At 34.4% G+C, this 60,948-nt stretch overlaps 2 protein-coding genes across 2 annotated transcripts in view; both read right to left on the reverse strand.

Moving 5' to 3' along the window:
* Tsen2 (tRNA splicing endonuclease subunit 2) overlaps positions 1-4,657 on the reverse strand; it is a 26,002-nt gene extending 21,345 nt beyond the window's left edge. The window contains exons 1-2 of the mRNA XM_085817524.1: positions 4,257-4,657; positions 3,954-4,039 (exon numbers count right to left, since the gene is read on the reverse strand). Of these exons, the coding sequence (XP_085673650.1) occupies positions 3,954-4,039; positions 4,257-4,460 (290 nt within the window). The 5' untranslated portion in view covers positions 4,461-4,657. The remainder of the gene's footprint in view (positions 1-3,953; positions 4,040-4,256) is intronic.
* Positions 4,658-28,280: 23,623 nt separating this feature from the next.
* LOC118195815 (homeobox protein MSX-2-like) lies at positions 28,281-57,285 on the reverse strand. The gene is made up of 3 exons (XM_035367149.2): positions 56,064-57,285; positions 39,016-39,170; positions 28,281-28,657 (listed from the first exon to the last, which is right to left on the reverse strand). The coding sequence occupies exons 1-3, from the start codon at positions 56,281-56,283 to the stop codon at positions 28,397-28,399; spliced, it is 636 nt and encodes a 211-aa protein (XP_035223040.1). The 5' UTR covers positions 56,284-57,285; the 3' UTR covers positions 28,281-28,396.
* Between the last annotated feature and the right edge of the window lie 3,663 nt (positions 57,286-60,948).

Here is a 60,948-nt window from a genome sequence, read left to right on the forward strand (position 1 = left end):
ATAATGTATATATGTTTATACACTTTTTCTTGCTTATACACACACACACACACACATATATATGCATAGTCCCCAGATAGTACTATTATTGAGACACAGTATATGTTTGCTTCTCTTTTCCTTTTTCACACAGACCAAAAATGTGGCAGGTGCTTAATGGAAAAAAACTAATAATCTTACTTTTGGAATTTGTAAACTTTAAATCATATATATATATATATATATATATATATATATATATATACAGCACAATCCAAAAGAAACAGAAAAATAGTAATTCAATAATTCAAAAAGTATAAACAATAGCACAAGTTCTCCAAAAAATGTAAAGAAAGATATGTGCATTTTTTTTTTTTTTTTTTTTTTTTTTTAATGAAAGATTTTATTGCCCGAAAGTTTACATTTTTCCCAAAAGATTTTGCTTCAAATGTGACAAAAATGCATATTTATAAATTATTGTAACTATCTTGGCACAATTTGGAGATTTTTTACAGATGAAAAGGTAAAAGGATTACAGTAGAGAGAAGGGTACCTTGTATTATCGCAAAGTTGTTTCATTTATCGTAAATGAAACAACAACTTTGCGATAATTAGTTGAATGTTATAGAAACCCTATTATGACATAATCGGTTGCATGATTGTGGTAAATTCGTAAGGGCTTGTGGTGTGTGTGTGTGTGTTGGCTAGGAAGTATATTGCTTGTTTTGTGGTTTAGACAACAGAATGGCTGAATGTGGCAAGATTAATTTGAAGTTTCTGTATGATTTGGAAAGAAAGGGGAAAACAGCATTACTTGACTGCTGTGTAAATGAAGATTTGCTTAATAGCCTTTATTCAGTGTAATGTTTGGAGGAAGGAAATGTGTATGTTCGAATGTCAGAAATGCATACGTCGCTAGGGAGGATATTTTTCAGTCTTATTTCGTGAATTTATGTGGTGACGCCAGTATACAGATTCAAGTTCAGATAATTTTAGAGAGTTTTTGGATGCTGTTAAGGAATTTTGTTTGACTGAAGACATGTTAATTCGTAAATAAGCTAAGCAGATATTTCCTTTGTGTGGTGCAGATGAATTTCCTTTTTTATGTTATTTCATTGTTTGATTTAAAATAGTCTATTGAGATTATATATTTTTTGTTGGCTGCTCCTTTGACTTTTTAAGTACATATAGTTTCAATGTGTACATGGACAAAGTCAAGGAAATGCGCAATGCCTAGTTTGTGGAATTATCTAATGTTTTTCAAGTAAAAATAGGTCGATGTGTACATGGATAAAATCAAGGGTGTGCACGATGCCAAGTTTGTGCAATTCCCTGATGTTTTTTTAAGTGAAAATAGGCCAATGTGTACATGATACTGAGTTTGTACAATTCTTTGTCTTGTTATTTTGGCTTTGTGTAGTGGCGATTTTTGGCACACAAGCCAAAATAAAAAACAAAGAATTGCACAAACTCGATATCCATTTACAGCCAATTTTCGCCAAGAAGTACCGGTAAAAGTTACTTATTTGGTGAAAGTTACTTATTCTACGAGCAAGTAGCAAGTTCTTTTTTTTTTTTTTTTTTTTTTTTTTTTTTTTTTTCCCTTTAAGAAATTTTCAAACTATTGATATTTAGCTTAAATCAATAAACATTATCAACAAATCAAAAGAAAACACTATCAATTTAAAATGCAAATTTTCATTATTAATTAAGGATAGCACGATACATTTAAAAAATAAAGCACATCTTTCACGATATCCTTCTGTAATTGTTTCCACTGTTCTTATCTCCATGTACACCACCAACCAGGATATTACAGATAAGTTTGAATGGCGGTGCAAGAAATCTGGTGAAAATGGACATTTTGTGAGCCGCCATGCACTCAAGATTCTGTAGAAGATTAGGTAAGTTAGTATTTTTAATTATTTGAGGATATTATTTTTATGCATTGTTCTAAATGTAAGGAGTAAATTTTAAGTAGTGTTTTTTAATTTAATTATATTTTAATTTAATGATCATGATTTTGAGAGTTATATGTTTGTAGTATTTTGGAATATGTTTGAGTAGAAGTAAATGTGCATGGAAAGAATTTAAGTATTTGACACTAAGTATTTGGAACCATTTTTAATGTTTGCGTTAGAAATTGGTAGGTGAGGTTTATAATAGATAATTTAGAGGGAAAAGTTTTTGTATATTTTATTTATTTTATACATGCAAATGTTCATCCTTGGAAAGGGTATATACTTTTTCATGATCCGGTAATTTCATATATGTCCTTTTGGTTGATCCTTGGATTATGGTAACTCGGCTATTTTTTGGCGAAAATTTGGCAACCAACCCTCCTACAGCAACTTGCTAGTTTTTGTTTGGACGCCATTTTGTTTTCACGAAGTAAAGGCATGTTTTCTTTTTTTTTTCTCAACATTTTTTTCCAACAATCTGCTAGCCAAATTACGCTTATGCTAGAACTTCTATGGAACAAAAGTGCTTAATCATGACGAAGATTAGGTGCGAAATTGGGGAAAAGTGCAGAATCGCAAACTGCTTGCCGCGTTTTTAAGAATTGCACATACACGGTATCATCCATGTACACGTTGACCTATTTTCACTTAAAAAAACATCCCAGAATTGCACAAAAATGTCATTGCGCACACTCTTGACTTTATTCATGTACACTGCTAAAGTCCCAGCTAGTAACTTTTATTGCTTTACCAAAATGTCACCAAACTACCTGTTACCATATTCCAAAGATTAGCCGTCCTTTTTACCGAATTTAAAGATTCACAAAATTTTCATGCATTTTCGTGAAATTTTTCTAATTTATGAGAAAAAAGCAGTGTACATGGATATAGTCAAGGGTGTGCGCAATGCCATTTTTGTGCAATTCTGGGATGTTTTTTTAAGTAAAAATAAGTCGACGCGTACATGGTTTAATTATGTTTTAATTAAATGATAATTATTTTGTGAATTATATGTTTGTAGCAATTTGGTATACGTTTCAGTGGAAGTAAACATGCATGGAAATAATTTAAATATTTGACACTAAGTATTTGTAACCATTTTTAATGTTTTGTTATGAATTTGTTGGTGACGTTTATAATAGATAATTTAGATGTAAAAGTTTTTGGATATTTTATTTATATTATACATGGAAATGTTCATCCTTGGATAGGGTATATAATTTTTCGCGATCAATGAGAAAATAGCAGTTTAGATGGATAAAGTCAAGAGTGTGTGCAGTGCCATTTTTGTGCAATTCTTGGATTTTTTTTAAGTAAAAATAAGTCGATGTGTACATGGTTACTGTGTATGTGTGATTTTGAAAAACGCGGCAAGGAGTTTGCGATTCTGCACTTTTTCCCAATTTTGCAGTTAATATTTGTCATGATTAAGCAGTTTTGTTCCATAAAATTTCTAGCATAAGTGTAATTCGGCTAGTAGATTGTTGGAAAAAGTGTTGAGTAAATAAAAAGAAAAGAAACATGTCTTTACTTCGTGAAGACAAAATGGCGGCAAAAAAAAAAAAAAAAAAAAAAACAGAGGGTTGCTGTAGCAGAGTTAGTCGCCAAACAATCGCTAAGTTACCATAATCCAAAGATCAACCATATGTTTTTCTGTACATTTCTGTAAAAACCAAATGAAACTACTGTCTATACATTTCAAATTATTCAATTTTTACTTTCACTGTTACTTCTGGATGATCCAGATGATATGTGTAAATTTACACACACATTGTATTTTTTTTTGCACACAGTAAGTGTTATGGTGTTTGAGGGAAAGGAGAAGCCTGCCTATCATTTAAAAAGAGAGTTGTGTGTATATTACTCATGTGAATAACATTCTGTACAAAATGAATATATAAAATTTTTACATGCATTGCTTTTTTTTTTTAATTTTTCATTAATAATATACAGAATTCATTAATAATGTAAAGGTTCGTACAGATTTTTAAATACTATTAAAAAAGAACGTACCTTTGATTCCTAAAATCAGGGCTTTTCCTTGTAGAATAGCAAACACGGGGTACTTTTTTAGATAGTGATCCCACGCCAAAGAAACCCTGAAACATACCATATGCCATTAATATTTCAGAAGCGTAGTTTATATGTAGAGATTGTAATAAATTGAAATTGAACAAGGAAATGATAAAACAACAATAATGATAAAATAAAGATGCAATTTATTGCACTTTCCATAATTATTTCTTACACGGAATTCAGATACATAATCTTGACAGAAAAATTTATGGATACGTGGGATAAATATAATGAAACTACCTTTGTGAATAACAACTTAATGTCTTCATCGTCGTACACAACAACACAGTCTTCTTGCAGATGACCAATAACGTATTTCCACTCCTGATCAGAAGGACCAGCCGCATTCTCGTCTCTAAATATCGGGAAAGGAAATTCACGAGTAAAATGATAGTTCTTTTTAGCAGCGGAAGTCAATAGTAAACTTGCATTATTCTCTTCCATATTTCTGAAAGAATCCTTTACAGATAAAAAAAAATGCTTCACCAGGCTTTAAGGATCAAGTTATAAAAATGCAAATACGCACATTTTCTTAATCACATTAATAAATAAAAACCATTTTTTAATCAAAAGCTGTGCATTCGCCGAATGTTTACATCAGCCATGATCAATATTCGTAACTGGTGCCATTTTAAATCAAAAGTAGTGAAAGAAAAAAGTTATAGTAATTCAGGTCTTGGAAGAGAAGGGCTAGTTCATAGAGCTTTTTCCCCTGAAACAGGAAGCGAGGGGTGATGACGTATGTAAGTAAATAAGTAAAACGTGTAAGCCCAAAGTGATTATTTTTCAGATATATAAAATTAAAACGATGAGTTTAAAATGAGCAACAGTAAAGCCTCTCCTCTAAAAAATTTTAAAAGGTACATGTTACAATAATATATCGATGTGAAAAAAAATTATTTTATTTAAAACATTTTGGCATTTGGAACATAAAATAAAAGTAGCGAATACTCTATCAAGGGTATCGAAAGACGAATACAATTTTAAAGGTACCGTAAGGTATTTTTCATTCTTTAAGCATAACATTTTTGTTAAAATCTCTATTTTTGTAGTTCAACAGCTTAGAATTTTATAAAACAAATTCATAATCAAAATCGCTGTTGTTAGTTATCAAAAAATAACCAAGATGTGATTTTTGCGTAAATGTCACTAAACTATACAAATTGCTATTATCTATCACACTATGAATGTTTCTTTCATGTGAAAGTGTCCCTTTTTCGATTTGTATGGAATTGTCGGGTGTCGAAATACTATCAGAATACTGTCAAGTGAGCTTCTGAATGTAAACAAAGAACACCCCATCTGGTGACCGAGAAGCTTCGAAGCAGTGCTTCACTTCTAGTGCGGGTTGGCCACTCCTTCCTTTCTTACCTCCATGGGTGAGATAGCTTCCCCCGCAAAGCAGTTTTAGGGTTGTCATAAAATGGCAAGATAAGGCAAGATAGCCACACTTGGCGAAAAATCGCCCGTTTGGCGAAATTTAGCGACAAAATTGACGATATACCATGGACGGTTGGAGAACCTTTTGGTACCGGTTTAGCCCAGAATGTTCTCGAACACAAGCCGAAAGCTATATAAACCCTGCTGGTCCGCGGTCAGAGTGTGGCTCGTCGAGAGGGCGAGCTAGTGTGTCTCGAGTTAGTCAGTCCGTGCGGATTCGATCGAGTTGACAGCCGGCCAGCGAGTGCCGAGTGGGTCGTAGAGTGCATCGAATAGTCTCTTAGTATATCGCGGTTAGTGCATTGTCCAGAGAGTGTGTTAAGCTCCAGGAACGACTGAACCGAAGAGTCGGGAGCTGTGCTCTGTGTGTGAATGCATCACGAGTTGTAGCGTGGAGAGTCTCGAAAGTACGTGGAGTTCTGAGAACGACCAAGCAAAATCGGAAGCTGTACTATGGTGCTTTGCAGTGAAGCTGTCTCCACCGTTATAGCCTGATAACCTGAAGGCTGTGTCGCTGATTGTGTCAGCGTGTTTATAGTAGTTCTTCGACGAATGTAACGTGATTTTGGAGCTGTCCTGATTAGTACTGGCTAAATAAAGTGTGTTTCGATATTTCATCAAGTGCTGTCGTCGTTATTCACTCCAAATCCTCACGAACCCCGTATGAACGTGAAGGAAGAAAATAACATAACAACTGGTGTCAGAAGAAAAACTCAACAATATTAAACAGTTGAAACTGTTTTTCGAACTGATCTTGAAGTAATTGAAGGTTTATAACGATTGAGGGGAAAGTTGAATTTCAGCTTCTCCTGTCATTTTCTTTGTATTTGGGAAATGCGCAAGTGACTTTGTAGAAACATTGGGTTATTTTGAAGCAGGAGAGATGAAAAATGAGCAATGCTCTCGCCGGGAGTCCAACCACGGAAATCTCGAATACGCGTCAAGCGTGCTAACCACTACACCACGAAGGCATGCCAAGAAGGCGGGAGAAATACCTTATAACTTCATCTGTAAATGTAATATGCTTTGAACCACTTTAGCCTTAAAGACCCAACAGATCCTATCATTAAAGCTATATGTTTGCCTTTTTTCTGCAGCTCCAAGTATCAATGATTTCTTTTTTCAGTTATGTCTGTAAGAGAACTTAAATTCAACAGCCAGCGAAAGTTCGTCAGTTCAGCAGAATTTTGATTTCTAGTACTAAGATAATTTTTTACTTCTTGAGTTAAATTTACGGATCTTACAAGAAGTTTAACATTCCTGAGCCAACGTATGTAGAATGAGATCAGAACCTTTAGGATTTTCTAGTAGGGTGGTGTTGCGATGGAAGAACTCAAATAAAATTTACTATTTTTATAACTATTTTCACGACTGATCCAAAGACCAATATTCTACAACACAAAGATTCCTGGTGGATGATACAGTGATACAACATAAAGTGTAAAAATGATATCCTGGTGCATGATACAGTAATACGACATAAAGTTTGGAAATTGTTTAGTTTCTTACAGAGGGCTATTAGATCATTAAATAACGTAGTAACTTTGTTTAATGTAACTTGCGTTCCTGTCATCAGTCAAATAGTGAAAAGAAAGTATAAGATGGATTTATTGAAGAAAACATCGCGATGCGAAACCAAATTGGGTAAATATTCAAAGGAAACGCAAGGTGACAATATAGTGTGAGTAAACAATATAATGAAATGGGAAACTAAATGAAAATAGAATCTGACCAAAAAATCTTTATTTTTGAGGAATGAAAAAGAGAGCAGAAGGTAAACACAATAGAGCTAGTATAAATTATTGGAGAAAAATTCTCTCTCATTATATTAACAACAATGACGCGCAGTTTTTAACGGTTTTTCGTCTTTCGTTTTCTAATCAAATGGTCGTAAAAGCTCAAGTTTCATCTAATAGTTCTTCTATATTCAATTTTAGTCGATTAAATGTGCAAAAAAATTTTTCATAATAGATCAGAAATCAATAACGCATACAAACAAACGAACACACAAACAGATATTCTTCTTTATATGTATAGACTTTGTAAAACTTACAAATTTTTGATTAACAAACGCCACGATTTGAACGCGAGCAATAGGAACACTTTACAAAATAAGGCATTTTGATCTCCAATGCCCGAGACTGTTGCCATTCGGAAAAATGAATGCGAAGATTAGCGCTTTCAGAGTTTTTAATTAATATTTCTGCTAATTAAAGTCGTACGAAAATGGAAATAGTCGAAATGGCTTCCCACGAATTTTTGGAATCGGGAATAATGTATTTAATGTTTGGCAATGCTACTTTTATTTTATCGTAAAACTTAGAAAGCGTAGAGAAAATTTCCATTCTAACCTCCTTGGATAAAGCAGATTTTCATCTCCAGCTTGCGAGACTGTTGCCACTAGGAAAAATAACGGCGAAAATTATCGTTTTTCAAAGTTTTTAATTAATATCTCTGATTTTAACTATTTTTGGGGGGGTGGGCGTCGACCTTCTCCAGGACCTAGAAAAGAATATGTAGAAAGTTTGGTGACAATGGCTGCGGTAGTGACTGAGTTATTAGCGAACAAACAAACACACAGACGTTCTTCTTTATACATATAGATAATGATGTAAAAACTAATTCAAATACATATTTGCCTTCTGCCTGAAACTGAAAGGTAGTATCTGCAAGAAATTTCTGTCCACTTTGTAGTTCAAATCGTGAAATATTAAATTTTCAGACAGCAGTTTAATCGTACATAATTGTAATGTATTGAAGTAATAATAAATGATTTGCTTTCAACTTAAACAAAAATAAACAAGTTGCGAAAATTTCTCAAGATAAAACTTAAGAATAATAATGATCTATTCTCTTTTATTTATTACATTTTTCTGTGTCGTAGACGAAAAAAAAGCTGTATTTATATGTAAATAAACATAAACTTCTTTATTTCTTGCTACAAATTTCAGCTACAACCCCTCACGGCGTTTAGGTTTTGATAAATTTAGAAATCTCATAGAAAAATTGTTAGAAAGTACCTTTCTCACGAGTTGATTCTTTTCTTAGACTCGTGAATTTTCAGCTACGGAAAAACTGTTCATAAGCACATGTACACACAAACAAAGTGATTATTCTTTTTACAAAAATTGTGTAACTAAGGATTAGGTGTCTTTTGCACAGCACGAACAAATGTTAATCAAATTTATATCTTCGACTTATTGAATAAGTACCTTCGAATCATTGAATATATCACAGTGTAAATTAATTAGCTCCATTTATAAATTTTCTGTAACATTACTTACGTTCATTTTTAGCAAAGAAAAAAATGGAAAATTTGGCTTCAAATGTTTAAAATCTGAAACATTTTCTTGGAATTCTTATCTTAATAATACTAATTAACTGGTCTGCGAAAGTGGTCGCTGACCGTGTAAAATTACTTCAGGGACAACATGTGGCCCTCTGACCGCCAATTTGAGAGCACTAAAAAATTCTGTAGATCTATAGATCTATCACTTCAGAGGGTCTATAGAAGGCTTCTCTAGAAAATAAAATTTTGAAAGAAACCCCCTTGAGGCTACACAAATGTTAGCTCGCCGGGAAGGATTGCCAAAAATTACTTAAAATATATCTAAATTTGTACACCATCCCACACCGGAGGCCCTACAAGTTGATTGCTATTGACCATTACGAACTAGGTCACCGATGATCAGCAGCAATGGCAATGATCAGAGACTTCGGTTTAATTTTATTCCAATGAGATTTAATACCTAATTTACCGTGTTTCATATCAGCGCTGTCGATTGATCTGGGAGTTGTCCACAAGTGACCATCAACCCATAAGTCACCGGAGAGCAAAGACTTTGACCAAAGCTCTTTGGTTTTAATTTCATTTTGAATCAAATCTGAAAGCTTTCACACTTTATATTATACCCAAAGGGGTTTTTCTTTATATCCTTTTCATGTGTTACCTTCATATATTAAATATCATGTTCTTCGCACTTAAGCTACATAAAATTCAGTTCAACAGCAATATCACAAAATATTTAAAAACAGCATATCTTTAGACTTTTTGATAGATAGTCTCGCGAGCTGGAGATAAAAATGTTATTTTCCATACAATATTGCGATTGCTTGCTTTGAAATCTTTGAGTTTGTTAATCAAAAATTCCTTAAAGTTTTACAAAATATGAAATAGATAATAAAACAAATTCAAAATTCGGGCATCCAGGTGCCCATGTTTGGGTAGAGTATTACGTTATTCAACTTTTGATGGCTCTAAGCACCATCTTTTTTTTTTTTCACAATTCGAGAAACATGCATACATTGCTGATTCTTCATTATTTAATTTCCTTAAATATAATACAAGGCGGTAATATTTGGTGGCAACAATTTGGAAAGTGAAAAGAACATTTATACTGAAACAACGCAAAATGCCGTTTCGAAACTAATAGCCCATGGGAGCTACCGCCCCCTTGTGATAAACATCTACCTAAATGGTATAATTTTAAACATATTTAATTTACAATGTATCTCTTAATTTTTACAAATATCTGTAAGTTCCTTCTAGAAGCGTTCAGGCAACTTTGCAACATCAAATATATCAAAAATATAACGCATTTTAAAGGCTTAATATCGTTATAACTGATTTATAATCGTGAAATTTTGTATACATATTTCGACACTTTTGATACTGCATTTCTCTTTTACTTGGCATTCCAGATATTAAACTGTTTTAAACAAAAATTAAAGTTCAGATAAATTCCTTGTCGTCTACATAAAATTGTACATGAACGGTGCTTAATATTATGGATAAACAAAATAGTATTTTTAACGTTTTTTTCCCCCAAATAAGAAAAATAATCTCTAGTCAAAATGATCCACTTTAAAAATAATGGAATTATATTTTCCTATTTCTTACTTTTCAGATTCTAAAATCGGCAGTTTTCTTTTCATAAAATTAAAAGCAGTTTTTTAAAATTTTTTAATGAGAAGCATAACTGCTATTTTATACTCACTTTATTGTTCAAATAATTGTTCAAAATTTCTGAAATTCTAAGCTGCAGTTTCAGAGAAATTAAGAGTGCAAGCAAGGAAATCATATTAAAATCCTTTAAATGCACATTTCCTTCAAATTCTTCACATTAAAAATCAAAACTACCTTCAAATCTCATAAATGCACATTATTTTCTTATACATATTATGAAGAAGTCAGAAGCACAATAACTGGCCATTTTATACAGATGCGGTATTTATACAATTATCCAAAATTTCTTGAAATTCTGATCAGCCAGTTCGAAGAAATCATGCATGCAAGCAGAAAAATCACTTTTGTATGAAATCTTGTAAGAATGATACTTTCTTAAAATTAAGAAATATGTAAATAATTATTTTAATACGTTAATATTTTTATCATGCATATTTTTGCATTTGTAGAAAATAATATACAGAAGCATTTTACTTATAATTCAAGAACTTAATACAAGTAATTTGCTGATATGCAAATGAAAAATAGAGAAAAGAAAAAAAGAAAAACAATTTCAGATTTTATATTACGCCCAAAGGGTTTTTTTAACCTTTTGTGTGTTACCTTTATTTATTAGATATCATGTTCTTCGACCTTAAACCACATAAAATTCATTTCAACAGCAATATTGCAAAATATTTAAAAACAGCATATCTTTAGAATTTCCGATACACAGTCTCAAGAGCTGTAAATATTTTTTTTTTTTTCCTGTACAATGTTGCCATTGCTCGCTTTGAAGTCTTTGAATTTGTTAATCAAAAATTCGTTAACGTTTTTCAAAATGTGAAATAGATAATAAAACAAATTTGAAATTCAAAATCCGGTCTTCCAGGTGTTCATGTTCGCGTGGAGAATTGCGTTATTCAAAATTTGATGTTTCTATGTGCCATGGTTTTCTCACAATGTGCAAAACATTCATACATTCATGCAGAATCTTCATTATTTAATTTCGTTAAATATAATACCGGGCGATAATATTTGATGTCAACAATTTAAAAAGTGAAACGCGACATAATGTCGTTTTGAGACTAATAGGCCCTTCGGGCTATCGCCCCTTTAGGCTAAAAAGAAAAAAAGTCTGACCATTTTAAATAGTAAACGCTTACAACGATGCTTTTTTTACGATTTTATAGAGAATTTACACGGGATTTGTTTTAATATCCATGTAAGAAATCGGATTTTAATATAGAAATATAAGAAATTCGAGAGCATTTGACCTCTTACTAAAATTTCTCTAAGCTCTTTTTTATTGTTCTTGAGTTGTTAGATTTTTTTGTGATATTTATCAACGCTGAGTATATTTTCTTTGGTAAAATGGACTATTCACTTACACTCACACTGTTTGGGCTTTCCAAAGCTTTCAAAGGCTTTTCTTAACGGGAGGGGTTTTCCTGAACTGTAACTGAAATTACGTTTTTGAACTCACAGCAGTTCAAAGCTATGCTGTTTTATGTTTTCGTCTTTATTTGAATTGCTTTCATTTTCAAGTATTCGTTTACTTTTCTGTCTAGTACGATGCCAGAAAGAAAACAACCAAGGAGGGGGAAAAAAAAGAATCACCAGAACTGTCTGCGGCGTACGTATAACAAATGGGGTAGTGCGATTAAATAAACGACGCCGCTGCTCTTTTCTGCGATATAAACGGACTAATGAGCGGAAGTCGAGATACCAACTCTCTCTTTCTGACGTCACGATGGCACCTCATACTTCACACCTAGCCATGGCATACCGCTTTGACTCCCATCCTCCGTTCGCCTGCGAAAAGTCCTCCCTCCCCGCCCCCCCATACACACAAATTTCAAAACTATGCTGGATTAGTTCTCGAATGATACATAATAGACTTTTTAAATACTGGAAAGGCCTTATTTTCGCGAGGCTTTAATTTTCGCGATTTTCGCAAGCCCGTCGTAATTGTGAAATTTTAAGCCTCGCAAAATACTTTTTTTCCCGCCTCAAATAATAATAAAAAATCAGAAATTTTTCACTTATGCAAAATTTAATGATTTATTGCACAGTTACAAGCTTTTTCTTGACAACTTTCTTTCTTATAACTATTTTTCGAATAATAAACAACTATATTTCTCGAATATAAAACAATAAATTAATAGAACGCAGCTGATTCACTTAGAATACTATTTATACCAGCTTCTTTGAAGCCATTCAAAATTATCTCATGTTTGGATTCAATACCGTTAAATACGCGCACAAGCCAAGATGCGCGAATCGGTTTTAGTCGTAATATTCGCAAGTCCACAAATTCTTTTTCCTCTAGAAATTGAAGCTCATTAGAATACCACTCAATAAATTCATTCTTGAGCAAACGCTTGAACTCGCAATTTACATTTAAGCTCTCTTGTGCAGGAAGCGGGCACAAAAACTGGAATAATATTTCTCTTCTTTAGTTCAGTCAGAAAAAGAGGATCTTGGTGTGCCTTAAAAACGTCGAATAATTCAAACGAATTTTTCAACTTTCTCAACTTTACTTAGGTACTTTTAAAATTTTTCAACTTTCGGTTCTGTTCGTATAAAATTCGCGAAATTTTTACCACGCGAAATCACCGATATATTCATTTTCGCGAAAATTACAGCCCTCGAAAATAAGGGCCTTAACAGTACTAGATGCAGACCACTAAGTCCAGCTTTGATACCTCGCAGCTTTCAGAGTTTAATTTCTAAAATCAGAAGAGTCTAAGCTAGACGGAAAGCAGTCAGGAACGATGAACAAAAATAAGAGAATAAAATAATTATCACAATGCAATTGTCAGTGATTAAGATGTAAAGCGGTTAACAACAAAATAAAGGAGGTTAAATTATAATGATAAATATCTGAATGAAAAAATGAATGCATCATAAAAACTGAACAATTTAGCGAGAAAAATAATAAAAGATCAAAGTAAATTTATAATAACAAGTATAGTATCTGAGATGAAAGAAAACTAAACGTTTTCAATAATACTTTTCGCAGTCATCTTCTTTGTGACATCTAGATTGATTTTGTTACTAATTTGTAGAGACATGATATTTTTTGAAGTAGGAGATGTAAAAAATTAGCAATGTTCTCGCCGGGACTCGAACCCTGGACTTCTCGAATACGCGCCGAGTGTGCTAACCGTTACATCACGAAGGCATGCAGAAAAGAGGGAGAAATAGGGCGACTGGGGATTAGGGAACCTAGTCACCAAATTCTAGTGTTGAAGAATCATTATCCACTACCTTTTAGTTGGGGCGCCACTGTAGATTTTTTTTTTTTTTTTTTTTTTAAGCAAGAGATGTGAAAAATGAGCATTGCCCTCGTCGGGACTCGAACCCTGGACCTCTCGAATACGTGCCGAGTGTGCTAACAATTACACTACGAAAGCATTCAGAAAGGAGGGAGAAAATGCTTCATAAATTTGGCTGATTTTTTAAAGCTCTTTTTCTCTAATGGTTACAGTTCCATATAACATATTCCATTTTCTGTAGAGGTGAGGTTTTGAAAGAATATTTTTTACCTGATGCTCAAGAGTTTCCACGTATTTTGCTGGGAAACATATGCAACATTCAGCATGTAGAATTAGTTCCTGAACTGTTAAAAGAATTTTTTTTAATAACAAAATTTTCAGCTAAGATTGTTATCTATTACGCATTAAAATGATATGATCTTATTCGTTGTTCCGGTAAAATTTCGATTTCTTTCAAAAACGAGAAGTACTCAAGCCGCCGCGCTGTGGTGGATCCTTGCTGAATTTAAGTTGGTTGGCTGGTTATTTGAATATGGAGAAGGACACGAGGCTTATCCGCTTACGGGAAAGGATACCTTAACGAAGGATTTTCTAAGAGTAACTAGTTCCTATTCATGTAACACATGGGGAAAAACGGAAACCAATCATACAGCCAAGCCGTTCGCCTAAGATCGAACACAGGTCGAACTCACGGCATTCAGCTGTCTTGGTGAGACACGAATGAGTTTTAAGCAAGACTTGCTGGAGAAGTTAAACGTGCAGTGATAGCATTCTTCAGGGTACGCCAAAGACTTTGAATGATATTAAGATTGGAGGAATACGGCGGCCACTCCATACAAGAAATGTTGTCACTCTCCAGGTACTTGTTAACAATGTTGGCTCAGTGAGTTGAGTTAGGTTAGGTTATTTGAATATCACAACGCCACGAGAGCTATCTGTGTAAGAAGAGGGATGCGTTCGTGAAGAACTGGCTCGTATTCACGTTACACAAGGAGAAAACCACGAAAACCGACCATGCAGCCAGCCCTTTCGCCTGGGATCGATCCCAAGCTAGGCTGAACTACCGGAAATCAGCTGTCCTAACCACTCGGCCACTGGTGGGGCATTGGCTTGTGGGAACGGGCGTTGTCCTTCATAAGTAGGAAATCAGAACCAGATGCAGCTGCGTAGATTCTTATAATAAGAAAAAGGGCGTCATCACGATACCCCGCCACTATTTCAGAACTGTCTTCAAAGATGTACAGCCGAGTTCGATATCCCATTCAAATTCCAATCCCCAACTTAATGCTGCCAGTTCTGAATGCGTGATGTTCGATGTTATTCCGGGCCTCGTTCTATGTATTCTCTCTAAATTATTCTACGTTTATATTTGTTTCTAGGACAAATCTGGATTGGTCCGTGATCACGATTTCTGGAACGGACTGTTCCAGACTGATATATGTTTACGTTAATACTCTAATCTTGCTTCGGTGGATTAGGCGATTAATACAACACGGGACTTTTTACAACCTCCGCCGTTTTCCGTCGCCGCTTTACCGTCGTACTGTTTTGCTTTTGGGCCATTTCGCCATCGGGCCATTTTACTGTCAAGACACATTTTTCTTTTACAAGCCTATATTATATCTATTTTGTTTACCTATTGTACACTTGTGAAATAAATTAAGAGAATTTTCATAGTTGATCTACGATCTCCAGAACTACTGGACAGATTTTAATAAAATTTGGTGTGAACATAGGTTGATATAATAATAATAAAAAAAAATTCAACAGTTATAATAGACACACATGTTCAAGTGTAATATTCATGGATGGGATTCTGAAGGTCTGAAACAGTGGTTGTAGAAGATACAAAAGAAATGGTTAATAGGGGGTATGGTCTCCTCTTACAGTCATACAGGCCTCGCAACGTGATGTCAAACTTGAAATAAGGCAGTTTATCAGTGCCTGTGGTAATTGGTCCCACTCATTAAGCAACGCTGTTTACAGTTCCTGGATGGTTCTCAGAGGGGGGGCTTCAAGTTGCAATTGCCCTTCCCAGAGCGTCCCAGACGTGCTCTATAGGGTTGAGGCCTGGAGACCTGGCTAGCCAATCCCTCCGGCGAATATCCTCGTTCTTGAGACCAGAAGAGACTTGAGACGTGTATGTGGCCTCGCTTTATCGTTTTGTAAGATGAACTCGGGGACCACTGCACTGATGTGGAGAGGTGTGCGGACATCCAACATGATGTCTGCCTAGACCATTACACCGCCATAATTGTTGACTTCGCGGACATTGAAGGGTAGGTAGTGGGTCCTTGGCTCTCTCCATATGAAAGTACGGCGAGAATCGGTGTTTAGGCTAAAACGGGACTCATCGGTGAACAGAACGGTCACCCATTGCTCCGTACGCCAATCGCTATGCTGCCTGCCCCATGCTAATTGGACTCTCCTGTCCGTAGACGTAAGCGGGATGCAAACAGCCGGTCTTCTGGCAAACAACCCTGTCTCATTCAGTCTTTTGGAAACATTCACCCTTGTTACACGGGTTCCTGTGGCTGCATACAGGTACCGAGAGAGCTGAGGAGCTGTAGCCCATCTGTTTACGCCTCGCTAAAATGGACAAATAGCGATCTTCTCTGGCCGTCATAGCTCTTGGACAACCTAGCCCAGGCTTTCTCTCGATGGATCCAGTATTCTGGAACTATTTCCATAGGTTACACACGACGCTGGGCGTTAAATTTAACTCTCTGCATATCTTGGACTTGCGACTGGCCTGCCTCTAGCCTTCCCACAATTCGCCACCTCATTCCATCATGTAAACGTTGGTGGTTTCTCATTTTTACTGTTTCGATGTGAATTTAACCGATTACTGCAAGATAAAACCAAGAAATTCGCCGAGGTGTGCTAGCAAACGCAATTCGTCTAACCCTCCACGCGCTTATAAAGCCTGTTTTACTGCTGGCTCCTTCTACACACACGTGTATGCTTACATATTTGCTGTACAAGATTTGCATTTTTATCTAGAAGCAGTGGTTTTTCCTTCAGTTCAGTTTTTTTCATGCAATTCGATAAAAATATGCAAATTCTCTTAATTTATTTCACCAGTGTATATTCCTGGCTGTGTTAAACTGTGAAGCAAAAAAGCTTTTGTAATTAAACATAACCTCTAGGGTTACCAAAATAATAAATTCCTTAATTATATACGGTATTTAAATTCAGATCAATAGCTCATTCATAATTAAGATGATACACAATTAAAAAATACAATTAAAAAATATATAATAACGAAAAATATAGCATAATATGAACACAATATAATGCAACATCTCTACATATAATGAAAGAAAGTGTCTGTGTGTCTTTTCGTTCGTGCTGCGCGTAAGCTAATAGACCCAGGGCTACGAAATTTGGTATATAGGTGCATATAGACAAGAGCCAATGCACCTCTAACCAATTTTTTTCAAAATTCGAATCAGATTTTTTTTTAATTTTATCTTTTCGGCTTTATCGCATCATTTTGAATAGTTTCATTCTTTTAGAAATGTGGTTTTGGTAATAGTTTGTCATTCAATTGTATACTGGAATGCTGACTGTTGAAAATCAACACTGGTGTCACTTGGAAAAATGAGGGCGATAATTCTGCGCAATTTTTTAATTTAACGTTCCTCTTGGACACTGGACGTTTGTTGAGAGAAGGTGTGAAGTTCCTTCCCCTGATGAAAGACGAAGAACGGAAGTGACTTACCCCGGAAAAACCGGTCGAGGCAGGCTGGTGGGGGGAAGAAAGACTGGACGGAGAGGGTACTGGGAGTTGGACCGGCGAGCATGCCGTGTGAGAACGTAGAGAAAAGAAATATGTTTTAATTTCTTTTGCGCGCCTTGTATATATATATATATTGTATATAGTTTATGTTACAGTGTACTCGTTGTATGGTGTATCCATAGTGCAGTTTGTGTAATAAATTAGTGAAGAAAATGTCAAAGCGGACAATTGTTACTTTCCCACTATGGTAAGTTTACACAGAAGAACCCACCTCGTGTTTGAACGAGCGCGAGGCATGACAAATGGCGCAGTCGTATAGGATAGTGGGAAAAAAGAAATCACCAAAAATACGAAGGAAGTAAGATCGTAAAAAGTGATTTGAGTGAACGTGGTTTAAATGAAGGAAATAAGTCACGAAAGCAAGGAAGATGACAAAAGATGGTCATGAAAGACGGAAAGTGGCACGCGTAAGCCTACACGTGCAAAGAAACGAAAGGGTGTATGAAACCTCGTCCTGTGAAAAGTGATCATCAGTATTACCGTGGTGATATTATTAAGTGAAATGTTCGTGCAGTGTTGAAACAGTGGCTGGTAAAAGTGATCATCCGTATTACCGTGGTGATATTATTAATTGAAATGTTCGTGCAGTGTTGAAACAGTGGATGGTAAAAGTGATCATCAGTATTACCGTGGTGATATTATTAAGTGAAGTGTTATGCAGCGCGATGAGGAAATTGTACAGAATTGAGCACAACTCGTCATTTTCTACTATCGGGATCAAAGGTAAGTCCCTCTTAATTTCTTGGGAAGCACAATATATAAATGAAGAGAGCTCCCTCCTTATAATTACTATAGTAACGGAGAAAATTAAAATTGTGTTAATGTCGGTTAATAACATGATGAGAATGCCAGGCGTTAAAGCCAGTAGACACTTAGAAAGTATATTTTATATGCAAATAAGGAATTATGATTAATTTTGTTATTAAGGAGATAATGTATGCTAAATGAATGTTAAAATAATTCAAAAATATGTCAGCAGTAATTTCGAAACATTTAATGGTGTGCTCATGTTACTAATTAAGGTAGAAATTATCTATTTTTGTTGTTGCCGTGTTTTGGCAAAATGTTTTAGTCATTAAAGTTAATAGGTTGATTAAAAATTAATTAGTTTAATGATTTGAGAACAATAAGTAAATGTTTGTTTCATTTCCAGAATATGTAAGGTATTACGGCGTAAGGCCAAAGTATTCAGAACTATTTTTTTGTACTAATTCAAAAGCTAATATAATTTTTGGTATTTATGTGTTAACAATATATGGTGAAATATATGTTAATAGTAATATATGTTAATAGTAATATATGTTGATAGTAATATGAGAAAGGTATTCATGATTGTGTTCACTAATGCTAATGTTTGCTAAATGAATAATGGTAGTATTCAGTAGTAGTGAAATATGTATGTTTGCCTGTAAAATTAAGTGTTATTTATGTGTTGTATGGGTAAAGCTGTAAAAAGAAATACCAGAAGTTAATATGGGTCCTAAAAGGAGAAATAGGGTGTCAGAAGAATCTGATGAAATTATTAAACATGCAGGCTCAAATTAAGTTAAAGGAAATGGAGCTGCAGCTAGAAAAGTGTAAGTTAGAGGCAGATGCGGCTAAAGACCGATTAAAAGAGATGGAATTTCGGGAAAGACAATTAGAGAGAGAACACGAGATAAAAATTAAAGAATTAGAAATTCAGAGTAGGAAAATAGATAAAGGAGGAAATAAATCGGGTTCAGAGGATGAAGGGGATTCAGATGCTGAGAGCAAGAGAAATGATTTCTTGAAACATTTAAAAATAATGAAAGGAGTTATGATTGACCCGCCATCTAAAGCTGAGGAATGGCCGTTCTTTTTCCATCATGCGGAAATGATGTTTAATCTCTATAAAATTCCTGAAGAACATAAGGGGAAAATTATTTTGCAGAGTTTAAAAACTAAAGTTAAAAGTTTGATTTCAACTCTGGGTGAAAGGGATTTGGATAATTATATTAAGATTAAAGATACAGTATTAAAAGAATTCCAGATTACCCCATTGCAACATAAAAAGAATTTAGAAAAATGTGTAAAAAGATATGAGGAAACGTATACTCAGCACATAGCGAGGGTTGAGGCAGCACTTGATTTCTACTTAGAATCCAGAAAAGTTAAGACTTTTGATAAATTAAGAGAACTATTGATTGTCGATCAAGTAAAAGATCAATTACCCGCAAATGTTAAGGCGCATATACTGTTAAAAGAGGTAGAAAACTGGTTATCTCCGTCAGAGCTTGCAAATGATTTGGATAATTACGTTGCAGCAATGCCTAGAAATTACAATACGAGTGCTCAGGAAGTAAATAAAGTGGGACCAAAACAGGAACCGATAAGACAAGGGGAAAAATTAGGACGACCAAATAAGAGTAAGGGGAATTTCAGTTCTGATTACAGGGTTGATAAGGAGAAGTACAAAGGGGTAAAAACTTTAGAACCTCAAGGAATGATGCAGGCAAATAAGAAAGTTCTAAAATGTTTTCAGTGTCAGGGTGAAGGACACATAAAGCGTTTTTGTCCAGCGATAAACCTGATAGCGAAACCCAAGAGAGGAAGCGAAAAAGAGGATACGGATGAGGTGGAAGCAAAGGGATTAAATAAAATATGCGTAGGGTTGAAGTTAGCTAACTATGCAGAAGAAATTCCGTTAACTAGGGCAAGTGGGGAATTACCTAGGATAGAACTGCAGATAGGCAACGCTAGATTCAAAGGAGTGATTGATAGCGGAGCAGAAGTTACTGTAATCCGGAAATCGGTAGTTCCACAGAAATATTTGGAGTCTGGAGGCAAGATATGGTTACAACCCGCCGTGGGACCCCAGGTAGAAGCCCAATTAGTTACAGTACCTATCAGTATCTGGTCAGGAGAAGAGGAGGTACAGCCTTATGTAAACGTTCATGCAGCAGTAGTGCATAATTTGAACGAGGAGGCGCTGGTGACACCTCGAGATTTTAGACTTCTCAGGGAACAAGGAGATATTTATTGGGGAGAAAATAAGGAAGAAAAACTAGTATTGGGAGTTGGTCAGGTATCGAGTAACTTGGACGGAAAGGAATCGACAGAAAAAGCCAGTCACGAGGTCGAAGGTGAAACGGAAATAGCTCGTACTACACCGTTGGTAAGGAGTAAAGATGAGGGGGAAGTAGAAGTGGGAGGCAGTGAGCAAGTGTCAGCTGATAACCCACCCTTATCGCAAACTCAACGTTTTAGGCAGGAGCAAGCGGAATGTATTTCGCTGAAAAGCGCGTTCATGGATGCACGTAAGAACAAGAATGGGTATTGGCTGGAGTCAGGAATTTTGTACCATACGGGAAGTGTCAATGGGCAGCGATGTAGTCAGTTAGTTGTTCCTCAAAGCCGCAGGAAAGAAATTGTGAAGTTGGCTCACGAAAGCTTACAAGGGGGGCACTTCGCAGCAAAGAAGACGGCGGAAAGGATTAAAATGTCGTTTTGGTGGGAAGGATTGTCAAAGGAGGTGCGGAAGTGGTGCGAAGCTTGCAAGGAATGCCAGCTACGAAGGAAAGTTAAAGTGAAGGATAGGGCTCCAATTACAGCAGTAGGGAGGCCAGAACTTCCATTTCAAGTGGTTAATGCGGACGTTTTAGGGCCGATTGAGCCGAAATCTTCAAGAGGGCACCAGTATGTGTTAGTGTTGTTGATCAACATAGCAGATGGCCGGAGGCAATTCCACTAAAGGCGATAACAGTGAAAGCTACATGTGACGCTTTCATTGATATTTTCATGCGAACAGGAGTTCCGAGAATGATAGCCATGGATAACGGAACGAACTTTAAGGCTAAGCTAACACAAGAATTTTTAACTAGGTTAGGGGCCTTGCCAAAATTTTCTACGCCAGGGTATCCGCAATCAAACGGGCTAGTGGAAAGATGGATAGGAACAATGAAGTCAATGTTGCATCACGCGATAAATACTCAAGGAAGAAACTGGGATAAGCAGTTACCATATTTGTTATGGGCTTATAGGGAGATACCGAATTCAACTACCGGAGTCTCACCATTTTTGCTAATGTATGGTCGGGTGCCAGTGGGGCCACTGGCGATACTTAAATCAAGTTGGGTAGATGAGACGGTATTACCACAAGGAGTTGGGGAATCAATTACTGAATATTTAATTTCTCTTCGAAATAGGTTACAGGAGGCAGAGAAATTCGCTAAAGAAAATTCGGAAGCTAAACAGCAGAAATATGTTCATCATCACAATTTGAGGTCTAAGGAAAATGAATTCGAGATAGGAGATGAGGTAGTAGTACTGATACCAACGTCAACAAATAAACTTTGCTCGAAATGGACAGGACCTGGAGAAATAGTTGCGAAAAAGTCTCCACATTCATATTTGGTAAAATTGCCAGATGAATCTGTTAGACATTTGCATCAAAATAAGTTACGGAAATATTTACAGCCTATAAATGCAGTAGGGATAATCTATGAGGCTGACACAGAATTTGGGGAGGTGCAGCACGCGCCTATTCAAAGAAACCTTAAAGTAGACAAACTTTTAGATAGGATCTGTGTTTCAGAGGAATGGAAACATTTAGATAGGTCACAAAGGAATCAGTTGAGCAGATTAATCAAATCTTTCCATGTAGTGTTTGACGGGGAGATTAAATGTGCGAAGGTAGGATCCCACAGTATCAGGTTAAAAACGGGAGTTGAAAGAAAGCAACCTCATGTTTATAAGGTACCTGAGGCGTTGAAGCCACAGGTGGAAAAGCAAATTGCTGATTTGTTAGAAAGAGGTTTAATTGAACCTTCCACAGCAGAGATTGCTTACCCTATTGTGTGTGTTTGTTTATTATTGTAACACTAGAAAGGATAATGTTCAATGCTAGTATGGCAAAAAGTATATAGATATTGTAATTTTCATTTATTATTATTTTTTTTTTTTGTATTATTGTTGTTACTCTAGAAAAGATTGTGTTATTAGGGTATATTAGTAAACGAATTATGCCTTAAAGAAGTGTCCGTGAGTTGATATTGCAATGTTTTGTTTGTATCGCTGTAGAAATTTGGACATGTGCAGTTTTTATGTTTATGTGTTTTAAGTGTTCTTTTTTGTGTTAGTGATTATAACTGTAGTATGACCCTTTTTTTTTTTTTTTTTTTTTTTGCTCTCTGATTTTACTGTGATTCCTTGTGCTGTGTCCCGGAAAAGAGGGACTACCTGGTAAGTGCCAAAATAATATGGGTTTCAAATTTTTCGACTCAGTCGTAAATATTTACAAACCAGAGGGGAGGTGTGAAGTTCCTTCCCCTGATGAAAGACGAAGAACGGAAGTGACTTACCCCGGAAAAACCGGTCGAGGCAGGCTGGTGGGGGGAAGAAAGACTGGACGGAGAGGGTACTGGGAGTTGGACCGGCGAGCATGCCGTGTGAGAACGTAGAGAAAAGAAATATGTTTTAATTTCTTTTGCGCGCCTTGTATATATATATTGTATATAGTTTATGTTACAGTGTACTCGTTGTATGGTGTATCCATAGTGCAGTTTGTGTAATAAATTAGTGAAGAAAATGTCAAAGCGCACAATTGTTATTTTCCCACTATGGTAAGTTTACACAGAAGAACCCACCTCGTGTTTGAACGAGCGCGAGGCATGACAGAAGGCAACGGAAAGTTGGTTAATTTACTTATTAGGATAATTAATATTTGTATTAAGGGATATTACTTATTTCATGGTAAACTTGTTATATGTAATACATTTTATTTATTTATTTATTTATTTTTATGAAGTTGTTCTGCAGAGTAAAATTCTGCGTAGTTTTTAAATTTAATATTTGGTTGTTCACTTCAGGCAATTTTCCTGTGCATTTAAAAGCCAGACGAAGGCTGGCCGCGTAGCTGCTAGCTCAGAATAAAAAAGTATTTAGTTTGAGATTTAAAAACAAACCGGTGATTTTTAAGATAATATTTAACAGGCTTTATATAACTCAAAAAAAAAATTTTTTTTTTATTTTATATTAAAATTTAATTACTTGAAAGCATTTTAAAACAAATCGCATACAAAAATTCGTTCTATAATCAAAGTTATGGTAAAGCATCTTTCTAATCTTTAATCATTTAAAGAACCAGATGGTTTGTTAACATTTCCATTTCAGCAAATTCCTCGTACCTTTTGAATAATATATAAAATGTTTTTGCATGCAGTGTTTTACAAATAAACCGCTACGTATGACATAAACATTGATTTATATATATTTATTAATTTTAGAAGAGTAATGTGCTAACAAGATTCCAAAGTAATTTCACTTTCAATTAAAATTTCATAAAAAATGGTGTGTAAATGATTATGTGAACTGGCTGTTTAAAATTTCAATAAATTTTGATAAATCGTGTAAAAGTGTGTGTCTACATAATTGCAGAAAAGATAGTGTAACAGAATATCCGAGAGGTTCAAGCCATAATTATGGAATGTGATAATTTTGTTGCATTTGACACTGGCAAAATTTTCTAAATATGTATACTATTTATTTCATTTCTACTTGTCGTGAAATGGGCCACGACGAATCAGCTAACGGCGGATTCGCTTGTCTGCGAGACGGTGATGGAGACGGCAAAACGGTGACGGCGGAAAATTCTAGGCTCGCAAAGTGAAATACAAACATTTAATATTGGGGCATACAGTTCCTTTATGCCTTCGGCTCACACTATTGGCCGCGTATCTTCAGAAGGAATGGTAACTCTTAGTCGGCGGACTCTGGTCTCCAGACAACTGTTTAACTTGTTCGTCGGTTCGAGAAGTTACCGAATGACCAATGCCAAAGAAAGTCCTTTTTAAATATGCCCGACAGTAGTTTCAATAGTTTCCATTTCCCCTCTGAAAGGCAGTCCTGTTGATGCTAAGAACTTTATAACAGACAATATTCTCTTCAGCACTTCTTTCCGTTAAGGACGTTCATCAATTGAATTACGTCATAAGTTCGCATCTATACGACTAGGTAACTGTAAAAGACTGTGGTATTTCATCATATACTTTTTGTGTTCAGGTGTTTTGTGTTCAGATGAGTTTTCATGCTGTGAAGTAGCCGTATTTGCATGCTTCCAGTCATTGAATCCTCTAGTGTTGAATGCAGAATTGATAGATGAAAACAATTTACATATGAAACAGTACACTTTTCCTTGTGACGAAGACTATATTACCTATTCGCGGTCTACAACCTCACCATTACGTAACAAACTAATTACGTAATTAACATCACAACATCGCAGAAAAGCATCTTGTTTTATTTTTATCATTCTGCTCATTGTACATACGGGCTGAGTTTTCAAAATTATTATGTTTGTTGGAACAAACTGAACGGATCTTTCTCAGCCTAGTATGATTGTAAATTCTTGTCGAAATATGAAACTTCTCGCTGTCCCTGTCCTTTAACTTCAGCTGTATTCCTTCAATTTTAGTCTTCAGTTTCTTTTTTTCATTGTAAAACGTCATCCTTCATACTTTCAAATAATTTTAACAAACTTCTTATTATCTTTTGGCGTATTATCACTAAAAAAAGATGCCAGATTTCAAAACGCTCCAATATGCAAATTCATGTACATCATAGAAAATTTTGAATAAAAAACTCTAATTTTTTAAGGTGTGTTTTAAGGTGTGTTCTACTTTTTAAGAACAGTTTACTTGAATTGCTTAATATTGATTAACTTATGTGCTACAAACAATTCATCATTGAGAGTACCTTCTAGGATCCTGAAGAAGATGTAAGTCCAGATACGTGCTACTAGGAAGATTTTCCACTAAATGTTGCCTTAAAGAATCCATAAAATTCAATGACTTTTCATAACGGTGCCACAGCATAAGGGAATTTGCGCACTCGAAGCTGATCGTCGGCAGCCTTATGATACCGGAAGTTTTTCACAAAGGTGCGCTCCCTTTATGCTAGTTCGAATGTAAATGTCTCTCAGAATAAAATCGCAATTCATAATACGCCTGTTAATAATAAACAAACTGTTCTTAGTAAGAAAAGAAATTTTAGTAATGCAGATACAAATGCTTTTATGAACATTTTCAAGCTCTTCCATGAGCTAAACAAAATGTTTCAAGGCTGTTCCCTATCAAATGTACTTAAAAAACTTTTGGATAAAATACCTAAATTACAGACTACTGAAAATGCCATAAATAAAATTATTTATTCTGTTCAATCTATTCGAAGATATTTTCTCAATTAACAATGTGTAAATAAGACATACTGGTACCCTACGACTCCTCTTTATTCTAATGTCATATGTAATTCTATTTCTCATATTCACTGCATTATCTTACAATAGTGGTTTATGTTATATTTTGCTTGTTCAATATCAAATTTTAAAATTTATTTCACTGAAATCCCACTGCTACATAACGGTTTAGAGCTTCATACTGTCTCTAACATGAATTATTTTGTTTTATTTATTCTATGTTTAATGTGCATCTCGTGTAACATCATGTTCCAAATTTTGATTTAGTAATCTGTACTTTTTGTGTCTTACTTGTCATACAATTTTTTTGCACCGAATGATTCGCACTTGTTCTTAACCTTTCCACAAGCAATAGTTTTCAGAAACTGTTTAATCACCAGCTTGTGTAGCTTTCTGCTCAGTTTCCTACCAGTTCTCTTGTTTATTTTTTCCGCCTCATGCATATGCTTTCCAAAATTAATCACATTTTTTGCTCTTTCTGAATTAATTTAATTCAAAAATATTTTAACTGCCTTATTCAATTTCAAAAATCTTTACATTAAGTTGTTGTTGTTTTTAACATATAGAGAGAAAAGGAAAATCCCATTCTGTTCGATTGGGGGTAGGGTCTTCGATCCCAGGTACCCTGGTATGTACATCATTCTTCCTATGAGAAAGTGCTAGTTCTATTTTCCTTTCAAGTACTGATTAATTACGCCATGGAAAGCAATAAATATTCGGCATCTTTTATGAAAACATTAAATTGGCATCACTATGCCGAAGTTCTTGTCAGTCAGAACAATTTCTCAGGTTGGGCTTCTTGGAAAAGAACTCGAGCATTTTACTAAATTAAACTTTATTTTCACCGAAATTGCTATACACATAAGAGGTGAAAAGGATGTATATAATTTTTCTTACATAATCTTTCTTTCTTTGGGGATGGGGGTCTAGAACTAATATCAATACCCTATCTGATTTTATTTCGGCTATCAATATGCCTGTCGATTTCAAATATAAAAAGCACTTTTTCTTTGTTAGTAATATGCTTCGAATTCCTCCTATCCCTAAATCTCCCATTTAATATTTTCTTTCTTCTTACTCTTTTCCAAATTTTTTAGCATCGCGACCTTCAAGCTTCTGTAGAAAATAGAAATTCTGCAGAAAAAGTTTCTGTCCGTGAAAAGAAAAGAAGGAATAAAGGGCTAATAATAAATAAATGTATAACTATCACAAATAAATTAAATCAGTTGACAATTATAAATTTTAATTTAAAAAATACATAAACTATAAAACAAAAGACAAAGTATTGAAATATCTTGTCACTCCTTAAGGAAAATTGTTTCACGACGCAACGCATGTTTTGAGAATCACTGTTCTAGTTTTCTCGAAATCTGCGTTTCCAGGAAACCCGGCCAGTTATTTTTGTAAAGGAACACAGATGAGCAACTTTATGAAAAACGTCGGAATGGCATGAGGGTGCCGACGATCAACTTCAAATTTTAAGCTTATCTTTAATTTATGCCACGCTCTCTTAGGCAGCTTCACCGTTATTGAAGATCTCTGTCTTTTCGAACAGCGGCTGAGGTGCATAAGTGTGCGGCAGCGTTATGAAGCGGTCCCCAAGAGAAAGGGATGATTACAAGTTTGCACCGTTTTATTTAATCCTTCTATTGAGAAATTCCACATTCAAATTATCTAGCAGAATTTTACTTTTTAATGAAAGGGCCATTTTGCTGTCAAATGACATTGGGAACAAATGAGAAATTCACAGGAAAAGAAAAATTCTGAATTATTTAAATAAATTTTATTCTGTGACAGTATGTTTCGGTAATGTAGATGTCGAATTAAAAATTTTAAAAAAGAAAAACTTTTTAATAAGAATACTCATTGATAGAAAGTTTTGTGTTCCCTTTATTGGTATTGTACGACATTCACATTTATTTTTTAATTATGTCAAGCACTTTTAAACAGATGAATCTGGTACACAGTAGAATCTGGATAAGGAATTTTTAGATAAGAATTTAAAGTTTGAAGTTTGAAATAAAACTTAGAAAGTATATAAAAATATTCTGAATATTTAAAGTTTTCGCTTATTAAGTTTTTAGCCTTAGTCTAATTCCATCATAAGTAAAATGGGTATCTTTTATGAAATTTTACTAGCTCATTAAGTTTTAAAGATTTGAACACAAAGATCTCATTTTAAAAATTTTGATTCTTCAAAGATAAGAAATATTTTAAGTTTTCAAGTTTCACTCGACCGATCTCTTGGTGTCTGGTGATCTAAGTATCTTTTATGCTATGATGAGAACGTTTCTGCGTACATCCAACTACTGCATCTTTCAAAACAGAACTTTGCTGAAACTGCAATAACTTATCTTTACTGAATTAAGAAGGTTCTTTGCGCGCCGAGTTCCACGAAAAAGAAAAACATAGTTCCCCCTCAATAAATTCGTTATAATTGACTGTAAATATTTCTAAATTCTACCTTATGATGTTCTTGACGATTTTTTTTTTGGTTGTTTACAAACTGTGCTATTGTTTTTAATAAACTTTCCTTCCATCTTAATAAATCTTCTAGCTCAAAAAGTTCACAAATCCTTTCAAAAAAATTTTAACAAGATTTTACTGCACATGGTAGAATGAGCAAGAAAGCAAAAAACTGAACCAGTTGGTAATTCCAAAGATTTTTATAAATATATAACAGAGCATGTTTCTCAAATATCATTCGAAAGGAGGCAGGAGTTGAGGAGGCACGTCCCCGATCGGAGATTCGAGGACCGGTCGAAGGTTCTGTCCGATAACAGACGGTGCCAAGGCCGCAGCTTCTGGTGGGTAGTTGAAGAGCCATAGTCTGTCTCCGATTACCATGGGTCTTGCGGCATAGAGCCCCATGGATTGGTAATAGTGCTGGGCGAGCACCTCCAGGTCAGTGCTGTATTTGCGCTTCCATTTCGTCCTTCGATTCTGGAACCATATCTTGATCTGCAAGAAATAAATTTTTTCATTAGTAATTTGAAATCATGAAAAAATATGTAATTTCCTGCTTTACGAAATTTCGTTATTCCTCTTTTCGTTTCCCCTTTCGAAATTCGTTATATTTCACTTTTCCTTATGAATACTACTTTTTACTCTTTAAACTATGAAATACCGATGCAGTATGGAAGTAAGAAGAGCATTTATTTCTTTCAGATCTATCTGTGAGCAATTACATATTTTTAAATTAAAAGAAATAAGCTCTTAAGGTTTTTCAGATGGCATTTGTCCGTGAACTGATTACATGTGAGGTAAATACGAGGGTAAGTTGAAAAATAAGTTTCCCCTGTCGACAGTGGTCAGAGTTGTGTATGAAAGTCAAAAAATAGAAGGAGACATTAAAGATATGACATACCTTTATTTTTCCACATAGGTACCAAGTACATTGAGACATTTGTCATATCGCTTGATAAGCTTCAAAAAGCCCTCCAGGAAAAAATCAGGGCTTTGCATATGGAAGAAGCGTTGAACGGCTTGTTTCACTTCAGTATTGCTTCCAAAGCGCCTTCCCCCGAGATTTTTCTTCAAAGCCGGAAACAGATGGAAGTCGCTTGGTGCGAGATCAGGACTGTATGGCGGATGGTGTAGGCGTTCCCAACCAAGAGTTGCAATATGGTTTTGCGTTGCCGTGGCCGAATGTGGTCTGGCATTGTCATCCAACAGCAGAACGCCAGATGTGAGAAGGCCAGGCCGCTTTTTCTGAATCGCCTCTTTCAATTTCGACAGGGTGTCAGAGTAGCGCGTAGCATTGATGGTTCCAACCTCCAAAAAGTCCAGCAACAAAACTCCTTGAGCGTCCCAGAAAACTGTGAGGAGCACTTTACCTGCAGAGGGAGTTGTCTTGAACTTCTTTCGGACAGGTGATGACGGATGTTTCCACTCCATAGATGCGGCCTTCGATTCTGGCGGGAAATGGTGGACCCACGTTTCATCCCCCGTCACAATCCAAAACAGAAAGTAATTGCCATCTTCATGGTAACGCACAAGATGTTCCAGGCTGACCCCCATGCGTTGTTCCTTGTGTGTCGAGGTCAATTGTCGGGGCACCCATCGTGCTGACACTTTTCTGTATCGAAGAATGTCGTGGATGATGTTTAGAGCTCGCTCATGTGAGATTCCAAGTTCTTCCGCTACTTCATCGATGGTGATACGCCGGTTCGCTCTAATCATGTCATCCACCTTCCTGATATTTGCATCTGTAGGGGCCGTGCGCGTCCGTCCAGCTCTCGGTATGTCCTCCACTTGCTGACGTCCATTACTGAATGTGCGACACCATCTCCACACCATTTGCTTCGACATCACACCTAGCCCATAGACTTCCACGAGGCGGTTATAAATTTCTGTTCCTGATACCCCACGTGCCCATTCATAGCGGATAACCACTCTCACTTCCTCCTTTGGCCACGAATTCAAAATGCACCTACTCTCCATACCTACCGGGGCTCAAATGAGAGGCTGATCTCCGCTTTGCGCAGGCACTGCAACAGCGCCATCTGCTTGATTTGCAGCGACCTCTACCCAATGGTGTATCGGTGACGTGCGCGTTTTCCTGCTGTGTCGCCTACGTAAATATTACATGTTTTGCTTCGTGATAACAGTTCCCAAATCACATGGACGATAAATGTACGGTAATGTAACATATGATAACCGTAAGCATATTTCACAAGTGCACATCTGTGTAGCCACCGAGGGAGTGGCTTCTAGGGTGGACCAATGAGCATCCAGTAATATTTCTGTCATGTCACATGACCTTTCGTGTGCTTTAAAATTTAAGCAAGATGGCTGAAAATATTCTGCCACGCAATTTTTTTTTTACAAAATAATTAAAGCATCGTCGATTGCTTCTAAAACTTTTCATTGCGAAGTTAGGTGAAATATAGGAATTTATGAAGATTTCACTATCTGGTTGAAATAAATACAAACACATGTTGGAAACTTCGCAAAAATATCGATGTGAAATATTATTTAATAAGTAGTAAATAAGATGAAGAAAGAAATATGTGATAAACATCTGAGCCCAAATGCAATCTTTACATAAAACTTTACTAATTTGCAATCGTATACATTTAGAGCATTAAATTTCCCATTTAATAAATGCTAACTCTTAAATGTACTGTCTACACAAGAAATACTCATCAAACAGAGGGAATTTATCATCGAGTATATTCAATTTATTCACATATAATTTTTAATGTTAAACAATGGATATAAGCAGATCATATGTATTCTGAATCTTACATTTTAAAAATCAAAAGAATGCAAGCACTGAAATAAGAAAACACTAGATTCAACACTTTCAGTCATTCTCCGCTCAATTAAAAAAATATATATACTTGAATTCTCTTAATCTACATAATATGCCGTGAACATCAATCCTAATATTAATGCGTGATAAAAATCGCGAAAGCGAAATGTCAGCGATTAATCAAATTCAGAAAACGAAAGCACCACGAGATTTTCTACTATTACGTCATATATTTATAACTGCGAAACAAATGCAAATTAAAACGTAAACAACATATGCACGAAGATTTAGTAATAACGCCCATATGCACGAAGATTTAGTATCACAAGAGCAATAGCAGCTCATTGGTCCATTTTCGAAACCCCTCCCTCAGTGGCTGCGCTGATGTGCACTTGTGAAATATGCTAACCGTAAGGCTACGTAATAATTCACAAATTTTTCAGACTTCGCTAAAGATGTTTCTAAGCAAAATTAAGCCAAAAAGACATAGGCGGCGATCAGGTATTTGGTTCACAGTTGATTTACGAGTTAACGATAATGGTAGAGAGTAAGGCTGTAAGCTTAAGTTCATTAAAATGAAATTAAATCAGAAGACATCAATTTTTTCTAAGGTGGTGAGTCACTGGCGACTTACGCGTGTATTGTTCCTAACGGTGAAGTACACAGAATTGTTCAACGTGCAACTATTTCTTACTTGTAAGCCCTTCTTTTCTTCCAGGAATGTCGTCCTCTACAGGAATGTGAATAAAATGTACAATAACAATTTAAAAATACAAAAAAGGTAATGAATAATTTTATTTTAATATATACAAAATACATAGTATTAAATTTACAAACAGCCTTTAAAATTAACCTTCTCTTAGGCTATAACTCAAGATTCTAGATAATTTGGGTCTTTAGTGAAAGTAGTCCTTTCAAAGGAAAATGATATTTAGTAACGACATTTTTTATATTCCCGGAAATGTTAGTTATTTGCAGGTCAATGAGTCAAAAGTGATCATTTAAAAAGATGTTGTCATAAAATTTCCGGTTTATTATAGAAAACACAGGAAGGTGAAATTAAAATTCTGGGCTAAACCTTTCAGTAGGTATGAAGTCAGAAAAATATCTTTGGGTCAAAAGTGGAAGCCCATGTAATTCCAAACAAACTCCAGTCGTCACCGCTTCCTAAATGTGCCCCGTTATAAAAGTGCCCGCACATTTATGGATATTAGTCACGATTCGAAAGGACAGAAATCTTCGTGAAAATGCCCTGCATACAGATGCGCGCACTCTAATGGAGATCAATTTGTAACTTTAAAAAATCAACTTTCACAAGGCTGCGCTCACATTTACTCTTATGAAAGTTTCTGCCTCTTTGAACTGTGACCAATCTGGGTAAACGTGTTGATGTCTGTAAGATTGTTCATTATTATGAATGTGGTTCCTCCAGCCAAGAAATACCGCAATTTGTTACTGATAATAATAAACGAAAAAAAATTTAGTTACACAGATATCTTCTATTTTGAAAGCATATACTCCGGATTATTACTGCATTCATATGATTAAGGTATTTATCATGCTGCAAGGCAGAGTTTTGTATACCCTCATCATATACTTTTACTATCAGTCCACTATAAGAATTGTGATTATCTTTTTCTAGAGATCTTTGTTATCTAAAAGGCGTTATCAATCCAAAAACTGATCATGCTTCATGACAACGCCCTGCCGAATCCACACTTCGGTAATTGTGCTGAAGGATGCAGATTTCAGTCGAAAGTTTAGGAACATCGGACCTAAACCCCGATATTCCAGCGGTCGAGCTGTAAAGTCAAAACTGAACACTGGTAATTCGGTCGGAGGTTAGATTCCCGCAAACGTGCTGCCTTGCGTGGGCGTTTTCGTGATTTTCCTCATGCGTAACGTGCGAGCCAGTTTCCCTTAAAAAGCTCTCCACGAAGGCATTCCTCCCTCTCTTTCGTATAGTGCCTTAGAGCAGAGCACGTAACTAATAAAAAATTTAAAAAAAATAAAAAAATCACAACTTTCTTCCTATAGGATAACTGAAAGTCGATGAAATTTCAAAACAGATTCCAACCTAGTTATTTGAAGCTATTATTTGATGGAAGAATCACAACTGATCTGATGGATTGTTCATAGTGAGCACAAGAGAAATATGCGCAAATGGCAGAAGTATCATCCGATGTGGCTTGCTTACAAGCAGCATCCTTGTTTTTGGAATTGGAAAGCAGCATCATGTGAAGACGTGAAATGGAATAAGTTAACATATGAGGAAACTTAAAACACTAGATACGATGAAGAACAATCGAATTACAAATGCAGCCGTAACCTTTTTTCCTCTTTCAAATATTTCCAACTTGCAATTACGTTCACAATTTTTCTTCACCCCTCCCAGTTTTAATCACGGGTTAACAGCAGGCTCCACTTTTACATTTAATCTTTAATCGTATCATTTGTGCTATTATGGTTTGTGTACACTATGAAAACCTTGTCTGTTATCATTATTCCGCCTTATAATTATGTGTATGCCATCTCTTGTAACTGAATAACCTGTCAAGAAACTGTAGTACCTTTAAACTATAGCTGAAACCCAAATGTTGGTATTTTTGGTGTCTTAAACTGTAGCTATCCATGAACTCGTTAACATGTTTCTCAGAAAAGTGTTTGCATGTAACATAGAAGGTATGCTTACTAAAGTGTTGGTCATATGGATTTATTGCCACATGGGTGATTAAAATCTTTTTATAAAATGTAAGGAAATTTGGGAGGGGAAAGGTTTTAATATAAAGAAGAATACTAGGAAATAGTAATTGAATTTTTCTATGGACTGGAGTCAATGGGGATATGCAAATACGCGTCTTCTGGTACCATAAGTGTTGCAATGCAATGGATGCCTCTGGGAAGTAAAAGTTCAAACATATACTTTCAAATTAAAAAAAGCTTTATTTAACTATCCTATATTGACATTTTTATTACTATACAGGTACTACAGTTTCTTGACAGGATATTCAGTTACAAGAGATGGCATACACATACACTGGTGTGCAAAAATTAAGGACGAAGTCGAAAAATTAGCATATCAGCTGAACGAAGAGGCAGAGCGGACAAAAAGACCAATCAGGAGATTAAGTAAGGTGATGTACGGTAGCACATGCGCAGATATGCAGGTAGACGTAATGGGGAGTGTCTGAGTCGTATAAAGCATGTTGTCGGTGTAAGATCAGTATTTCTGGCAAAGAGATTGCACGCCGTATAGCAGTTTAAAATCACACCGAATTGCTGCCTCAGCGAGAAATGGCGAATAATCAATCTGTTAGACGACATCTAGATGCTTCTACCCGAGGTCGAATCATTGGGAAGTTCGAGGAAGGCCGCAGTGGGACAAGTGTGGCTGCAGAGTTCGGAATTGCTCACAGCATCGTTTCACGACTTTGGAGACAATTTCAAACTACAGGAACAACTATCCGGGGTTTAATAGTGGTCGTCCACGAGGAACCACACCCGCAAATGACCGGTATATTGCCTTACAGGCCAGAAGAAACAGGCGGCAAACAGCGGGTGAAATCGCTAGACATACGACACAGGCGACTGGACGACCGATATCGCGTTTTACCGTGGCCAGAAGACTGCACGGTGGTGGTCTGTTTGCACGACGCCCTGTGCGGTGTGTACCTCTAACGCCTGCCCATCGGAGAAGGCGTTCTCTGTGGTGCCGGGAACACCGGAATTGGAGAGACAATGAATGGGGACGAGTACTCTTTACAGATGAGAGCAGATTCAGTCTGAGTAGCGATTCTCATCGCATACTCATCTGGAGAGAACGGGAAGCCGCAATCATCCCTCGAACATCATTGAAAGGGACAGGTATGGAGGTGGCGGTGTTCTCGTTTGGGGAGGCATCATGCTTGGTAGTCGTACAGACCTTCACATCTTCGACGCAGGTTCAGTCAACGTGACCCGTTATAGTAACGAGATTCTTCTTCCATATGTGCGTCTTTTTAGAGGCGCTATGGGTCCGCAGTTCCTGTTCATGGACGACAATGCAGCATGTCATCGCACAGTAGCTGCCGAACAGCTCTTAGAGAGTGAGGATATTGAACGTATGGATTGGCCGGCACGATCTCCGGATCTCAATCCCATCGAGCATGTATGGGATTTTCTAGGCAGACGCTTGGCAGCTCGTACCTTACCACCAGTAATGATTCCGGAGCTTCGCTGCAAGACGAATGGGCAGCAATGTCTCAACAACTCATTGACATCCTCATTCTCAGCATGGGCAGACGCTGTGAAACCTGCCTAGCAGTCAGGGAAGATCATATCCCCTATTAAAGACCGGATGTTTCTTGCTGGACACCCATCACAGGGATATTTCGGCCTTCAGTCGCATTGCGCTCCATGCTACTTTTTCAATAAAGCTTCTTTTTATCCCTCCGATTTCTCTTTTAGTAAGTGTTGCTTACATTACTCATGTCCTTACGTATTGGGGATCTTACGGTATTAAATGTGTTGATTTGGAAAGCTTTTGTACAAAGTTATATTGAAAAAAACCGTCTCGTCCTTAATTTTTGCACACCAGTGTAATTATATGGCGGAATAATGATAACAGACAAGGTTTTCATAGTGTACACAAACCATAATAGCACAAATGGTACAGATTAAATATTAAATGTGAAAGTGGAGCCTGCTCTTAACCTGTGATTAAAACTGGGAGGGGAGAAGAAAATTGTGAACGTAATTGCAAGTTGGAAATATTTGAAAGAGGAAAAAAGGTTACGGCTGCATTTGTAATTCGATTGTTCTTCATCGTATCTAGTGTTTTAAGTTTCCTCATATGTTAACTTATTCCATTTCACGTCTTCACATGATGCTACTTTCCAATTCCAAAAACAAGGATGCTACTTGTAAGCAAGCCACATCGGATGATACTTCTGCCAGTTGCGCATTTATCTCTTGTGCTCAGTATGAACAATCCATCAGATCAGTTGTGATTCTTCCATCAAATAATAGCTTCAAATAACTAGGTTGGAATCTATTTTGAAATTTCATTGACTTTCAGTTATCCTATATAATTAATCCTATAATTTTGTCACCTTTTTCCTAATCCACTGCAACAACTTAGAATCATGAAATTTAATTTGGCATACTTATGTTTTATGAGATGCACTTTTATTTGAATTTTACTTGGTTAGTAAGCTTCGTTTTCACTCTGGACATCTTTATAAGAAAGACACGCGTCCTTTTCTTCCCCCATTAAACTATTGCTGAAACCAAAATGTTGGTAGTTTTGGTGTCTTAAACTGTAGCTATCCATGAACTCGTTAACATGTTTCTCAGAAAAGTGTTTGCATGTAACATGGAAGGTATGCTTACTAAAGTGTTGGTCATATGGATTTATTGCTACCTGGGTGGAAGATATCTATTTTCTGTTCTATATCTATCGGTGCATATGGCCAACTGTTCTGCTATAAATGACTAAATAGCATAGAAATATTTGGTGAAGTGTGAAACCATATATTCACAAGGCTGTTGCTGCAGACTTACCTGTTGTATAGTTTAATATTTATAGGCAGTCTCTGATACCAGTATCGATGTTTCTGCTATAACAATTATGTTGGTAGTATTTGGAGTTCGGTTTGATTTGGTTTATTTAGTTATGGCAAAGCACTCGATTGCTAGGCCTAATGGAAGGATTGCCTTCATAGACGACTTTCTAAGAGAAGATGAACTTTAGATACAAGAACCCCTTATCTTGATAATATTAGATGCATTAGTCTTTTGCGAACTTTGGGAAAATGTCTTGAAACTCTCTTCATTAACATAATAAATTGGCATTTGAGGCAGAAATGTTTTTATAATGATTCTCAGTTCGGATTTACTCCTCGGAAGTCTGCTGAAGATGCCATTATTCGCCTTTGTAATATCTTGCAATGTGGAAAGAAAACGAAGTATACTACAGTTCTTATTTTCCTGGATTTCAAAGGAGCTTTTGATAATGCTTGGTGGCCCTATTTTAAAAATTCTAAAAGATGCTGGTATACCACTTAATATCTATAACCTTCTTAAAAGCTTCTTGAACGAGAGGACTGCTGAGCTTTCAACTTGGGAACGAAGCTAAGGTTTATTCTCTAGAAAAAGGATATTCTCAAGGCTCTGTGTCTGGACCTACTCTTTGAAACACAATAATAAATGTTCTTTTAAGTCATCTCGACTATAGCTGAAAGCAAAATGTTAAAATTGTTGTTTAAAAATTGTATTTGCAGACGACTTACTTTTAATTTTCCAATGAAAGATTTTGAATAATATTCTTTTGAGAGCACAAGAAGTTCTAGACTCTATCTCCAGTTGGGCGAGTTCTCATAAACTCACTTTCAATTCTTCAAAAAGTAAAGCTATGCTTGTTCCCAGAACGTTTGATGAACAAAATATTGCTACTTTGATGCTCGATAATTCTCCGTTGGAATTTGTAGAAAATGTTAAGTATCTTGGTGTCATTCTTGACCAAAAATTAACATGGAAAAAGCACATTGAATTCCTTTCTGCTAAATGTGAAAAAATTATTAATCGCTTTCACCGAATCGCCAAAAATACTTTTGGAGTACTTACGATGTTAAAAAACTGATGTATAAGCAGTGTATTGTACCTTTCATTTCGTACGGCTGTCGTGCTTGAGGACATGTTCTTGTCAAGAAGGTTAACAAAAGAAATTTAAGAAAAATTCAACGCAGAATTCTTCTTCGTATTATTAGTGGTTATAGAAACTTAAGCTATGAGGCTACTTTTGTTCTTGCAGGAGTTCCGCCTATTGATTTTGAAATTGCATATAAAAATAATATTTTCGAGTCATTGGCAACTGATACTTTTTAAGACTGTATTAATGGAATTGTCCCCTTCACTGATCTTCCTCAGCCCGCTACTTTAGAACCCATAAATTTCCGCAATTATAAAGAGACTGCTGCAATGAGTTTTCATATGGTTTTCTTTACAGATGGCAGCAAGATGAACAACAAGGTTGGCCTTGCATTTGTTCTTTTTGAAGGCCATTCCGAGGTTTGTTTTTTTAAACACCGTATACGGAATGAATGCACAGTTTTTCAAGCAGAACTTCTGTGCATTTATCTTGACGTTAAATGGATCAATGATAATGGGACAACATCCTCAAGGTACCTTATTTGTTCTGATTCTCTTTCTTCTCTTCAACTTTTGAACAGTATTACCAGCTGCGACAAATTAGTTATCGAAACCCTAGTAACTGATAGTTCACTTAGAAATAGAGGAATTGATATCCGCTTTGCTTATGTGCGTGCTCATCATGGTTTCTATGGGAATGAAAGAGCTGATTTCTTACCTAAAGATGCCTTAAATTTACCCATTGATATCAACATTAGCATTCCAAAGAGCTATTGGAGGTCCTTTCATTATAAGAAGCTTTTAGCTATGTGAAATGAGGAATATATTTCACCTTGTAATGCTGAGGTCACCTCAAAGTTCTTTCCTTCCATTTACCATAGACTGCATTCCGAGTCTTTCCTCTCTATAAATTTTAAAGTGTCTCAGTTTTTAATCTGGTTACGGTAAATTTGCAAGTTACCTGTTTCGTTTTAATCTAAGATCAAAAAATTTATATGAATATTCAAAAAGAGTGCCTCAGGATGTGGAACATTTGATTTTCTTATGCCCTACATTTGATGGCTTTAGATTATGTTTACAGAAACGATTTGAAAATGTTCGGAGTGACTTGGCCAGTGAACTTATCTGTTTTCGTGAAGTCCAGACTGCTGTTCTCTACTTTTGTTCGTTTTATTTATGCATGTAACTTTTAATGTTTCAGTTAATGTACTCCTGTAAATCCCGTGTTGTATATATGTAGTGCACGAGGAGTCTATGTTTTCAAAGAAAAAAAATACTTAGCGTACAGAATACAAGATGGAATCCTGCCCAATGGTAAAACATAAAGCAGAGTCAGTTCAAGTATCGAATTAAAATTAGTCCGAAAATATGGAGTTTTAATGGAATCGCAATGGAAATCTCACAGAAGTGAAAAAGCTATGCCTGTTATATTTACCTGAGTCTCTGAGAGCTTCAGTGCTTTGGCTAACTGTAACCTTTTGGAGACAGATAAGTACTTGTTTTTTTCGAACTCAGCTTCTAAGGCCTTTATTTGGCCAGACGTAAAAGCTGTTCTCGGCCGTTTCCGCCGATCTTCGGATGTGTTTTCACCTGAAAAAAAAAAACAAAATTTACACATGTGATTTGGCGAACAAATCGCATCAAATATTGGTGAGTAATGAAAAATGTTGAATAAAATGCGCATAATGCATAAAATGGAAATTGCAATTTGAAGGCTTGAAATTCCAGTTTAATAACTTCGAAGCAGAACTTTTACGGAATTATCGAAACCCCTTAAGTGGTGTAAATGTGCCCTACGTCGTATAGAAGATTAGCATAATCATCTGGCAAATGGAAGATCAATGGTTCGAATCCCGACTAAAGCCACAAGTTCCTTGATATTAAAGCCACAAGTTCCTGGTTTCAACAAAGCCACAAGTTCCTGGTTTTAGAAAAACATAGTAGTGTCTGCAAGCTTACCATCCACAGCTTCAAAAAATTATAAAACGTAAAATTACAAAAATGAAGAATAAAAAAGATTATCTTTCGGTTACGAATTACGTGGCATTAAAAACATCTTTTAGAAATTACGACAACAAGCGAATATTCGTAAAAAAATCATCATTTGGATGTGTTATAAATTAAATGCTTTTTAACTTATATCAATTATATTCATTGTTATGTTTACAGAATATTGATTAAATTACGTTTACTACGTTTAGTGTATTTGAACCGTTCAGTCTGTTAATTGAATTTATGTCGTACTTCTTATTCAAATTAGAGTGTCGCTTAAATTTAAAGCGAATGCTTTAGCTTCTTATTTCTATATAAATTAGGTAGCTTATGTTTTTATTAATGTCTCTTTGAAATAAAAGAAAATGTTTCTTTTTTTAACACATTTTAAAATCATTTTTATATTTTTGCTATTTTTTTCAATTTGAAATTCTATATCGGGCTTCGAGGAGGGTTATTTTTTATTATTTTTCCCAATTTTAAAATCCTACTGCTTCTAAGATTCGAAGTAATACCGTAGATTGGTTGAACTTGAAAGCTAAATTAAAGATTTTTTTCCTTTTCCGAATGGCAACAAACTTAAACCCGGCTATGCGAAAGAGTATACCTGAAGATTGTGTGTTATATTTGAAGCACTGGCATCACTTGGGAAGTGACACTTTTAGACTTTTTTTTTTTTATTATTTATTTATTTATTCAGCAGTTCTGCCAAGCCAATGTTTTTCACGAAGGCGAGGATAATTCACTGCCAGGGAGGAGACGTTAGACACCTTCGTGGTGTAGTGGTTCTGCAAGCTGCGCCGGTATTCTAGAGGTCTATGGTTCGATTCCCGGTGAAGGCGGTTGCTAATTTTTCATCTCTCTAGCTTCCAAAAGAATCCTAATGTCTCTACAAGTTAATAAGAACATTAAAATTTCAAAAAGAGCTTCAGTTAATTTTGTATAAAAAAAATCTAAGGCTCGAAACATAATAATCATTTAATAGTTTAATAATTTAATAATAATTTGGCCTAAAGCAATCAAAACTTCTTCTAAAAGTGAGGCAGCCTAATAAAAATAACAAAAAGAAATTAAATTTCATTAAAATGCATTCATGTTAGATTAATTTCCAAAGAGATAGAATACATATCACTATTAAATGCTATTAATATTCATCTATAAAATTACGATACTTTTTTTTTTTACTCTAAACATTAGATGCCCATCCCTTTGAAACTTGCCGTAATTTTTTACTGTCATCGGCATTCACTTATAGCAAGTTTCCCGTGTTCAACATTGACCTTTTAAGTCTACTATATTGGTGTTATGAAATGACACCAATATAGTAGACTACATACATTGATAATCACATGTCACTATCAATGTGTATTTCCTTAAAAAAATGACAGGATTGCTTCTAAAATTAAAAATAAGACAGAGTTAAAAATAAAAAATTAAAATTACATTAAATAGTCTTATAAAATAAAAAATATGGTGAAACTTTTTGTTTCTGAACGGTCAAGTTTTATTTGTGAATTGAGAAGGAAATACGTGTCAAGTAAATTTCGTTTACGTCACGGACACTTCTGGAATGTTCTAGAAGCTATTTATTTTAATAGCATAGAAATTGGGCTTTTTTTCCCCTTTTTCTTAGTTAAAGTAGCAATTTATCTGTAGTCTGACCTGACTGTGTACTATAGTCAGAAATGCCAAAGGAGTAGTTTTGTATTAGCAGTGCCTCAGCCTAAAATTCTAAGTAAAATTTAAAGCGCAGTAGAAAAGAAAGACTAGTTCAGATGAGAAAGTCATGTTTATAAAAGCTGCAGAAGAGAAAGCTGCAAAATGCTTAAGGTTAACACTAAATTGCAACTTGTACAAAAGTTGTTTCCTATATAAAATCAGTGGTAAAGGCGATGGATTCAGAATCTTAAAACAGATCTTGCTCCTCCTCAAGTAGGTAACTTGGCATCATTTGAAAACTATGGTTAAATGGAGATTGCTGCTAAGGGTTATAAAGCACCAGAAATTGCTTCTGATTTTTATAACAATTGAGTTTTAAGAATAATTTGTGAGGTCTGCCTTCATTCACGAGTATTCTACATACAAGTTAATTTGTTTGAAAATGTCTGAGCATTTTAAGACTAAAGCAAAAGAACAGAGGTAAGGATACTTGTTTTAATAAATATTTTGAACATGACAATGCGACAAGGTTTTTGAAGCTTCATGACAAAACAGCTGAAATTAAAATGAAGCATATTGGCCAGTAGTCCACTTACATAAATCAGTCAAGAGTATTACATTAGTAGCATTAGGTGTGACGTCTTGAAATCTAAAAGTGTAATTTCAGGTTTTCACCAAACTGAAAGTTTTCCATTTGACAGAAGCTCTTGTCCAACAAGAGTATCGTACGTATGAAGTCAAGGAAGTACAAAATTAAAATGCTGTGTACATCGTAGCTTATATTTTCTTTCTGAAGAGAATGATGCTCTTGTCGAAGTCACTAAATCAGAACTCTTACCTGGTCCTTTACATGAGCAATAATAAAATATTAACTAGCATATGAATAACAAGACACAGTATATTTCATTTCGATCACTCTTGTTAAATTAAGATAAAATGAATAGAAATTCCTCAGATAAAACTAAAGAAGTTAGAGAGATAAAAGCATATTAAGTCGAAAGAATATTTCAACATAATCAAAGGAAATCAAATCGCAGAAAGAAAGAAAGACTAAAAAAGAAAGGCCGTTTAAGAATAAATAATAATGAATCAATCAACGACTCTCACGTCGGAAGTATAAACAGAAACTTTATTTCTATATCGCTAACTTTTCCGAACACTATTTCCTTAGAAACATGATTTCAAAATGTATTGAAACTGAAATAATGCAAAATGATTTGAGCTACAAAACATTACGCCACAAATGTCGAAAAATACTAGAATTTAAACGAAAAGTTTTCGAAACAATATTATTTAACTTGTTAAATCCAAGTACTTCAATACAGTGATAAAAATTTCACCCTTATCATTGAAGCCCTTTGTTTTTCTGAGAACTTCGTCCTCTTAGGCACCCATTAAATTCAAAATTTGTCATTATTACCCATGCCATGGGGCGTATTCGAATGTAGGATCTGTTCAGTTGGTTATTCTATTTTGCTTCATTTTTTTAAACAAATTTTCCCGAATTTTCGACAGGTTTAACATCCAAGCTATTTTCTGGGCACATTTCAACACTTTGATATTATCTTTCAAAAATAGTCCCTTTAAATCCGTAATTTATTCACGTCAAGCGGTTTAATTCATTTGTAACTACTGTCAGTTTTCATTATTTTAATCCCAATAAATCTTGAAACAACGTTCCTCGGGATGTCGTATTCGGAAAAGTTAGCATTCAAAGGATTTTTTGGTTCATACTTCTGCCTTGTGAATAACTTTTATTTTTTATAAACTAGTTACTTTCTTATTTTAGCTAAAAAATTAGAAATATTTTTACTTTTTGACATGGTACTCTATTAGCATGAAAAGGCAATTTTTTTCAGATAAGTCATATTTTTAAAAACTGTTATATTATTCTTGCCTCAGAGTTCTGCAGTATGTAGCTTCCCTAGATATTCACTATTCATTACATGCCAAATCCTTATTGAAGTATGTATATTTTACAGTATTCTATTCGCTGTACCTTAAGGAAGCGTTCACTTGTACACACACACACACACAAACACTTGTAGCCACCTACAAATGCATTGTGTGGTATTTTCATTAACACGAACATTTCATCGCTAAAACATGTCTAAAGGTAATTAATCACATTTCCCTGTTTTTTGCTAAGGAAATATAAAGGCAGCTTGAAAAACAAGATTTTGTATAAACTCAAAATAAGAGCAACAAAACGAAATTTAACAATATTCATTCATGTGGAAGGAAATTTTCAATGAATGGTTCACACAATCAACTGCATTCTGCAAATCCCGATTTTTTACGCTATTCAAGAGCCTTAATTTGTTGTGCAGGTTAGTTTCAGATTTTTTCTTAAGTATGAAAATTTACAAGGCATTATTATACAAAGTTTTGTTCCTTGTTTCAGTTGATATTTCTCAGCTCATAGAAGTTGTTTTTCTGTTTAGTGAGCATATTTTTTCCAGTTTTCTTTGTATCCGTTGAGATAATTTCATTTTCCTGTCTTATTTTTGCTATCCCAGTATGAGAATAATTGACATTCTCGAATAAACTTAATGAATGTGGCTAGCAAATCTTTTATTAATACTGAATGTTTCAGCAGTTTTTTTTTTTTTTTTTTTTTTTTTTTTTTTTTTTTTTTTTTTTTTTTCTCATTATACTAATTTTCACTTAAGAGAGTTCAAACAACTGAAAATTTTGCTAGGTTAAAAAGTCTTTTGTTTTTATTCCATCGAAAAATAAGACCTAGAAATAAATAATGATTAAATTAACTTAAAAGTTAATCAGAATAATAACTCAGGAAAAAAAACCATCGGAATTCCTAACTTGCATAATAAACATTTAAAAAGGATAAATAGTATTACTTAGCATGTTACATTCAAGAATATTAGAGGTGCTTTTTTGATTATTGTAACTAATATATTTATATAAATATTAATATAAAAATATATTATAACTATTATATTTATATAAATATTAATTTATATAAATATCTATATTTCATTCATATAAATATTTTCATAATTAAATGAGGAAGTATAACAATAAAATTCCAACCTGCTGTTAATTTTAATTTAGTTAATACTAATAACATTCTATGTAAAGTAATGTTATTAAAATTTTTAATTATTTTGCTGCAAGCTAATTATTAGTTCACATCTGTACGTTTTAAGCAAGCTTCAGGGTTTCTCATAGTCAAATCACATTTCTTAACATTAAATTTCTGCAGTTTGAAAAAACATACAATCATAGTATTTTACTTTCAATGCTTAGGTGTTTTATATTTAGGAAAATTTCCTCTCTATATAAGAAAGAGTTTTCCCCCCTTTCCAAATTGTGCGTTTATATTTCAGAATTGTTTTCACTATGCTAATTGATGCACATATCCAAGGTCCTATTTCATTGGAATATTCCTATGTAACAGGAATATGTGAGTTATGCATATATCTTTGTTACACAGGACTAGTCTTTTATGTATTCGAAATATAACAAATATTTAGCCTTATTGTTTTTGATTTACCTTGTATTAAATGTTGGCAGTTACGCAAAAGAAATATCACAAGAAATATTCACATTTCTTTTTGTTATGGTAGCAACAATGAAATTATTTTTGAAGCAATGCCGTTTTTTCTTGATGAAATTGTATGATATTTTCTCCCTCCTTAAAACGTGCCTTTGTGATGTAACAGGAAACACTTCCGGCTAGCACTGGGAAGATCTGAAGTTCGAATCCTGGTGAGAACTTTGATAGTTTTTCATGTTTCCTACTCCGAAATAAAGATAATGATTGTAAAAAGTTAAAATTTATTCATACTTTACTTTCTGTTAGATTTACATTCAGAGATTTCCATTAATTTAATAATTAATTTTGTGAAAATTATGTTCAAGTTGTGCTAAAATGTATGCTTAATTTATAACTCTATTGTTAAACAATTCTTACAATTCTGGCTCCTAACGGTGCTTCACTCAGAGTTATTTATTATGTATGTTGATAAATTATCCCTCGAGTTATTCATCAAACTTACATAGATGGAGATTAAAATTAAATAACATTTTAATTAATCATGCCTGGTGTTTTGCATCTAAAGCTAAAATTCGTACAACACGAAGCAATTAACAGCTTGCCAAGAATACGTAACAAAATTGAAACGGCTTATCACTTGTAAGAATTACAAGATTACGAGAACAATATCTCACAAACATCCACCTGATTGTTTTCATGCTCAGCTAGCAGGAGTACAAAGGTCTCCGACCAACAAAAACTGGTGCTAACGGCTTTTCAAGAAAGAATCCGACGATCTCTCCAATAGGCATTAATTACAATTAACCTAGCTAGCTTTGAAATTCTCTTATGAATACTTTTAATTTGCACAGCCTTTTGGTACCCTAGTTGCATTCTCTCAGTTTTCATAAGCTTTTAGTACTCTTTGGTCTTTAGGAACCTTTCGTCACTTTTACCTCAGGCTGAAAGGTCTGAGTGAATGTACGTGACATGAATCAAAGAAGAGACAGGAGAATGTTTAACTTAAGTGCTTAGAGAAACGTAAATTAATTAAATTATAAAAAATTTAAACACCATTCTCTTTTCTCTTTAGTTCATGTTGTATATATTTGTTCAGACTAAAAGTTTAAGCAAACTACCAACAAGAATTCAGAAGCTAGATAACTACAGTGAATGTCAAGGGAGTGAATGCCTGCAGTGCAGCTTCGGAGAATTTAGCGCCAGCGTGTATTTATCGGAGGCCGCCACACCGCATTTTATCTGCCGTTTGAGTATCGTAGGTAATTAATTAAGAGGGAAACATTCCATGCATTGTCTGACAGAAATTTGTCTAGGTAATCACGACACTACAAGTCAGATCGCCTAATTTGTTTACGTTATTGTCAAGACATTGATCGATATATTTCAGTCGTACATTCTAGCTTTTAACTCACGAAGAGTAGACAAATATGATTTTGTTGAAATTTTACTCGATCTTTTTGTACACATAATATCTTATGGGTATTAATCTGAAGTTGCCTTGGTAAAAAATTTTTCAATTTCAAACAAGACTGTCCTATGAGCATTTTTCGCGATTTTTCATAGGTGTAAAGCCATGTAATCAAAAAAGTTTTGCATACATACATTTAAATGTTACTTTAAAAATATGGTAATATGCCGAAAGCCAATAAGCTTAATTGGCCCAGATATCGCCATTAGCCATATTGCAGTCATTGTACGTATCGTCAAACTTAAAATGAGTACGAAGATATGAAATATACTTTATAAAAAAATTGTATTTTTGTGAAAGAAAATTTGCGAACTCTGCGAAATTCATTGAGGATACGTTATTTAAAAAATAGCAGAGCATCTGGCTTTCGATTTATGAAGTTTTAATGAGAAAACTAAATCAGTATCATATAGTCAACCTCTGTATGAGAAATAAAAGGAAATTGAGCAAAATGTGAACAATCAAATAGTAAAGTACATGTAAAACGCAAAGAAATAGAATAAACGGATCAAAGGGGATTATCTGTATGAGTGATCCCTCCCCCGCTTTGTCATTTTACTTATATTTAAAGTGCCTTATTTTATTTTTAAGAGCATAAGAACTTCTCACTATTTAACATTTAAGAACAGACTATTAAATATATACCATTCGCTATTCCCAGTCGACAGGTTCTAGGAAAAAACCCCACAGGAAAAAAGCCCACGGGAAAAACGGTGACAGGTCTAAATGCTCACAGGAAAAAAGCCCACATAGAAAAAAGATCACATTGAAAAAAGATCACATGCTCACTTAGAAATATACGGAAAAAAGCTCATATATATGTTCACATGGAAATAAGCCCACTGATAAGTAAAAAACGTAGAAATATCCTTACATTAATCAATCAATACTTAATCGATTTGAACATCGTACACCTAGTTGAATTTTTTAAAGAAAAATTATTTGATCATTTGAAAAAATTATTGGACAAATGATCCTATTAACCTTTACAGAGGCGGTATATAAAAGAATGAAAACTATGGTAAAATTTTGCATGTGCTGTAATATTTATACCAATGCCCCCTGTATGACATTTTCCCCCTTGTAACTACCAATAGTTTGTATTTCATTTACTTTATTTTTGCATACTTTTGATGTGTATCTATAGAAATTGATGTTTGAATGTAGTTATTTAAGTCTGGAGCCAAACAAGTTCTAGAAGACCACAGTTTCCAATCGAAGTATGGAATCATTATGAAGCAGCCTTCGAAAAATTTCTTAAAACAACAAATCATTACGTAAGCTTTCATAAGGTACTAAATTCATTATTTAATTGTAGCCATCTTCGTATGTGGTTTGTGTTTGACGGACTGAAAAAGATGTAGCCTGTCAACGTTTATTATTAGCTATTCTAAATACAGGGTGTACTGAAGTAAAAAAAAAAAAAAAAAAAAAAAAAAAGAAAGAAAGAAAATATGAAAACTTACATTTGGTAATCGCGAAACATGTAAGAAACTATGATGAAATCGATGATAAAATTAGATATTTTCATATATTCGCTAATATTCAGTAAGTTTGTAGAGACATTAGTTATTTTGGAAGCAGGAGATGTGAAAAATGAGCAAAGCCTTCGTCTGGAATCGAACCACAGACCGCTGGAATATGCGCCCAGCGTGCAGACGACCACACCAGGAAGGCATGCTAGGAAAGCGGGAGAAATACCTTATATACTCCCCCCTTTAAAAGGGCGACTGGGGTTTTAGGGGACTCAGTCGTCAAATCCTGGGTGTTGAGAACCATCATCCACCAACCTTTTATATCGGGCGCCACTGTAGAGACATCAGGATTTTTTTGGAAGTCGGAGAGATGAAAAATTAGCAAACGCCTTAGCCGGGAATCGAACCACGTATCTCTGGAATACCGGCCCAGCGTGTAGGACCACTACACCACGAAGGCATGCTAAGAAGGCGGGAGAAATACCTTATACATTTATGTGAAATATACATGATGTATACTATATAACAAGGTATTTTATGTAATTTAAGTAAAATAATTATTTCTATTTGCTTATTCTTCCAAATGTTTATATTATAAAATGTGTAACTTATACTTACTATTATTTTATTTTTTAAGAATTAAAATTGTAATAATGTTTCGCTGTATATTCTGTTACATTTTTCTTCCTCCCTCCTCTCTTTTTCCTAATTCAAAACGGCCCATTTGTTAATCTTATATAGCAACTAAATCTACACGTAAGTTATACAGTTATATATATATATTATATATATATATATATATATATATATATATATATATATATATATATAAATTGTAGTAAGCTCGCCTAAAAGTTACCAAGAGCTGCTGCTCCAAAAGGTACAATTTTTACTCCAAAATACTACAATTTTTATATTTTACTTATTTTGCAGCATATTGCGCAAGATGTTTTCTAGACCAAAATTGTTTTTTTTTAATTATAATTACTACTTTGCTTGATATATATATATATATATATACCATAGATGTTTTGGTAATTTAAATAATTTTCTTTGAAAAATTCAAGTAGGTGTACGATGTTCAAATCGATTAATAATGTAAGGATATTTCTACGTATTTTATTTATCAGTGAGCATATTTCCATGTGAGCATATATCTATGTGAGCTTTTTTTCGTGTGAGCATATTTCTAAGTGAGCATTTTTCCATGTGGGCATATTTCTGTGTTGCCTTTTTTCCTGTGAGCATTTATACCTGTGAGCATTTTTCCGGTCAATCTGTCTGCAAAAGGAGCTCAACGCACTAGTGTGAAAAGTTTAATAACTTAACAAACTTAACTGAAAACTTAAAAAATTCATTTTTCACCACATAACCATGAAATTGTTGAAAAGGTATTTTTACGATCTGTAGAACGAAAAGCCAATTCAGCCGAAAGTAATTCATATGAAAATACGAGCACCATGATATCAGAAGATACGTTAAGGCACGCAAAATGAGAGAAGCCAACGCGCTCAGTGCAAGGAAAATTAAACGAAGAAAGACAGGCGCCTTTCCAGGCATTCTTCTACAAATGAAAGTAAGATTACATGTGCAGTATGGCTACAAGAGAGCATCAGGGCGCTTTTACATATGGTAGAATGATTGGGAAGCTCGAAGCTGGGCGTAGTTTGACGTTTATCGCTCAGAGATTTGAAACTGGCAAAAGTGGTTTTTTTTTTTTTTTTTTTTTTTTTTTTTTCCACGAGCTTGGAAATCCTTTCAGACAACAGATGCGGTTCTAAGAAAGATTGGTAATGGTCGGCCAAAGAAATGTGATTGACAATGATGATTGATGATCGATATATCGTCGTGCAGGCGAAAAGAGATCCAAAACCAGACAGCGGACGGCGTTACTCAGCAGTTGCGCACGGCAACCGGATGACTGGTGTCCCGGTTTTCTGTGTACAGACGACTTCATAAAGATTTCTTATTCGCCTGCTGTCCTGAACGCTGGGTACTATTCACAGTAGCCCATCGGCGGCAACGTTTACATTAGTGTCGATAACGCTAAGACTGAACACCTCATCGATCGGGTCACGTTCCTCTTTACCGTTGAAAGTCGTTTCAATCTCTGACAAAAGAGTTTCAGCATCAGTTGATATGGAGAGAGGAAGGGACACGATTTTATCAAACTACCATCAGGGAAAGAGATATGGTAGTCATGGCGTGCTTATTTTGGGAAACATTATAATGAACAGACGGACAGAACTCCACATTTCTGACAAAGGTTCATTTACTGGAGATCGTTACTGTGATGAAATTTTCTTCCTTCACGTGCTTCTTTATCGGAGTGAAATTGGTCCCGACTCTGTTTTTATGGATGACAATGCACGGCCACAAAGAACTCGTGATGTTGAGGAACTGTGGGAAGTGAAGGCATCCATATAAAGGATTGGCCAACTTGGCTTCCCTGATTAATATCCCATTAAGAGGCGGGGGATACTTTAAAGAAACGCCTGAAGGCACGATATTACACTGAAACAGATGCTTCTTGAAGAAAGGGACCTCTTGCCGCAAAACTTGTTAGATAATCTGGTGTTGAGTATGGATAGACGGTGCAATGCAAACTTCGCAGTTAAGGGAGATCATATCCCTGAGACTCTTTAGTTTGTTGTTCTCTCTCTTAGACAGACAATTTTTTTAACAACACCACTCAGTCAATAAAGACTTTTTCTATTCGTTCTGTACTGTATGCATTTTATTCTTTTTTTTTTTTTTTTTTTTTTTTTTTTTTTTTTAGCTACTATACTTTTCTCATCTTTTAAACACTATATTGTGCTCTGTAGTTTGAATTTCATGTCAGTTGATTTTTTGTTGAATTACGGTTAAAATCAGAAAAGTTGCTTAAGTTTTGCACATCAGTGCAGTAATATCGTATTATAAGGTGTTATGAAGATTGAAGAACTTCAGTACAAATCAGTAACACGTGTTTAGCTAGTCAATTTATAACTGCTTAAGAAATTGAGCGATTTAAAACACTAAATGAAACTCCTGATAAGTTTGTAGAGTTCCTCACTTTGTAAATGCTAAGTTACAGTTGAACGTGTAGAATCTTAAGAACTGATGAGCGAATAATCGCTTGAGTTCGTGCAACAAGAAACAACAAGATGGAAGGGTAAATAACCCTTTATTATTCAGATAAGATTCAACAGAACTCCCTCCGTCTCGAACTGTACAATAAAAGCCGACACTTGGGTTTGAACTTAAGAGGCTAAGAAGTACACTAAAACTAATCTAAATTAAAGAGATATAGCCGAAGCTATCAAGATTCTAATCGAGATGGCCCCTTAACGCTAATTGACTGCGAAGCTATCAAGGGCTAAGTACGGCCGAGCATAATAATAGCTTACGAGAGAGGAGCCTAAAAAGGCGGGCGCGTGCAGACAGTAACTCTCTCCCTAAGACTGAAGAACTTCGCGGTTAAATACCGCTCCTCCTCATTATGTATTCAGCCGTGATTCTAAAACTACGTTCTGGCCGGAAGTAGTAAGTTGAAGTTAAGAATCGACAGGAAAGGAACTTTAACTTAAAATTTAACTGTTAATAAAATTAACATAATCCTTATACGTTATTGCTGCGTGTCACCTCGTTGATCCGTAGGCCACCTTAACTAGCCTTGATGGTTACCTTTAGTTTAATATAAGTTTACCTTTCTATTACTGGTATAATTTCAGGTACACTTAAATTATTATGCATTCAATTTTATGAACATTTTCAGCTTACTTTAATTAAGATGGTTGCAGCATCACGTTACAAACTTCGTATAAAAAACTTATTACATATCACTAATTTTTATTACAAAATTATTAAGAATACGTATTTATAAGCATAATTAGTTTTTAAGTAAATTACTTTTTTATATTGTTTTTGTAAAGCAAAAGAAACACAAAGTTTGGCCTTTTTGACACGTATATCTGACAAAACGACATTAAAAAATCTTTAGAAAGTTAATAAGGTTTTTTTAAAAAAAAAGTAATGCAAGACATTCCCTTTAGGAAAACCTCATCAGAGGCTTACCTGCCCTTAAGCAGATACACCTTGTGTGCTTGGCTGTACCCAAACAAATAAATTTAAAAAGAAAAAGGAAGAAAAACACTTGCTTTAATCCAAAATTTCAAATTATCGAATTGTGATTATTGGAAAATTTTTATGAGAGGAACTGTTTTGCAGAAGCTAAATGTATTAAAATTAATATACACTTTTCTAAAAGAATGGAAATTAAAATTTTAAAAACTGCATTCAATTTTTAAAAAGGACATTTTACCACCGAAAGTTTGCTGTGGACAATTACTACGAATTATTATACTTTATCACAAATACAAACGGACGTTGATGCCTCTCATAAAAATAACTCATTAAATTATTTTTTTAAAAAAATAGCTTATATTTAATTTTGTAGGTTCTTTTTATGCACATTTCACGAAAGTAATAGAGTATAAATTTAATTTAAATGCAGAGAACACGGTCAGGGGACTGTCTTTTTGATAACAACCATCTCTGAAACTTATCAGTATTTCTGAGAAAATCAATGAAGTCGTTATTGAATATCACCTCTAAAAATAGTCTAAAGTGACCATTATCAAAAATAATAACAATAAATAAATCAATAAATAAAAACACTACAAAAATTTTGAAAGTGTTTAGATTTTAATGATCACCCAAAAGGGCTCTTTTAAATTTTGATATGGTTTATCAGTACAGATTATCAATAGAGATGGCCAGGTGGAATAGCGAAATGTTTTATAGGATAGTAGATGAATATGAATTTAGACTAATAAGGGAAAGTTATATATCTTTTGTATATTTAAAAAGTGAATAAATATGTAATTCTGAAAAATATTTAATGTTTTTAATTAGGCAAGCTTGGTCAAGTGGATACTTCACTGATATCAGGAATTAAATGCAGTTTTATTTAAAATAGTCACATTAAAAAAGTAATATTCTTCAGAACTGAGTCCAAATCTTTTAAGTAGTTTAGTTTATTACCTAATAACAGACACATAAAATATGAAAGAATGAAATCTTGCGTTTTTCCGAAGGACAACAGGCTCGAAAGAAACGTTAGAAATCATGTTTCGAGACTAATAGATCTTTTGAGCTAAAAAAGAAGAAGGAGAGAAAACAAAATATCGTCTAGCATCTGTAACTATATATGATCATCTAAGAGATGATTTTTTGTAATATGATACATGTCAGAGCAAAACAATTATCACTACAGTAATCGGACACTTGTTGTTCCACTAAATAAAAATGCAAAAAACACATTTTTAAAGCATTTTCTGAAGTGTTTTGGATTGCTGAAATATCTCAAAACTTTGCTCAATGAATCTGTGTAATGAATCCTATCAGACTGTTAGCAAAACTTTGCCTAATTTTGCGTCAGAATCTTTTATTATTAATTTCAATTTGTAGATCTATTAGATCCTTCTGAATAAGAAATGAATAAATGTAAGAAAAACAGCCATGATATTGAAGGGGTTCGAACTCCGGATACTCTGATGCATATCAGGACGTGCTACTAGTTATATCACGAGAACATTCAGTGCCGAAGGGGAAATTCCTTACATTCTCCCCAACTTAAAAAACTACCATAGAGAGAGAAGGATAAAAACCAGTAGGCCAAAAGCTGTGAATGATAAATTATGATCCACCATATTTTAGTGGTACGCTACTGATGAGCTAATTTAGAATTTTTTAGAGAATGAATGATGAGAAAATTGACTGTAGTCTCGCCGAATTCAAAATCCGGATTTTCCGACTGCCAGCGGTATACGCTAGCAATCATTACACTGCGAGCGCGAGCAATGGCTAAGAGAAAATTGCTCATAAACTGTTTTTTTTAAATAATTTTGTTTTGAAATTTATATTCTATTTTTTACTAAATTTATTAATAAAAGTTAAATCTGAATACTGAAAAGGTGCTTCGTGTTTTTTTTTTTTTTTTCTTTCCCCAACAGCAGCGACAACAGTCGCGCTATCTTATCAATTTACATAATGTCCTAACCCCCCAAAAAATCATTTTACGGATTGTCAGTGATTATCAATGAATTTAAGATTGCAGCTTTAATGAACGATATGCACCGCGATATCATAATTCCTTTTATTATCATACTTTGCTGTTAGAAATATGCTCTATTTTTCTGTTGGATTATAAAATGAATACCTTCATCAGACATTTTTAAAATAATTTCTTTCATCAAATATTACTCTATAGCATCATACAGAATTCTTAATCATTAGATTTTAAAAAGAAAGCTGTTTGTTTACTGACGTAAATTTTTTTACTTGCCACACTGGTCTACTTGATTGAGAAAATCGGATTACTATTTCAGTAATCTCTGAATTAATTGATATCTCATACCGCAAGTTAGGAACAAGAATAATTATGTAGTGTTACAAGTTCGTAGCAATTAGCTTTCGATTTCTTTAATATTTATAATAGTAGTAGCATTGTACTCTGCCAGTCTACCTAGATAGCGTCCAAAATTTGCCTTCATTTTGAATTCTATGATGGTCTGATTAATGTTTTCATTGCATCAGAAGCTATTGAATACTTTGCATTAATCAATTCAATAAGTTTCTAATAAATTTATCTTTTTCTAGTTGTTAAAAAAAGAAAAACACAAGAAAAACATGAAAACACACAGAAATTTTAATCCAACGATATTTTTAGATATTGTCTTTCATTAGGATGCAAAATTATATTATTAATTTATACGTTGTATTTATTATAGATCATTTTGTTTACAGATGCAGTCATGCCTGAAGACTTTTAGGATATGACTTTTTCTAGTTAAAAGAGAAATTACTTCATTTTAAAACTCAACATTATACGTTTGAAAAAAGAAAAAAAAAAGGACTTTACATAAAACGAAGAGTCGTACGTATTTTATACAGTTGACCTTTGAATTATGCGGGTTTGAACTACACAATTTTCCCTAGTGGGTTTTTTTTTTTTTTTTTTTTTTTTTTTAATAAACATCTTGGAAAAACGTTTTGGAGATATAAAATGTAACAGATAATTTGCATAGTCTACAAATATTTAAAAAAAAAAAAAACTTTAAAATGTTAGAAATGTCACTAGTGCATTATATGTTTGTAGGTGTCAATCTATTTCATCATTTATTACCACAAAAAAAAAATAATGTACTAGAAGAATTTTAGATACGCGAACATATCAGAACACATCATGTTAACATAAAAACACTAAAGCGTAATACAAGTTACAATACATACTACAGTCAAAGCATTGGCTGTAGTATGCATTGTACAGTTTTAAAACATTCATCAGTCACCCTGCTTCAAATATATAGGTAATAATCTGAGTACCTGCTTAAACTATAAATTAAATTATATTATTATAAATAATAAAATAACATACGTTATTGTAAACCAAAGCTATAAACAGTATATTACTATAAACTAACTTGGTATTATTACGTTTCAAACATTTTACCTGCAACAAAGCCTTCCATTTTTTTATTTAACTTTGCATTAATACATACAATATCTGCAGCGTTTTGGAACCTTCATGTTCCATAGTTTTTTAGATTAATGTATTTAGAGTTTTTGACGTTTTTTTTTTTTTTTTTAGTAGCCTAAATATGTCCTATCACTTTTGTGAAACACCTCAGGAATTCTAAAAGACATTTTTAAAGAAATCAAAGTGTACATCCACTGAAAATATTGCAATAGGAAAATGATTTGAAAATTTGGTAAAATATTCACTTTTCATTTAACAGTGCATATTCTAGCATGTTTGATAGTTATAGTTTCAGTAACTATAGATGAACGGTCATTTTAGAAATCAAGTTATTAAAACTTATCTAAGATATAGAATTTCACAGGAAGAACTAAATGGATTATCAGTGATTGAAACAGAATAAAATTTTTCAATGAATTTTTTTCTATAGAGTGAAGAGGCATTGAAATCAATTAAAATTTACTTGTGCTTTTTACCCTATTAAAAATTAAATAATTCTTTATGTGTTTTTCCTACTTTTTTCTAGTATGTAACAGCATATTGGTAGAAAACTGCATTTCGTGTATTTATAATTTCAGTAAAAGTATTTTTCCGATATTTTTTTCATTTTTTATGTGTTGTTGATGTGCTGTTTTTTCATAGTATGCACTCTTACTTAATATATATTGAGTTTTTAACCTTCAAATATTAACTAACTTCAAATATTAACTAATTTAAAGGGGAAAATGAACCCTCAACTTAGATTGCGCTGACGCGATAGACAGGGCTGCTTAAGCTGGATTTTCATGCAAAGAGTTAGACACTATCCATATGTTTTGAAGATGAAAATACGTAACCAGAAACTTACCTTCCAAACCATTTTCTGATTCTTCTTGGGAGCTCGTCGCATTGTCGGAATCTCTGGAAGTTCTGTCTGGTACAGAACAAGCTGCCTTGTTTTTGCCAAGAAGGTTATCGATGCAGAAGTTTGTATTCCAGTTCTTTTGTTCTTTATCACTCGGCAAATCGTTCATTTTGCTTTCCATGTTTAAATTAACGCCAATTAAAAAATCACTTAAGCCACTCATTTACCCATAAAGGAACTTTTTTTTATCGTCATCCAAAAGTTAGTGTTATGAAAAAATTATTAAAGAATTATCAGCATTTAATAAATGATGCTGAAGTTAACCGTTCGAAAATAATTCAGAATTTCAGTATTTCATCACTGAAGCGAATATGGCTTCTCCGCAGAAATGTCTAATCCACTATAATCTTATATGGTTTGAGTGTCTAATTCGTAACATTTGCTCCAGACTAAATGCCTAATCCAAAATTATTTATAATTACATCTTGGGAAAGAATATTTTATGACTACTGTTAATATTTGTTATTGAAGCACTAGCTAATCTCCAAATCTAAATACTTTCCCAGAGTTGGTAGAAGTTTTTTGACCAACACCAAACCAAAATTTCCCCGACGTTCGTCAGTATCAAGAACATCGGCTGTCAAATTCAGTCATTTGTGAGCAGCTTTATCTGAATTCACAACCAACGAAAATATTCTCCAAACTTTCTTGCCTAGTATTCCATGGTTCCTGCAGTTCCAAACAGATTTTTACCCATAGGTGTTAGAAAGGCACCAAGCTCAACAGTACTGCGAAGTTTCATCGAAATATTATGCAGGTATCTATCGAAACGGCTGTTAATTCGTACTCTATATCAGCACTTTTATCTTATCCATTCAAAAAGCAACAAAGTTATTTTTCGAGCTTTTTTATCCCGCGGTTCCTCCGCAACAAGTCGGATTCGTCTTCTGGGGAAGGAGATAGAGAGAGAAGGCGTCCGCTTCTGGCAGCTCGTAGCTCGTTCGCAGCCAGAAGGTTGACAGTCCATCCTGGCCATGATAGATATGGCTCGGCGTGCTCTTTAATGATTTAAACGGGCAATTAACGAGGCGACTATTTAGGGTGTCAAGCACTCGTTAGTAGCGGCCTGAAGATCGGAATGATGGAGCTTGGCTGGGGGGGAGGGGCACAATTTCCTTCTTTCCCCACCTATCTCTTTTGGCCTTCTTGTAAACGTTTGTGATTAGGGTTGGGGAAACCCGCGCCAGTAGCATCTTTACCGGTCTGTCACCAATTTAAAAGCGTTTACCTCTGTTACAGAAACGAAGCAACAAGCTACACCGACCTCAGCCTCCATATTTGGACACAGAAGAAAGGCGAAGAGCCCTGCGCAGTGCTGAAATCTCTCCGGTACATCTTGCTTGCTGGCGAAAATAGTAACTTCTGCGGCTCCTGATCTACAATCAACATTGCGTAGAATCAGGATCAACACGGCTTAGGATCAACATTGCGCAGATACGACACGGCATAGAAACAACACCGGCACACAACACACACTTAGTTAACCAGCATATAAACAATAAAATACAATGTTTTTAATAATGATTATGAGAAGTCTGAAATACATTTACCACGTATTCAGTATCGAGTCAGACATAAGATCGACACTGCGCAGAATCGAGAGCGACATGACTTCGACATGCCTGGGATCGACATCATCTTACGATCAATATCGGCATACAATCGGCATCAACATGCAAGGCTTAATTGCCAACGGTGCATAATCCAGAGGGAAAAAATCATTAAATTATTATTTTAAGGTGCTTGTATAGAATTGAAGCCCGTACACAATCGATGCCTTTACAGAAGCCATGTGCCAGCAGAGAGGCTGTAGATCTTACATAGTGTCAATCCTGTGTCGCATTCTCACATCTTCCGGGGCGCAATGGTTTAAACAAATCAAAAAAACTGCATTTTTATATTTTTATATTAAAATTCAATTTCCTTTAAGTATTTCGAAAAAAAAAAAACCTTTTAAAAACTCGCTCTAGAAACCTATAGTAAAAAATCTTTTGCCATTTAAAAGGCCGGATGGTTTGCTTACATTTGCATTTCAGCAAATTCTTCATATTAAATTCCTTAAACTGCATATAAATTACAACTGTATTTAGTTTTATATAAATGTAGAGTTACGTATGGTAAAAAGGTTAACGCTTGTCACGCGTGCTGTATCTCAACAAAATGGCCAAATGTTGTGCCTCTGGCATAATTTTAAAGAAATAACTTTTAGAGCTGCAATTAAGTTTAGAACGTTTAGAACTGTAATTAAATTTGAAATCATACGAAAATTTCGACACTATTTACTGTCGCAATTTAAATTATGATGCATTTATGAGCAATATGGTTTCAAAATATAACTATGCATACTCTTAAATACATTTTTATATTTCTTTATTAATATGGAGGAAATAATGTGCATTTACTTAACTAAGGTATTTACAGCTTAAAATTAATATTTTTTAAAGCTACGCATTCCTGCTTGAGTTTATCTGAAACCGTTGCTTCTGCGGTTTCAGAGAAATGCAGTTCCTCAGAATTTAGACCAATTTTGCCCAACTCTATAAACCTCGAGTGAATATAAAATAACCAACTATTAAGTTTCTCGCATAAAAACGTTAGAAATTACCTTTATTATGTTAAAATACAGTCTATTTTGCCATCCCCCAAATAAAAATTTTTGTTTATTTTAGCAAAATGTGATTCGATCGTTCTTTAATTAAATTATTTTAATTATATATTATTTTTCAAATTCGGGGGGGGAATAAGCTAAAAATACAGTTTTGCAAAGACACAATATTAGAGGTAATGAAATAAGTACACAGTATTTCATAATCATAGAACAGCTAGAGATAATTCAGTTTCAAAATATGTTACATTTTTAATATGTTTTGATCTTTTGAGATACTTGACTTCTTAACACATAAGTTTCAGTACTTTTCTGTTTTGTGTTTCATTTGCAGTGTTTTACTGGTCTAGGTAAGCGTCCGTGTGACATCTTTCGTAGGTCAATATAATGTAAACCAAAAACCCAAAATACCAACTTTCGTTATTTTATGGCAAAATCTTTTGCGATCCCAGGTCTCGAATGATAAAAACCATTGATGGCATACCTTATAATATAAGTTTCTAGTTTAAATATCATCACGTTTGTAGATTCAGAAATCCTTTCTTAAATATTCTCCCTATTAATATCTGAACTTATACTGTGTACTCACACATTTTCTCATAAATTAACAAAACCAAAAATAGCAAGTAAAATATTAAATATTAAATATAAATAAAAATCTGAAAGGTTTCAGATTTTAAATTACGCCCAAAGAGGCGTTTTTTAACGTTTTGTCTGTTACTTTTATTTATTAAACATCTCGTTTTTCGCACTTAAACCATAAAACTCAGTTCAACAGCAATATCTCAAAATAGTTTTAAAATGAGCATATCTTTAGAATTTCGGATACAGAGACTCGCGCGCTGGAGATAAAAAATGTTTTTTCTGTACAACGTTGCCATTGCTCGCTTTGAAATCCTTGAGTTTTTTAATCAAAAATTCGTTAAAGTTTTACAAAATATGAAACCGTTAATAAAACAAATTCCATGTTTCAAATTTCGGCTTTCCCATGCCCATATTCGCAGGAGGATGACGTCATTCAAAATTCGATGGCTCTATGTACCGTTATTTTATCACAATGCGAAAAATATACATACATTTATGAAGATTTTTCATTGTTTAATTCCTTCAAATATAATGTAAGACTCTAATATTTGATGGCAACAGTTGATTTGATGGCAAAAAGCGAAACGGACATTTATAGTGAACCAACGCAAAATCGCAAAACGAAAACAATAGTCCTTCAGAAACAAAGCCCCTTTGCACTAAAATTCTATTCGGAATGTACTACAAAATATTTTCATGGTACAGAGCTCCTGAGTGAGTCTTTCGAAAATTTTTGGGCCGTTGTTATGTTCGTTTCGTTAAGCTATCCTGCCTTTGTCATTTGCACATTTTTTTTTTTTTTAAATCAAAACCGAACTGTTCGATATGCATGCTGTGGAGTACCAGTTAGTCCAGGTATTTGAAATTCTACATTGCTAAGCGTAAAACATGATTATTTGATACAATTAGTATTTTATTACATTGTGAATTAATTAATTAAATGTAGTATATTTCATCACATAAAAGAAGGGCATTTAAACCTTCTTTCGGTAAGGAAAGATGAATTACGGAAGGGGCAACGATTCTAGAAAACCAGTACGATAAAATTTTAAAAGATACATTTGTACATCTAAATTTAAATTTGTCGGTTTGTCTCTAACAAAACAGTCTAATTTAAGTTTCATGTTGTTAGCCGCATAAGAGTAACACAGCTAAATTGACAGAAAGTAGCAGTTTACTTGAATAAAGAAGGTATAATTCAAAATAATATACAACACAATAATTACCGATTTGTGAACAAACACATAACTGGCTTATAGATACTAACAACTCACAAGTCTAGTTACTAAATTTACTAAATAGTTAGAAGCAATCTAATTCTGTAATTTCGATTTCTGTTTACTTCAGAATGGATCTTAATCAGCGCATGAACAATGTCTCAAAACGGCGACTTTTTGAAACAGCCATTATAAATTAATTACTAATCGTTGATTTGTTGGCGAGTTTCTTTGCTTGACCGATTATAACAAAGTATCTTGAACATGTATGGCCTAAGCGAAGGGCTTACTTCGTAGAGGCTTTCCAGAAAGAAATGACTTGTACTTAAATTATAAGTGAGAACAACGAGAACACCCAAGCAACCACATATTTTCCATAGTCGAACTAACACTGATTAGAGCTCTCATATACTCTGATACT

Source organism: Stegodyphus dumicola, chromosome 5 (genome assembly GCF_044657685.1).
Source record: "Stegodyphus dumicola isolate Sdum_Otavi_A_Nest chromosome 5, ASM4465768v1".
Lineage (NCBI taxonomy): Eukaryota > Metazoa > Arthropoda > Arachnida > Araneae > Eresidae > Stegodyphus > Stegodyphus dumicola.

Bases quoted from the DNA above. Each gene is read 5' to 3' on its own strand.
- LOC118195815 (XM_035367149.2), bottom strand. From the start codon at position 56,283: ATGAGTGGCTTAAGTGATTTTTTAATTGGCGTTAATTTAAACATGGAA. The intron at 39,171-56,063 runs GTAAGTTTCTGG...TTTTTTTTTCAG, and splicing joins ATCAGAAAATGGTTTGGAAG to GTGAAAACACATCCGAAGAT. The intron at 28,658-39,015 runs GTAAATATAACA...TATTTCTTGCAG, and splicing joins TGAAGCTCTCAGAGACTCAG to ATCAAGATATGGTTCCAGAA.